This window comes from Pongo pygmaeus, chromosome 3, assembly GCF_028885625.2.
Source record: "Pongo pygmaeus isolate AG05252 chromosome 3, NHGRI_mPonPyg2-v2.0_pri, whole genome shotgun sequence".
NCBI classification, from domain to species: Eukaryota; Metazoa; Chordata; class Mammalia; order Primates; family Hominidae; genus Pongo; species Pongo pygmaeus.
This window is the reverse complement of record NC_072376.2, coordinates 27376291-27448379: the sequence shown is the minus strand read 5'-3', so window position 1 is coordinate 27448379 and position 72089 is coordinate 27376291. Positions and strand designations below refer to the sequence as shown.

The following is a 72089-nucleotide window of genomic DNA, read 5'->3' as shown; positions in this document are numbered from 1 at the left end:
CTGATCATTCAGGAGCAGGATATTTAATTTCCATGTATTTGCATCATTTTGAGGGTTCTTTTTGGAGTTGGTTTCCAATTTTATTCCACTGTGGTCTGAGAATACTTGCTATAATTTCAATTTTCTTAAATATATTGAGACTTGTTTTGTGGCCTATCATATGCTGTATTTTGGAGAAAGTTCCATGTGCTGATGAATAGCACGTATATTCTGCAGTTGTTCAGTAGAATGTTCTGTAAGTATCTAAGTCCTAAATCTAGGGCATAGTTTAAGTCCATTGTTCCTTTGTTGACTTTCTGTCTTGATGACCTGTCTAGTGCTGTCTGTGGAGTAATTAAAACCCCCCATTATTATTGTGTTTATGTCTATCTCATTTCTTAAGTCTAGTAGCAATTGTTTTAAAAATTTGGGAGCTCCGGTGTTAGGTGCATATATACTAAGGAATGTGATATTTTTCTGTTGGACTGGTCCTTTTATCATGATATAATGTCCCTTTTTGTCTCTTTAAACTGCTGTTGCTTTAAAGTTTGTTTTGTCTGACATAAGAATAGCTACTCCTGCTCACTTTTGGTGTCCATTTGCATGGAATATTTTTTCTACCCCTTTACTCTAAGTTTATTTAGTCCTTATATGTCAGATGAGTCCCTTGAAGAGAGCAGATATTTGGTTGGTCAGTTCTTATCTATTCTGCCATTCTGTATCTTTAAGTGGAGCATTTAGGCAATTTGCATTCAACATTAGTATTGAGATGTGAAGTACTATTCTGTTCATTGTGCTTTTTGTTGCCTGAATACCATGTTGTTGTTGTTTTTTCATTGTGTTATTGTCTTATAGGTCCTCTGACATTTATGCTTTGAGGAAATTCTATTTTTACATATTTTGAGAATTTGTTTTAAGATTTAGAGCTCCTTTTAGCAGTTCTTGTAGTGCTGGCTTTGTAGTGGCAGATTCACTCAGCATGTGTTTGTCTGAAAATGACTGTACCTTTTCTTCATTTATAAGGCTTAGTTTCACTAGATACAAAATTCCTGACTGATAATTATTTCGTTTAAGTAGGCTAAAGATAGGACTTCAATCCCTTCTAACTTGTAGGGTTTCTGCTGAGAAATCTGCTGTTAATCTGACAGGTTTCCTTTATAGGTTACCTGATGCTTTTGCCTCACAGCTCTTAAGATTCTTTCCTTCATCTTGACTTTAGATAACCTAATGACTATGTGCCTGGGCAATGATCTTTTTGTGATGAGCTTCCCAGGTGTTCTTTTAGCTTCTTCTATTTGAATGTCTAGATCTTTAACAAGGACAGGGAAGTTTTCCTCAATTATTCCTTCAAATATGTTTTCAAAACTTAGATTTCTGTTATTCCCCTGGAACACCAATTATTCGTAGGCTTGGTCATTTAACATAATCCCAAACCTCTTGGAGGCTTTGTTCATATTTTTTTTTATTTTTATATTTTATGTTTTCTGGGTTGAGTTAACATGAAAACTTTGTGTTTGATCTCTGAAGTTTTTTTCTTTTGCTTGTTCTGTAGCAGGACGAGCCATAGACAAAACCTCAGACACTGAGTTAAAGAACGAAAGGCTTTATTTGGCCAGCAGCGTTGGCAAGACTCACGTCTCAAAAACCGAGCTCCCCGAGTGAGCAATTCCTATCCCTTTTAAGGGCTTACAACTCTAAGGGGGTCCACGTGAGAGGGTCATGATCGATTGAGCAAGCAGGGGGTACGTGACTGGGGGCTGCATGCACCAGTAATCAGAACAGAACAGAATAGGACAGGAATTTTCACAGAGATTTTCCATACAATGTCTGGAATCTATGGATAACATAACCGGTTTAGGTCGGGGTCAATCTTTAACCAGGTCCAGGGCATGGCGTAGGGCTGTCTGCCTGTGGATTTCATTTCTGCCTTTTAGTTTTTACTTCTTTCTTTGGAGGCACAAATTGGGCATAAGACAATATGAGGGGTGGTCTCCTCCACTTAGTTCAATTTTATTCCTGAGACTTTCAGGTGCATTTTCCATTTCTCTAAGTGTGTCTTTGATTTCCAGACGTTGTGATTGTTTTTTATTTATGCTATCTATTTCACTGGAGATTTTTCCATTCATATCCTGTTTTGTTTTTTTTTCTTTATTTTTTAAGTTGGACTTCACCTTTCTCTAGTGCCTTCTTGATTGGCCTTTTTTTGGAAATTCAGAGATTTTTGTCTTGGTTTGAATCCATTGCTGGTGAGCTCATGTAATCTTTTGAGGGTGTTAAGGACTTTGTTTTGTCATATTACCCAAATTGTTTGCTGTTTTTTATTTTATTTTTTTCTCATTTGGGTAGACTATGTTAGAGGGAAGATCTGGGACTCAAGGGCTGCTCTTCAGATTACTTCGTCCCACAGTGGTGCTCCCTTGATGTGCTGTTCTCCCCTTTCCCCTAGGGATGGGGCTTCCTGAGAGCAGAACTATAGTGAGTATTATTTTTTTCTGGATCTAGCCATCCAGCAGAGCTACCAGGCTCTGGGCCAGTACTGGGGAGTGTCTGCAGAGTCCTATGATGTGATCCATCTTCAGTTCTCTCAACTGTGGATATCAGCACCTACTCCAGTGGGGGTAGCAAGGGAGTGAAGTGGACTCTGTGAGGATCCTTGGTTGTATTTTTGTTAAGTGTGCTGGTTTTGTGTTGGTTGACTTCAAGCCAGGAGGTGGCACTTTCAAGGCTGCATTAGCTGCAGTTTTATAGGGAGGATCAGGTGGTGGGCAGGGCCATAGAACTCCCAAAAGATTGTGTCCTTTATATTCAGCTACCAGGGTAGGTAGAGAAAGACCTTCAGGTTGGGGCAGAGTTAGGCATGTCTGAGTTCAGGCTGTCCTAGGGTGGGGCTCATGCAGCTGCTGTGGGGGATGGGGGTGTGCTCTCTGGGACAATGGAGTTATGTTCCCAGGGGGATTATGGCTGTCTCTGCTGTGTCACATAGGTCACCAGGGAAGTGGGGGAAAGCCAGCAGCCACAGGCCTCACCCAGTTCCCACACAGCCCACAGCCCAAAAGGCCGGTCTCACTGCTACCATGCCCCCACAACAGCACTGAGTTTATTTCCAGGTAGCCAGTGAGCAATGCTGAGAACTTTCTTCAGACTACAAGCCTGTCAACTGAGAAAGTAAGCCAATTGACAGTTCCTTAGCTGTCCCACGGAGCCTGCAGAGGCAGACCACCTCCTTCAAAGGGATCGTGGGTTCTCTGGCTTTCCTGGTATGTTCCTACAGTAGTTCTTGCAGCAAAAGTTCATGATGTGGGTCTCCACATACTACTATGTCCTTCTAAGTGGGAGCTTCAAGTTGGTCATATCTCCTATCCTCCATTTTTCCAGGCTATTACCCTCAGAATAACTTACTGATCTTACTTGGGTAAATATATAGGGTTCTTTTAATAAAAACTGTAGTACAAAAAGAGCAAGTTTATTGTTCAAAGGGGAGGAGGGAACAAAATATAAACAAAGTAGACCTGAAACAAAATAAGATTCTGTTAAATGTTATTTTCCTATATTTTCTGATGACAAGAATATTGAAAATATTCCTCTAAAGCTTTGACTGTGTTATGTTGATGAAAAGAGTCAAATTCTGTGAAATATTTGAAGTTTACTCTGACCAAAATATAAGTGACCATGGCCTGTGACATAGCCCTCAGGAGGTCTTGAGAGTGTTTGCCCAAGGTGACTGGGGTGGAGCTTGGTTTTATACATTTTAGGGAGGCATGAGACTTCAATCAAATACATTTAAGAAAGACATTGGTTTGAGCCAGAAAGGCAGGGGCTTCTAAGCTATAGGTAAATTTAAATATTTTCTGGTTGACAATTGGTTGAGTTTGTCTAAAGCCCTGTTGTCAACAGAAAGGAATGTCTGGGTTAAGGTAAAGAATTGTGGACACACAAGTTCTTATTTGCAGTGGAGACCTTCAGGTAGTAGGCCACAGAGAGAATAGGTCATAAAATGTTTCTTATCAGACTTAAAGTCTGTGTTGATGCTAACACTAGAGAGGTATAATGAGGCATGTCCAACCCCACTTCTCATCATGGCCTAACAGTCTCTTAGGTTAAATTTTAAAAGAGCCCTGGCTGAGGAGGAAGTCCACTCAGGTGGCTGGGGGCCTTATAATTTTATTTTTGGTTTACAATTATGTTATCTTGTTATTTGTGTGTGTTTTCCTTTTCTCAGTTTTCACTTACCCCAAACAAGGAAACATGTTCATAAATATGTATTAAACCACTACAGCAATCTCTAAACTGGGAAAATGTATGCATGTTTGGGTGTGGGTGTATGCTTACAGTCTGCTTAATTCCTGGGTTTTTTGTTTGTTTGTTTCTTTATGTGTTCTTTTGTCAAACAAGCTGCTAACCTCCACCCTGCATCCCTCACAACCACTCCAAGACCTTGTTTGTTGTTGTTGACACCTTCCCCAGTCCTTCATCCGGGACAGACTGTACTTTCACTGTTGAGCCTCAATATTTGATGCAGAAACTACAGATATGTGATAGAACTGCTGTCAGTTTGGTAAAGTAACCCTTTCTCCCCTTAATCCAACTTCAGATGACAAGAGTTACTGAGAGCTGAGAATGACAACTTTAAACTCATCCAGTAGCTAAAAATCAGTAAATTTTCTAACACAGTATTTAAGCATAGTATACTTTGCTGCAAAAGAGCCAGCCAGGATCCTTTCTTCCCAAACACAAATATTGGGATATCCAAGCAAAAAGAAGTGAAGATGAAGCTTGGAACTCCCTTGTGATGAGGAATGACTGTGGGAACTAGCGTGAGGTCCTGTTTTGGGCTAGGCACTTTTTCTGATTAGGTTCGTAAGTTGGCATGCCCAATTTTCTTGTACACATGGCCTGGAAAATGTAGCAGAAGTGTATGTAAGAGTACAATGGAATAATCTTTGAAAAAGGAAAATATTCAAAGTTCATCTTCTTTCTTCCTTTTTTTTTTTCCAGTGTGCACAATTTCTAGCAACTCTTCCCTTAGCACCTCCCCAAATCCCCACCTCCTTGTGCACACATACAGGCCAGTTCCTATCATATTGGAACCTGCTGAAATAGATTATAACCTCCACCATAGGAAAGCTTTCCTTTGTGACCTTATCTTTTTGCAATTCAGAGCCTGCTTATACATAGCACATGGCACTGCTGGACCATTATGAAAAAGAGAAAACACTATTTTCTTTATTCTCTACCAAGAGACCATCTCATTTTATTGCAATTTCAAAGAAAACCTTGTAAATGCAGCTGGGGAAATAAATGTACAAAACAAAACATGTAACCAGACATTCTTTTCTTATTGACTAAACATGTAATAGGTTCTTTGTTTCACAAAGACAATCACTGGTTTTGATTTTCAAAATTTCCCTCTAAAGGAAAACACAATCAAACAATTTTTTGATTTCACATTTGTATAATTGGAAATCACCAATATAACACATGCAATTAACAACTTTCTTCTTACACTTTTTTTACTTGCTTATTGAACCTGACTATGAATTTGTGTTGTTTAAAAATTAGACTTTAAAGCTCAAAAACAATTTTAAATATAATCACATTTGTAAGTAATTTAATTCCAAAACCATGAAAATGTTTTTACACGTTATAGGAAATGGTTTATGAAACTTAAAAACATTAAGAATCTTAGAATGTCATTGTTCCCAATAGAGCAGAGCCAAACTCACCTTGTGTGTTTTAAGGAACTTAGATAATATTTAATCTATCTCCTGTTTACTAGCAGCCAAAAGTTTCTGGGCACTATTATGACACCCATCTCAGTCCAGTGGTTGATTAATAAAATAATAAAAATAGAAGTATTATGATTTATCTATTCTTTATATATTCCTGAGTAGTGTTGCTCTCCGAGGCAGAAATGGTCCCTTTAAAGTCAAGAAAGGGAACTTTATATATATATATATATATATATATATATATATATATATATTTATATATATTTATATATATATATATATTTATATATATTTATATATATTTATTTATATATATACACACACACATAAATATATATACACACATATATTTATATATATACACACATATGTATATATATACACACATATATATTTATATATATACACACATATATATTTATATATATATACACACACATATATACTTTATGTAGTAATTTTGAGATAAACTACCCTATATACATATATATATGATATGAACTGCCATATACCATATATGTATATATACACACACATATATATACTTTATATATGTATAAACACACAAATACACATGTATGTATACCCATATATACACATAAATATATATGCATATATACATGTGTGTGCATATATGCACATATATGCATATTGACACATACATATTTGTAATATTATTTTCTCTCCAATCTAATTTTAGAAAATACCTGTTTGCTTGTAAAAAATGTAAAATTTAATAAAATAACAAAAGTTACAATTAGACATGAAAAATAATCAAAGACAGTGCCAGAAACGAGGTTTAGAAATGTTTTAAAATCAATTAGCATAACCCTTCCCCTCAGCATGTGAGTCTATTCCACACAACTGACAAAATGTAGATATAGGAACACATCTATATGGCCAAAGTCGCTCATTTTCTTTACCTGTTAGCTCCTCACAGAAATGCTTTCTAACTGTAAACCTGGAATTGCTATTTATTTTAATAACAAACTTTCAAAACTGCTGACATTTTATCACATAAAATTCTACGTTCATTGTAGTTGAAACCTCCCTGGCTTTATACCATAAACAGCAATTCCTTGTATTGTCAGAGTGAGCTACCAATCTCACATGCCTGCTGTCAAGTGTTTACAATAGATATGATGATGAGTTTTCTTAATAATATTTTATGATTTTTACCATACATGTAGTCTGATGGCATCGCTTCAAAGTGTACTACTTTTGGCATAGTCAGTAATTCCCATAGAAAATGTTACTGTGATTTTTTAAACTAGATTTATAAGAAAATAATCTAGACTTTGAAAAGTGGTTCATATTAAAACATATTGGCCTAAAACACAGATTTAAAGAGTCTCAAGGCCTAAAATATGTGTTTGTGTGTGTGTGTGTGTGTGTGCGTATATATCAATTATATAAAATTAATTATCTATGTATAAACTTCATCTTAATGTATTTTAAACAATACAGCTCACCTTTGTAGTACATTAAACAATACATCTCACCTTTGTAGTACATTCTGTCCAGCTAAAAAAAAGTAACTTTCATTTCTTCTGATTTACATAGTTCCCTTTTCTGATGCAAATAGTAATGATATATTTTATGTCCCTAAATTAGTTTAATGTCTTAAATTTCTTAAAAGGATTTCATATTCCTAATCTTTTTTGAGTCTTATATGTAGGATATGTAGGATATGGTTAGTTAGGGTAGTTTATATCAAAATCACTACATCCCAACTGCAACTTGTAATGTCCTCATTCAGATTTTACTGCCATATATTTCTATTTGGTAATATTACTATCTGTCATTGGTTATTCTAACTAAAATACTGGCACAGGGTTTTCATTCTTTTTTTTTCCTCCCATTTGCTAAATTCAATTAAGTAACAAATTCAGTCATTTTAATTCCTATTTATACATGTTATCTGTACATGTGTGAGTATACATAGAGTGCACACACTATTTCCTGTTCAAACTACCTAGACTTACTTTCGGTGATCAAAGTTTAACGAAGATGATCATGACAGCATGTTAATTGTTTACCCTTCAAATTCATCTACCATAAAAACTATCAGAGTATTACACATAAAATAAAAATCTTGCCATGTCATCTCCAGCCATTTGCTTTAATATTTTTTTTAATTTCCATAGATTACTGGGGAACAGGTGGTGTTTGGTTACATGAGTAAGTTCTTTAGTCATGATTTGTGAGATTTTGGTGCACTCATCACCTAAGCAGTGTACACTGCACCCTACTTGTAGACTTTTATCCCTCACCACCTTCCCAACCTTTCCCTGTGGGACCTCAAAGTCCACTGTGTCATTCTTATGCCTTTGCATCCTCATAGCTTAGCTCCCACTTATGAGTGAGAACATATGACGTTTGGTTTTCCATCTCTGAGTTACTTCATTAGAATAATAGTCTTCAATCTCATCCAGGTCACTGTGAATGCTATTAATTCATTCCTTTCTATGGCTGAGTAGTATTCCATTATGTATATATCATATATATAAATATATATATATCACATATATTTATATATAAATATGATAAACATATTTTATATCTATCTATCTATCTATCTATATATATCCCAGTTTCTTTATCCACTCTTTGATTGATGGGCATTTGGGTTGGTTCCACATTTTTGCAATTGTGAATTGTGCTGCTATAAACTTGAGTGTGAAAGTATATTTTTTGTATAATGACTTCTTTTCTTCTGGGTAGGCACTCAGTAGTGGAATTGCTGAATCAAATGGCAGTCCTACTTTTAGTTATTTAAGGAATCTCCACACTGTTTTCCATAGTGGTTGTTTCTAGCTTACATTCCCACCAGCAGTATAGCAGTGTTCCCTCTTCACTGCATCCACACCAGTATCTACTATTATTTTTTTGATTTTTTGATTATGGCCATTCTAGCAGGAGTATGGTGGTTTAGCATTGTGGTTTTGATTTGCATTTCCTTGACCAAGAACTCAAAAGCAAATGCAATAAAAACAAAGATAAATTCCCTGGACATAATTGAACTAAAGAGCTTTTGCACAGCAAAAGGAACAGTTGGCAGAGTAAACAGACAAACCACAGAGTGGGGAAAAAAATCTTCACAATCTATACATCTAATAAAGGACTAATATACAGAATCTACAATGAACTCAAACAAATCAACAAGAAAAAAAAAACAATCCCATCAAAAAGTGGGCTAAAGACATGAATAGACAATTCTCAAAAGAAGATATACAAATGGCCAACAAAGCTGTGAAAAAAATGCTCAACATCACCAATGATCAGGGAAATCCATCTGCCTTTCAAAAGTTCATCTCTACTAAATGAAGTGTGAATTCTATTTGAAATACACAGTCCTCAATTCTCTCCGCTCATCCTTCCAGTCTCATTATCTCACGACCTATTACTTTTATTTTTTTTTTCAACCACTATTGAGCACCAAATATGTTTCAGGCATTGTTCTTGGTATTTTCTATCTCTTTCTTTCATAATATTTTTTTAAAAAGTAAATTAATTTCTATGCAGAATTCTTAATATTTACACATCATAAACAAAGAAAAAGTATTTGAATGAGGAATAAAGTTTCTTAGGAGTTCCAGTGGTGCAATTTGTTGGCCTGCAGTACTTATACAGCTGTGTGGGAGCGAGGGTAAGATGGCCAACTAGAAACAGCAGCATTCGGAGGCTCCCATCAGAAATCACCATAATAAGCATGTGAATCCTTCACTGGCAACCAAGGTAATCCAGGTTCTCTCATCAGAACTGACTAGGAAGCTAGTGTGACCCACAGAGAGAAGGAAGAACAGTGTGGTGCCCTGGCCCACATGAGAGCCACATGGGGCAGGAAATCCCCCTCCACCCAGCCAAAGGAGGCAGTGAGTGAGCATGCTACCCAGCTGGAAAACTGTGCTTGAAAAAGTTCTGTGCTTGGAAACACAGAACTGTGCAACCCATAGATCGGAAGATCTCAATTGCAAACCCATGCCAGCAAGGCCTAGTGTTGGAACCATGGAAGGCGCATATTCTTACAGCCTCTCAGCTGGAATCTGCTTAAGCCTACAGAACTCCCAGTGGGAGGGGCGACCAGCACTGGCTGCAGCTGCCTGCTGTCTAAGTCATTTGAGCTCCTTAGGGGACGGGCAGCAACCAGCAATGGGACTCACAACTGCCCAACATGCTAAGCTGCCTGGGATGGGGAAGGGCGGCACCCATTTCTATAGCTCCAGGCTGTGCTTCCCCTGCTGGAACCAGGGAGGCTGAATGCCTTGGTCCCAAGAATTGTCCCCCACAGCCCAACACACCGGCTGTGGTGATCTGCAGCCAGAGTGCCTCTTCAGGCCTAACCCTGAGCCATCCTTCCTCAGTGGGCAGGGCTTCCCTTCAGGATCTCCAGTAACTCCAGCCAGAGGCTCAGGGACAGAACCCAGATCTCCCTGGGCCTGAGCCCCTAGGGGGCTGCAGTCTCTGTGGACCAGCAGACTTAGCTTCTCCTCCTGGTAGTTCTGAGGAATCCAGGCAGCCAAGATGAGTGGGTTTCCCCCCAGTGAGGCACATCCCCTCCAACAAGGGACTAAATGCTTTGTTAAACTGGTCCTGTTCCCTATGCCACCCAACTGAGACCCTCCAAGAGGGATTGTCAGACACCCTATACAGGAGCAATCCTACTGGCATCAGGTTGGTGCTACTTGAGGTTAGAGGTCCAAGAGGAAACAGCAGGCACTCATCTTTGCTGCTTTCCAGCCTCCTTGAGTGACATCTCCAGGAGTGAGAGCAAATCAGATGAACAGGGCCTGAAGTGAAACCCCGGGAAACTGCAGCAGCCCTATAAAAAAGCAACCTGACCATTGAAAGAAAAACAAGCAGAAAGCCACAACAGCATCAACAACAACAAAAAAGCCCCCATAGAAACCCCATCCAAGGGTTAGCAGCCTCAAAGACCGAAACTAGACAAACTCATGAAGATGAGAAAGAATCAACAACAACAGAAAAAATGCTGAAAACCCAAAAGGCCAGAGTGTCTCTTCTCCTCCAAATGATCATAGTGTCTCTCCATCAAGGGAACAGAACTGGATGGGGGATTGGATGGATGAATTGACAGAAGTAAGCTTCAGAAGATGAGTAATAAAAAACCTCTGAGCTAAAGGAGCATGTTCTAACCCAATGCATAGAAGCCAATAACCTTGATGTAAGGTTAGAAGAATTGCTAACTAGAATAACCAGTTTGGAGAGGAACATAAACGACCTGATGGAGCTGAAAAACACAGCATAAGAACTTCGTGAAGCATACACAAGTATCAATAGCCAAATTGACCAAGCAGAGGAAAGGATATCAGAGTTTGAAGACCACCTTGCTGAAGTAAGGCATGCGGACAAGACTAGAGAAAAAAGAATGAAAAGGAATGAAGAAAACCTCCAAGAAATATGGGACTTCATAAAAAGACCAAACCTACAATTGATTGAAGTACCAGAAGGAAACTGGGAGAATGGAAACAAGCTGGAAAACACCCTTCAGGATATTATCCAGGAGAACTTCCCCAACCTAGCAAGACAGGACAACATGCAAATTCAGGAAATACAGAGAACACCCACTCCATAAGAAGATCAACATATAATCATCTGGTTCTCCAAGGCTGAAATGAAGGAAACACTGTTAAGGGCAGCCAGAGACAAAGGTCAGGTTACTACAAAGGGAAGCTCATCAAACTAACAGTGGACCTCTCAGTAGAAACTCCACAAACCAGAAGAGATTGGGGACCAATATTCAGCATTCTTGAAGAAAATAATTTTCAACCCAGAATTTCATTTCCAGCCTAAGTAAGCTTCATAAGTGAAGGAAAGATAAAATCCTTTCCAGACAAGCTTATGCTGAGGGATTTTGTTACCACCAGGCCTGCCCTGTAAGAGCTCCTGAAAGAAGCCTAAATATGGAAAAGAAAAACCGGCACCAGACACTGCAAAAACACAACAAAATATAAAGACCAATGACACTATGAAGAAACTGCATCAACTAGTGTGCAAAATAACCAAATTGCAGCATGATGACAGGATCAAATTCACACATAAAAATATTCATCTTAAATGTGAATGGGCTAAATGACCCAATTAAAAGACAGAGACTGGGAAATTGGATAAAGAGTCAAGACTCGTTGTGCTGTATTCAGGAGACTAATCTTACATACAAAGACACACATTGGCTCAAAATAAAGTGATGGAGGAAAATTTACCAAGCAAAAAAAAAAAAAAAAAAAGCAGGGGTTGCAATCCTAGTCTCTAAAAAGAAGACTTTAAACCAACAAAGATCAAAAGAGACAAAGAAGAGCATTACATAATGGTAAAGGGAACAATTCATCAAGAAGAGCTAATTATTCTGAATATATATGCACCCATTATAGGATCACCCAGACTCATAAAACAAGTTCTTAGAGCCCTACAAGGAGACTTAGACTCCCATACAATAATAGTGAGAGACTTAAGCACCCCACTGTCAGTATTAGACAAGGATATTCCCAGCCCTGGATCAAGTGGACCTGGTGGACATCTACAGAACTCTCTATGCTAAATCAATAGAATGTACATTCTTTTCAGAGCCACATGGCAGTTATTCTAAAATTGACTACATAATTGGAGGTAAAACACTCCTAAGCAAATGCAAAAGAACTGAAATAATAAAAACAGCCTCTCGGACCACAGTGCAATCAAATTAGAACTCAGGATTAAGAAACTCACTCAAAACCACACAATTAAATGGAAATTGAACAACTTGCTCCTGAATGACAACTGGGTAAATAATGAAATTAAGATAGAAATCAAGAAATTCTTTGAAACTAAGGAGAACAATGAAACAATATACCAGAATCTCTGGTACACAGCTAAAGCAGTGTTAAGAGGGAAATTTATAGCACTAAATGCCAACATCAGAAAGCTAGAAAGATCTCAAGTTGACACTCTAACATCACAATTAAAAGAGCTAGAGAAGCAAGAGCAAACTAATCCAAAAGCTAACAGAAGATAAGAAATAACTAAGATCAGAGAAGAATTGAAGGAGATAGAGACATGAAAAACCCTCCAAAAAATCAATGAATCCAGGAGCTGGTTTTCTGAAAAAAATTAACAAAATATATAGACCTTTAGCTAGATTAATAAAGAAGAAAAGAGAGAAGAATCAAATAGACAGAATAAAAAATGATAAAGGGAATATCACCACTGATCCCACAGAAATAAAAACTACAATCAGAGAATATTATAAACACCTCTATGCAAAAAACCTAGAAAATCTAGAAGAAATGGTTAAATTCCTGGACACATACACTCTCCCAAGGTTAAACCAGGAAGAAGTCAAATCCCTGAATAGACCAATAACAAGTTCTGAAATTAAGGCAGTAATTAATAGCTTACCAACTAAATAAAGCCCAAGATTAGATGGATTCACAACTGAATTCTACCAAAAATACAAAAAGGAGCTGGTACTATTCCTTCTGAAACTATTCCAAACAATTGAAAAGGAGGGACTCCTCCCTAACTCATTTTATGAAGCCAGTATCATCCTTATGCCAAAAGCAAGAAGAGACACAACAAAAAAAGAAAACTTCAGACCAATATCCCTGATGAACATCATTGTGAAAACCCTCAATGAAATACTGGCAAACCAAATCCAGCAGCACATCAAAAACTTATCCACCATGATCAAGTCGGCTTCATCCCTGGGATGCAAGACTGGTTAAATATATGCAAATCAATCAACATAATTCATCACATAAGCAGAGCCAAAGACAAAAGTCACATGATTATCTCAATAGATGCAAAAAAGGCCTTTGATAAACTTCAACACGTCTTCATGTTAAAAACTCTCAATAAACTAGGTATTGATAGGACATATCTCAAAATAATAAGATCTATGTATGACAAACCCACAGCCAATATCACATTGAATGGGCAAAAGCTGGAAGCATTCCCTTTGAAAACTGGTACAAGACAAAAATGCCCTCTCTCAAGAATGCCCTCTCTCACCACTCCTATTCAACATAGTCCTAGAAGTTCTGGCCTGGGCAATCAGGAAAGAGAAAGAAATAGTGTATTCAAATAGGAAGAGAGGAAGTCAAATTCTCTCTCTTTGCAGATAGCATGATTTTATATTTAGAAAACACCATAACCTCAGCCCCCAAACTCCTTAAACTGATAAACAACTTCAGCAAAGTCTCAGGATACAAAAATCAATGTGCAAAAATCACAAGCATTCCTTCACAACAACAATAGACAAACAGAGAGCCAAATCATGAATGAACTCCCATTCACAATTGTTACAAAGAGAATAAAATACCTAGGAACACAGCTAACAAGAGCTGTGAAGGAACCCTTCAATGGGAACTACAAACCACTGCTCAAGAAAATTAGAGAGGACACAAATGGAAAAACATTCCATGCTCATGGATAGGAAGAATCAGTATCATGAAAATGGCCACACTGCCCAAAGTAATGTACAGGTTCAATGCTATTCCCATCAAACTACCATTGACATTCTTCACAGAATTAGAAAAAACTATTTTAAATTTCATATGGAATCAAAGAAGACCCCTTATAGCCAAGACAATCCTAACAATTAACGTTAAAAAATACATTATGTCCACCTGGGCTTTATCCCAGGATTCTAAGATAGTTCAGTATTCAAAATATGTTAACAAGGGCTATATGCCTGCCCTATGTTTGTGCATATGTTTAAAATTACTCTGGATAGTCAAGTAAATAAGGCAAGAATATCTGAAACATAAAATTTTCCATGCAGAAAAAATGAGAAAATATTTGAGTCATTTATTTTGATTGATAAGAGCATTCCACAAGATGCTGTGGGACAAATAGATAAATGGAAGAAATGATATACAGTGATTGTAGACAATCTATGCTTTCAGTGAAATTTGATATATTATTGATATAGAATGAGATCTGAGACATTATCACTGTTTGCTTAATAAATGACACTAAGCCAAATAACTATTTGTGTACAAAACAAAGAAGAAACTAATTTCTTATCTTTTAGTACACCTAAAAAATAAATTATTATGCTGACCAATAAGTTATTTAATCAAGAAAAGCAAAATATAAAATATCTAGAATAAAATATTAGACAATATATTTATGGTTTTGGTTTAGCAAGACACTAAGAACACAAAACATAAAAAATAAATTAATTTGACCTCATTGATAATAAAAGTTGTGATTGCTTTGTTTTCTATACCACAAAAGGTATAGAAAACAAAGTAAAAATTCAAACTAACTACAATGCCTACAATTTCCTAATACTAATAATAAAAGAGAAACTACCAAAATAGGCAAGGAAGTATTCAATTTACAAAAATATATGAAAAATGCTCATTTTCACTTTTAATCAAGAAATCATAGTTCCAAATCACATTAGGACATTTTATATTATCCTGACTTGAACATTACACATTCTATGCAAGTAAAAAAATTTCACATGTGCCTTGTAAATAGGTAAAATATTATGTATCAATTTAAAAAACAGCATGTTATGGTATTTTTTTTAATTTATTTTTATTTTACTTTAAGTTCTGGGATACATGTGCAGAACATGAAAGTTTGTCACACAGGTATACGTGTGCCATGGTGGTTTGCTGCACCCATCAACCCGTCATCTAGGTTTTAAGCCCCATATGCATTAGGTATTTGTCCTAATGCTCTCCCTCACCTTGCCCTCTACCCCTTGACAGGCCCCAGAGTGTGATGTCCCCCTCCCTCTGTCCATGTGTTCTCATTGTTCTACACTCATTTATGAGTGAGAACATGCAGTGTTTGGTTTTCTGTTCCTGTGTTAGTTTGCTGAGAATGATGGTTTCCAGTTTCATCAATTTCTCTGCAAAGGACATGAAATCATACTTTTTTATGGCTGCATCGTATCACATGGTGTATATGTGCCACATTTTTTTATCCACTCTAACATTAAGGGCATTTGGGTTGGTTCCAAGTCTTTGCTATTGTAATTAGTGCTGCAATAAACATATATGTGCATGTGTCTTTACAGTAGAATGATTTATAATCCTTTGGGTATATATTCAGTAATGGGATTGCTGGGTCAAATGGTATTTCTGGGTTTAGATCCTTGAGGAATTGCCACACTGTCTTCCACAATGGTTGAACTAGTTTACACTCCCACCAATGGTGTAAAGATGTTATGGTATAATATTAAAGTTAATAAATGGAGAAATTTTGAGAATAATAACTGATAGCAAATATGTGGTGGACAAGTACCCTCATATGCTGTTATCTGCAAAGTAAATTAGTACAAACAATTTGATAAGCAATTTATCAATATTCACTACTGAAGATAATTTTTATATCCTTAGAGCCAGCAGTTCCTCTCCCAGACATACAAATAAAGTGTAACATTTTTATGTCTAAAGTTTTTGTGGCAGCATGATTTTCATAACAAAAGAAAGAATAATAAGGATATACAATATATAAATACATACAGTGTATTCTGTCAGTAGAATACATGTGATATACATGTGATCCATTCTTACATGAAAATTCTATATACCCTGTTTTATGTATTACCTATAGTTATTTGTTTTAATGTGGATTATCTCAAAACTATATTTCATAAAAATTTCTAAAGCTGCTGAAATTAGAAGTACATATGACTCTATTATCATTTAAAAATATTTCAAAACATAAAAACAATACTATGCATATTGATAATTACATAAATTTGTGTCATTTTTGTAAATACTGTGAAAGTTTTACTCTGCTCTCTATGCAGTGCCCAAGGCTTATGATGGGCACTCAAATAATGTTTGTTTCAATAAAGAAGTGATGACATTGAATAATCAATAACCACTGTAACATATGTAAGATATGGCTAATTCTGGAAAGAAATGGAGTAACAATATGATAAAAGGGTGTTCAGTGAATCTTTCCTCTTAATTAGTAAGTTTTGTTTATACAGGCAAACACTCAGAAACACAAACATTCAATATTCTCTGAAACATTAATACAATATTGAAGACTTGCTACTTAGTGTGAAATATTTTGATATTTCAAATACTTGGGAATTTTTGAAATATATATTAAAAATAATTACTCATAAATATAATTATCTAAGTAGACAAATACATATTTAGCAAATTTCATATTGAAACTCTTTTCTCCATTTACAGTGTATTTTAGACATCAATATATTTTTTCTTAATTTTTGAATGTAGTCAGTCATATTATCTATTTTTCTCTTTACTTATCATTTAGATTGTGAAAAATAAGTGGGTTTGTTTGCATCTCAGAGCAAATTAGAGTCAAAACAAATTATATGATCAGTGCTTTTAAAAAAATTAATTAATGCCATCAAGGTACTTGATACTGACATTTAAGTGCTTCAGCTGGTTAATAATTCACTCAACATATTAACAACAGCATCGTAAGTGCTAGGAGCTCAGAATACAAATAAAGATCTACATTTCTTCACAGACAAGCATATATTAAAAGAACCAATAGTCAAATCAATTTTCAGTATAGAAATTCATTCAGAATTCAGAAATCAAACAAATCGGCTTAATTGAGTAAAAAGCAAAAATGTATAAGATGAAATGACTAAAAATATATTTTTTAAAAGTGAAAGTATGTTGTCCATGTCTCCCAGTGCCATTTTGGATTTTAGTTGTTCACTTTATGTAAATCTAAGTCTTTGAAATCCTGTTAAAATATCATTCTCTATACAATGTCCACAGGGAAAATAGTATTTTAATTGCTCACAGGATGGATTTATAGTTCACTTCTATAGACACTGATGGAGCACCTATTAGATATCAGACATGTACCTGGAAGAGACAGTGAGATCAATCTTCATCATTAGTGTTTGTAGATATTTAATGTTATAAAAATGATAGATACTTTAAAAGGTTATTTCAATATAATGTGGTAGAAGATATAAGACTTTATAAGCAGGATACCTTATGAGTGTAGAGCAGAAAAATTTACTCCAGACAAGAAACATAAGGTACTGCTATGGTGTGAATGTTTATCCTATTCCAAACTCACGTTAAAATTTAATTACCAAAAAATATATTTGGAAAGAAAGTATGAATAAGACCTAGTATTTGATAGCACGACATGGGGACTACAATCAATAATAACTTAATTGTACATTTAAAAATAACTAAAAGAACGTCATTGAAGTTGATTAATGCCTTTATCACAAGAGTCAGTTCCTTATACAAGAATGAGTTCAGCCCACTTTTGTCTCTCTCTCTCTCTTTCTCACACCCTCTGTATGACTTTCTGCCATGGAATGACTCTGCAGAAGGTTCCTTGCAAGATGCCAGCCCCTCCATCATGGACTTCCCAGCCTCCAGAAGCATGAACCAATAAGTATTTGTTAATTATAAATTACCTAATCTGTGGTATTTTGTTATAGCAGCACCAAATGGACTACAACAGATCCCAGTGGGATAAGCCTTTCTTGTCAAGGTTTTAACAAGACATGAGAGGTTGAAAATAGTGGTGTGGTTTTACAGTATGAGATTTCTTCCCAATTCCTGTTATTCAGCCAAAAACTTATGCAGAGTCCTACTTTTTTTATATGTAGAAAAAAAATCTAGTTACTTGTTCATTTTATAGCATATATAAATTCCTTGACTCCAGGTTTCTCTCATTTAGAAAAAAAAATTCTTCCTTTTAAATATAAGTTTTCCATATCTCATTTGTTGTCTTAACACATACAGCACTTCACAGATTCTTTTGCTTCTTGGAGGCACCTTAGCTATACTCAGTTTCACAAATAATTCTTTTGTCTCCTAATATGTCTATATTTCTCCATTCAAATAATGCACATTTCTCATGAATTCAAAACCGTTTTAATCATTTTGAGCAGGAAATCATTTGTACCCATTTCATCCACTTTCCCACTAAGGTCTTAGCCAGATACCTCGGAAATTTGAATTTATGACCTAAAGATATCAGTTCATCAAGGTTTCATATATGTTTTTGAATGAACAAAATGGCAAAGTGAATGTAGGAGTGGTAGTTTGCTCACTCATATGTATAAGAATATTGTAGTACCATTATTTTTCACCTGTGGGATATTAATTGTCTAGTATATTGGAAGCAAAATCATGCAGCTATAATGTACCACACGTTGAAATGTGTCTTTACTTCAATTTGCCCTCTATTTTTGTCCAGACACAAAGATTGAGAATGTACATGGAATTTAATAAATAATATTAATTATTTATTTAATTTTAATTATATAAAGCATACATATAATTAAAGGATTATTTAAGTCTTTAGTGTTTTTAAAGGGGTTGGTGATAATGAATTATCCATTATTTAATATTTCATAGAAAGATCTAATTAAAGTGATTTACAAACTTCAATTGGTTTCCACCATGACAAGCATCATGCAGTTTCTCAAGACAACAAAGTAACACTGGGTAGGTAAAAAGCAAGAAACCATGATAGGAAAAGTATAAAGATTCATTTTAACCAATAGGGAGTATATTATTTGCTTGGGCTGCCATAACAGAATACAATAGGGAGGGTGGCTTATGCAATAGGAATTTATTTCTTCACAATTCTCAAGGCTAAAAGTTTAAGATCAAGGTGCCAGCTGGGGTGCTATATTTTGAGGCCTCTCTGCTTGGGTTGCAGATGACCACCTTCTTGCTATGTCCTCCCATGGCCTTTCCTTTGTACTTCTGTGGGGATAGAGATTAATGTAGTCTTTCCCTCTACTTGTAAGACACCAGTCCTATTGGAATAGAGAACCACCTTAAAGAACTCATTTAACCTTAATCACCTCTCTAAAAACCCTCTCTCCAAATACAGTTACATTGGTATTAAAGGCTTCAACATATGAATTTGGAAAGGAACACAATTCTGTTCATAACAAGGATTTGATCCCATGAAAAGGTCTTGAGTATTTAAACTTTAGAAAGGCTTGCATTATAATGTTAAGCATAAAATATGTTACAGATTACATTAAATAAAACCCATGTATACATTAATGAGTTCTATCTACCTTACTATTACTAATGTTTTCACTGATGCAATAGTTCATTAATAAGAAACCACTGCTCTGCTGTTGCCCTCTAAAGGGTTGCAATCAGGAACCCTTCTTAGAGGAGCCAAAAAAAATAAAAACTAATAAATTAGACTATGAATCTAACTAGAATACCACTAGACCTCTTTAAACAACCTATTTTCTTAATATGTCTACCTTGAGATAATGTTGCACTATAGCATACCCTTGAAATTATAAATCTAACTCCAAAGATATCAGCAACTATAATGAACAAGTAACTAATTTATCTAGTTTCTCTTTCATTCAGGGAGCTGTATGTCTTCCAATGAATATAAATTCTGTTAATTCAGTAGAACTGAAGTCAGCTCTTTTCTTTTCTATTTCCTGATTAACCTCTTTGATGATATCACGGCCCAGAAATGCACCATCCTTCTTATATTCCCTGTGCCTTATAAGTCATATATTCCTGTATTAGGATTAATCAATTCCAGTCTCTTGTTGAGATTTAAGATGTGAGTAAATGATGTCAGTTGAGCTTGTTTCTGCATCTGTGTTTAGCCAGTAGGTCAGCTTCCTACTAGAGAATCTAATGTGGCCTCACTCATGGGTCTCATGGATGGCAGGCCGTCAGCTGGGGAAGTGGGGGTCACTCAGTCACCAAATGTCTCTTATCATCCAGCAGGTTAGCTGAGGCTTATTAACAAGACAGCACAGGAGTTTTAAAAGCCTCAAGATAAAGAGTCTCAATGTGTAAGCACTTTTCAAGTCTCTACTTATATCATAATGTCTGTTGCCCACTTGCAAAATAAAATCACATAGTGTACCCTAAAGTAGAATGGGAAAGAGGTGCCCAAGCTACAGATAAAAAGAGGTGTTAACAACATGGGAAATTACTGCAATTATATACTAGAGCAGGAAAAAGTTGGAATCACCTTGAAATATTTTGTGTAGAATTAAGGATGTATGCCTGGGAAAGCTTGAAAATGAGATTGGTGCTGGATGTAAACAAGATGGTAAAATATTGGATTAAGACATGTAAAGTTTATCAAGGAAGAGCAGCAAAGTTAGAGGGAGCCCAGTCTACAAGACTGCCCTTGCTTCGATTCCAACTACAAGTTAAGGAACTCCAAGACCATTCTGATTTTCATTCACTTGCTAGAACAACTCACAGAACTCAGTAAGAGCTGTAATACTTACTACTGTTTATTATATTACAAGACACAAATTTAAAGCAGCCAAGGGAGGAACTGCAGACAGCAGAGTCCAGGAAAGTTCTAACCATGTAACTTCCCAGTTGTTCTCTCTCTATGGACTTGAAGATGTCATTACCTTCTCATCAAGCCTGAGTGTCTGTAAGAAGGTATTGCCAACCAAGGAAGCTCACCTGAGGCTTGGTGTGCAGATTTTAATTGGGGTCCATCTCATAAACACGGTTGAATGCCTACATGGCTGATCTCAGTCTCTAGCCTCTCAGGAGTTTGAGCAGATACCACATGATCCTACCCTAAATCACATTGTTAGAACATCTTGTGTGGCCAACTTCTACTCTAAATTACATTGTTACACTATCAAGGACTCTAGGCAAACAAAGACAGTTCTATAAGGCAGGGCATTTCAAGGGTTTTTAGATTACCTGCAAAAGTGATGCAAAAACATAGCCTCCTTTTTATCAAGTTTTGACTTTTTAGTACATATTTGCTGAAGATATTGTCAGTAGCAATTGATTGAAGGGATCATGATCAAAGGTACAATTCCAGGATTTATTATGCAGCAGTATATAAGATGCCACCTAATATCTTATCTAAATTGAACTACAGACTTACTTAGACAGGTAAGGGGTCTATGTTTTGCCACTATCCTCTATATTCTCTCAATCTCAGAGAAGGAAGCTACAATGAACAGAGAGGCAGAGCTCTAATGTGCACTGAGTGGAAGATAGGAAAATAAATTTAAGTTTAAAAATAAATAGGACTGAAACAATAAGTCTGTTGTAGTAACAAAAGAGTAGGAATATTTATGAGCACTGTAACTGATAGGGAATGGGACTTGAATGAGCAGATTATCTTGGATTATCCAAACAACCCTACACTTAATTTTAACCAAAGTAATGGAAAATTTCAGTTAGACAGGAGAATACATACAAGAGATCTATTGTAAATCATAGTCACTATAGTTAATGACAACCTGCTGTATACTTGAAAATTGCTAGAGTAGATTTTAAGTGTTCTCACTATAAAAAAAGGATGTTTGACAATGTTAATTCACCTGATTTAGCCATTTCACAATGTGTACATATATCAAAACATCATGCTGTTCACCATAAATATATAGGATTTTATTTGTCAATGTAAAAAAAAATAGAAAATTCCCAAATGGCACTAAATTCTATATATGTATCATTAAAAGAGGGAAGTAGAGGGAAAATTGACAGACATATAGAAGAGAAAGAGACAGAGATGGGAGCAATACAGCCACAAGCCAAAAAATGCCAGCAGCCAGCAGAAGCTGGAAGAAGAAATGGCTTCTCCCCTAGAGTCTCCAGAAAGACACAGCTCTGCAGAGAGCTTGATTTCCATTCAGCAATACCAGTTTTGGACTTATAATCTCCAGAACTTTAAAGAATACATTTCTTTTGTCTTAAACCGCCAAGTTTTTGGTAATTTGTTACAGTATCCCTAGGAAAGTAATAGGGAAAATCACTGGAAACAAATTCATATCATGTGAAGATTGTATTCATCAAGGAATAGAGGACCTCCTTTAAATGATTTTTATGTATATAATTTTTAATCTCTATCCGCGTCCAGATCTAGCTCTTTAACTCTGCTTAAGTCCATACCTGCAGACACCGTGCAGCACTCACTCCACATATGACAGATCTCCCCTATCCATCCATTTAATTTCAACTCAGCAATGGTGAACAATTCCTTTTAAAGTTGCCTGTGTTGGATATTTATCATTTTCTGCCATGTTTCGGCTTTTCTGTCTCACAGCTCTCTCCCAAGGTCAGCCTTAGTAATGCAAGGGAAGGAATGGTCCTGGAGAAACTCTAAGAGGGTAGACAAGAATCAGAAGTTAAATGCCTCTTTACCTTCAATGGGTCAGTCTGATGTATTCCGCATGGCTCTGCAAAAGGTCTCAGGTAAGATTGAGCCCCAGTCACTAACAGCACTAGGCAGCTTAATAAACACTATACTGTATATTTTTTTCTCTCTACACTCATTTTTCCTCTTCCTCATATCTCTTCATAGGATCGTCTGACAAATAAACTACTTGCAGACAATCTTCTCAAATTCCACCTTCAGATAAACATAAACTGAGGCAGTTTTAAATGAAAGTAGTTTTGGAAGTCAACCCTTAGAATGATATTCTGAAACTAGATTATTCACTATTCAGATACCAAAGAGCACTTATTAGTTGTTGCAAGTGGATGGTGACAAAACCTGACATGTTGTAGGATCACAATTTCTAAGAATATGTTCTGGATTTGTATATAACTTGTAAGGAGAATATAGGGTAAGAGGTAAGGCTGAAGAAGTAATTATATACTAGATCACACAGTCTTATATGGTATACAAAAAATAAAAGAGGCCTTTTTTCCCTATTAGACAATGAGTACCATTTTTAAGTTTTGCTATAAGAAAAGCCCAAGTAGTTTCTGTCTTTGCATAACCCCAGGAAAATCATTTAACCTCTCTGGGGCTCATTTTTCTCCTCTGCAAAATGAAAATTTAAGTGGTACTTATATGAAATAAGGCAAAATGTAGAATATTGCACTTAGAAAATTTTAATATATAGTAACTGTGATGGTTAATGTTATGTGTCAACTTATCTAGGCCATGATACCCAGTTTTGTTCAAACACCCGTGTAAATGTACCTGAAAAGGTATTTTTTGGATGTGGTTAACATTTAAATCAATAGATATTGGGTAAAGCAGATTATTCTCCACAATGTGTGTGGGTCACATTCAATCTGTTGAAGACCTTACGGGAGAAGACTGAGGTAGCTTGAGGAAGAGGAACTCCACCTCTATTACAGCCTTTGGGCTCAGGAATGTAACATCCTCTCTTCTCTGGGTTTCCAGCCTGCTGGCCTACCCTGCATATTTTGGACTTTCTAGTCTTCAGAATCACATGAGCGAGTCTTTAAAATAAATCCCACCCTCTTCCCAAACTTCCACACTTCATTTCTTCTGTTACTCTGAAAAACTAATAATTTTAAGATGCTCTAATACAGTAACCAATAATTTTAAGGTGATTACTCTGGAAATTATGTAGAAATTAGTGTATGGTGGGCAGAATAATGGCTCCTCAAAGATGTGCATGTTCTGCTCCTGAGAACCTGAGAATGTATGAAAAGGGAATTTGCAGATGTGAGTAAGGTATCTTAGTTTATTTAGTGTGTCTATAACAGAATATCTGAGGCTGAGTAATTCATAGGAAAAAAAGGTTTATTTTTGCTCATGGTTCTGGTGACTGGAAAGTTCAAAAGTGGGCAGCTGCATCTTGTGAGGGCCTCAGGCTGCTTCAACTCATAGTGGAAAGTGGAAAGGGAGAAGGGATGTGCTAAGAAGTCACATGGTGAGAGACAGAGCAAGAGAGATAAAAACTAAGGAAGCCAGGCTCTTTTTAACAACCTGCTCAGTGGAAACTAGCTAGAGTAAGAACTCACTCATCCTTATGAGAGAGCATTAATCTATTTATAAGGGATCCACAATCACGGGCCCAACACCTCCCACCAGGCCCCCACTCCAACACTGCCATACTGGCATCAAACGTCAACATAAGGTTTGGTGGAAACAAAACAGATCCAAACTATAAGGTTTGAGTATAAAGTTAAGAGACTTGAGATGGGGAGATTAGCCTGGCTTATCTGGGTGAGCCCAGTCTAGCTATATTGGATCACATTCATCGTTTTAAAAGTAGAGAATCTTTTCTGGCTGAAGAGGGTCAAAGAAATTTAGCAAGAACAACCTGATACTTCATCATTTGTTTTAAAAATGGAGGAAGGAAGGCAGAAGCCAAGGAATGTGGCAGTCTTTAAAGCTGGAAACAGCTCTCAATCTAGAGGCTAGGAAAAAAAATGGGGACTTTAACTCTTACAGGGAAATGAACAGAAATTGTATTCTTTCCTGGAGACCTCCCAAAGAAGCACAGCCCTGCAGACAACTATATTTTAGCCTATTTACACAAACATTCCACTTCTGGCCCACAGAGTTGTGAGAAAAAAAAAAAAAAGTATTGTTTTAAGCCACTAATTTGAGGTAATTTATTGTGGCAGCAATTGAAAAACCTAATAAAGGTGTCTGTTTATACCATCTTCATCTTAGAAGCCAATTTTAAAAAACTAAATATAAGTGTTAAAGTTCATAGATATTCATGTGTGACATAACTGGAGACCTGTTAAAATCTTCACATTCACATAGACCAAAGCATCATATCACTTTCCACGTATAAAAGTTTAGAAAATATCCCACTAATAGGCATCAAACATCAAATAGAAAATTGGTAGAGAATGTTACAAAGAGGTTGTGGTGCAAATGCTGGGCAGTTGTCTAGGATCATCTGGGACATTTGCTCTCCCCTACTACTCTTTCTATTGGCCCTATTGCATTATACCTGCTCTGGGCCTAAAGCCAAATCCTGATGCGTCTTCTAAACAAATGGCAGAAACCCATGCATTTATCCCTGTAACTGTTTCATGGACAGCGCTAACCTTGACTTTATGTGATATCTCTGTGCATTCCTCAAAAGGAATTGGTTCAAAGGGGGACCCAATTTGTAACATTTATCTTGATATTCAGAATTTATATTTAATGATTGGAGTAAGAGAAAAAATTTTTCTCCTTCTGCATGGTTTGTTATACAAATGTGTGGACTAGAGCAGTTGAAATCATTTCATGACCAGAGGAGAAGACACCTGGGTCTGAAACAGTCATGTGAATAAAAGAAGCATCATATAATATAGCAAAATAGAGTCAAAGCACAGAGCCAAATATAGCAATACCAAAACAAAATTCTAAAGAATCAATAATACTTTGAAATTAATTATGTTTATTATTTAAACGAGCTTCACATGGGTATTTTATTACTTGAATTTCTAACAAAAGCAATTTAACTTTATTTTAAGGAAAATTACATATTTCATGGTACATAACTTTAGAGTGATTCTTCACTAGTGGGTTTATGCACTATAAATTTACAAATGTGAAGAGTTTGCTGTAGTATAGCAGTCATAGAAATAATTTTAAAAATGATAAAAGAAATTAATTCTAGTAGTTGAAAGGCTATTTATCTGTGTTGTTTTATGCTTCTTCTCAGGTACCATCTCATCCATAAATTGTCCCAGATTCCTCAGGCTAGAGTACACCCCAGTCCTTTCCTTCTTTCATATCTTGTGTATTTATATTGCAACATTTAATGTGAATTGAGTCTCTATTGGAATATTTATATTTTTGCACTTGAATAAACTAAATTATTTTAGGATACCAATCACCTATTAGTTTACTACATATAGAAAGTGTTTAACATATATTTTTTGAATTGAATTATCATGAAAAAGTGAGTATGACCTACTTTTTACTTGCTCTGTTAAGCTAGTCATCTCATATATAGATCTGTTGGAACCAAATCTATAAGGCATTTTATCAGTCCCTGAAGCTTGCTTTGGCTCTTTAGAAGTAGAGAGATGCTAAGAAATTATCTGGGACTCTAAAGTTAAGTGCCACATTGAGCACTCAGCCACTAATTGAAGACTCTTTTAATTCAGCCAGATTATTTGCAGTGTTAGCAAGAGACCTCGAAGGCACCACTGCTCATCATACTTACTTGCACTTCCCACAGAAGGAACACCCTGTAAGGCCACTTCAGTTTCTGTTTTGCTTATTCGAAAGAACCCAGAGCTACAAAGCTTTTGCACCAAAGAAAAATTATATCAGGGGATTAGGAAGTTGTACAAGTGACCTGAATCTAGACAATTAAATGTTTGGGGTCTTTTTTTTTTTAGTGTTAATTTGCTTTTGTTGTACTATTGCTACCATTTCCTCTTTAATTTCAAACAGCCAACCAATCATCAAATGAAAAATTCAGGTTGGTAATAGAAGGAGCATCATTTAGAGAAAAGTAGAGCTATACTTCATACTTCCTTCAGCATAAAACATTAGCAATTCCAAGTTTCAGATTCAAATGTGATATAATAATTCTTCAGAGCAGCCAAATATGAAGGGTCAGGATTTTTCCTAGCTAAAAATTATATAATGAAATATTTCTATTCTTAACTAGTAATGAAGATAGAGAAGACATGAATAATAATAAAAACGATGAAATGGTGCTAACATTTCAAAACTTGAGGTCAAGACAGAAAATAGATATGATTAGAGATACAGTTTAAATATAACAAAATATATAAAAGATTCTGAATTTTTTCTAAAAGGAATTGTCAAATTTTATGTGTGTGTGTGTGTGTAAATATTTTCATTCTTCTTTGTATACAATTTTTAGGTTTCTATAACCAATTTTACAGATGTTTTATAAAAACAGAATTAATGATTATATCCTATTTTATTCATATTGGAGAATTTCATTTGCATTAACTTGTTTCCAAATTCTATAAAATTTAATAACTTTTATAGGTAATACATTAATGATTATTTCCATTAATATGTATAATTATTTCTAATTGTGAGAGTAAACTTGAACAGAAAAGAAAATACAGTCACTGAGTTAATATTTTGAGTTCATGCATGGAAAGAGAAGAGAAGTGAACATCCTCAAACATAAATTCATGTAGTTCCATTTACCTTAGCTATGCTTGTATAAGTATTACAATATTTACTACTTTCTTAACTAAATACGTCCATGTTTAAACAAAGGCTTACATTTTCCAAAACTAGCTCTTTCTCCTTTCAGCCTTCTGTAAAACCAACAATGCCAAAAAGATAATATCATGTATCTTACAACATAAAATATGCCAATGGTAAGTGTAGGTTCAAAGTGACATGCAGTAAAATAGAATAATCACAGTGTATCTTTATCAAGTCTCCACTAACATTATTACAATAGATGTTGAGCCAATAATTTTGTGACTGACATATTTGAGAAAAATATTACTTTACTTTTATTTTTATTTTAACACCTTTAATAAAATATAAAGCCAGTCCTATTTGCCAATCAGCAAATCTAGGTTAATAATGTTTAATTTGCTTTCATGAGAGGTACACATAAAATTATTTTTTAGAGAAAGTGTTTTACTGATTGTAATCAGTTACACTCATATTTGAATTTTTCAGCTGCTGCCATAGATTATGATGATTATTTCACTCCTATGCTTTGTCTCACCCACCTGATCTGAACAAAATATCTCCTAACTTGGCAGAAACTGATTTTAGTCTGTCTTCTTCCCTTTCCATAGGTCTATGGACCTCGATTCATTTTAAACTTAAGCAAGCATTGGAATTCAGAACAGTTCCTTTTTAATGGCCTCTCCTGAGAACTGCCTACTTTCAGGGAAAATCATTATTGGCTCCACAGTTAGATAATGCCACTTGATCATCAAATTTACCTACACCTGTTGCTTTCTAGCCAAATGTCCTCCTCCCTGTATAAGATGATCCCATTTTGTCTAAACTTTGAGATAGGCATAGATTTTATCCTGAGAGTATTCTCCCTTTCGCAATGGTCTCCCTCCATTTATTGCAATAGTCTATTTGAATACAATCTCTTCTTACGTAAATTTAGGTTTGTTTTTTAGTTCATTGTCCATAAGGTATTTGTTAGTCAATTACATGATACAGTCAGGAAAAGCATGCACTAGTTTATCAGAAAAAATAAACGAACACTTGTTTCTTGTTGTTTGTGTTGCTATAACAAAACACCTGAGACTGATTAATTTATAAACAACAGAAACTTATTTTTTTCCACAATTCTGGAGCCTAAGAAGTCCAAGATCAAGGTGCTGGCAGGTTTGGTGTTTGGTGAGTGCTGCTCCCAATATGGCGCCTTGTTGTTGCATCCTCAACAGCCCAGGGATGAAAGCTGTATCCTCACATGGCAGAAGGCAGAAGGGCAAAAAGGGCCTAGCTAGTTCCCTACAGCTTTTCCATAAGGTTGCTAATCTCATTCATGAGAGCACAGCCCTCATTGCCCTAATCGCCTCCTAACAGCCCCTCCTCTTAATAATGTTGCATAGGGAATTCAGTTTCAACATGAATTTCAGAGAGGACAAGTATTCCAACTACAGCAACTTCAAAAAACTCATCGTAAAAAAAAAATAGCTGCCAGTGCCAGGTCCTTAACACATACAATTTCTATATGGCTATCTAGAATATCAAGAGAGATATATATATAGCCAGATATATCATTAGCCTTATTTTACAGAGGAGAAAATTTATGGGTTGATCACCAAGTTAGATCGGAGTTCTAGCACTCATAAACTTAACCACTACACCAAACTTCTTCCTAGCTATCACAAAATAATCTTAATTCTCCAGAAAATCAAAACTGCCACATCTTCATCAAAATACTGCTGTAAAGGGAGTTTTCTAAAATTCTGTTCAATTTAATAATTTTGAATGTTGAACTTTTAAATGATTTGTTAAAGTTGTATTTTACCTTAGATAGTGGATGTTAAACCACTTTAAAGTAGTATGCAAATTAAATGTGTCTGTGTGTATATTTCGGCAAAAAAAAAAAAAAATGTGAATGTGCCTACCTGGTGATTTCACAAATATTTGGGCAGCTTTAAGACAGAAATGATGGTATTAGAAACCAACTTATTTGCTACGGCTTATCCCTGGGTTCTATGTCAATTTGTAACCAAATACAGGTTCGACTGCTCACCACATGCAAAACTTAATAACAAGGACATGGTGTGGTAAAAGAAAGTGACTTTATATTTTCCAAAGCTAGCCATGGGGAATGGATTTAGGCTCTTGCCCTAACCAAACAGCCTCAGAATCCCAGGCAAGATGCAGGGGTTTAAGAAGGGGAAGTTTGGTGTGGAGGGCATTCGGTGTGGTGGGGGAATGCATCTGTGTAACTTGTTCTGTTTTTTTTTTTTTTTTGAGACGGAGTCTTGCTCTGTCGCCCAGGCTGAAGTGCAGTGGCACCATCTCTGCTGACTGCAAGCTCTGCCTCCCGGGTTCACACCATTCTCCTGCCTCAGCCTCCCGAGTAGCTGGGACTACAGGCGTCCGCCACCATGCCCGGCTAATTTTTTGTATTTTTAGTAGAGATGGGGTTTCACCGTGTTAGCCAGGATGGTCTCAATCTTCTGACCTTGTGATCCACCCTCCTCGGCCTCCACCGCACTCCTCCTGTTCTGTTGTTTTATCTTGAGTTATTGCCATTATCTGGTGAATGGGCTGGTGCTATCTCAAGATGACCAGGTTGGAAACTAACTGTAGCCTTGAAATAATCTTCTGGTGGGGAAGAGTTCCACAGGGCCTGAATTGGCTCAAGATTTAGTCTTTGGAACTTCTTTTCTTTTTTTTTTTTTGAGATGGAGTCTCACTCTGTTGCCCAGGCTGGAGTGCAGTGACGCGATCTTGGCTCACTGCAACCTCTTCCTCCTTGGTTCAAGCAATTCTCCTGCCTCAGCCTCCTGAGTAGCTGGGACCACAGGCACGTGCCTCCATGCCTGGCTAATTTTATTTATTTATTTTTATTTTTATTTTATTTTATTTTTTTGAGATGGAGTCTCGCCCTGTCGCCCAGGCTGGAGTGCAGTGGCACAATTTCGGCTTACTGCAAGCTCCACCTCCCTGGTTCACGCCCTTCTCCTGCCTCAGCCTCCTGAGTAGTTGGGACTACAGGCACCGGCCACCATGCCCAGCTAATTTTTTTTTTTTTTTGTATTTTTAGTAGAGATGGGGTTTCACCATGTTAGCCAGGATGGTCTTGATCTCCTGACCTCGTGATCCGCCTGCCTCGGCCTCCCAAAGTGCTGGGATTACAGGCGTGAGCCACCGTGCCTGGCCTAATTTTTTTTATTTTTAATAGAGATGGAGTTTCACCACGTTAGCCAGGATGGTCTTGATCTCCTGACCTCGTGATCTGCCCGCCTCGGCCTCCCAAAGTGCTCGAATTACAAGTGTTAGCCACTGTGCCTGGCCAGTCTTTGGAACTTCTAAGCAAGCGTGCATGTGACTAGCTATGCTAGCAATGTGAGGAGGTGACTAGTAGAAAGAAGGAAAAAAAGTTATATTTTCATTCCTATGCAAACAAAAAGGAAAAAGAAGATGAAGAAGAGGAAGAAGAAGAAGGAGAAGGAGAAGGAGAAGAAGAAGAGGAGGAGGAGGAGGGAGGAGGAGGAGGAGGAAACTTAAAAATAGAGTACTCATAAATTGAGAAACAGTAATAATTCTAAGTTTAGAGTTATTGATGCATTTTTTCTTCCTCCTATACATTTTTAAAAAAATTTTTCATGTAGTTTTCTAGTTTTGAGTGTTTCTTAATCCTGGGTTCTAATTTGTGCTGTGGTCTGAGAGACTGTTATGATTTTAGTTATTTTACGTCTGCTGAAGAGTGTTTTTAATTCCAATTGTGTCATCAATTTTAGAATAAGTGCCATTTGGCACTGAGAAAAATGTATATTCTGTTGTTTTTGGGTGAAGAGTTTTGTAGATATCTATCAGGTACACTTGATCCAGAGCTGAGTTGAAGTCCTGAATATCTTTGTTAATTTTCTGTCTCAATGATCTGTCTAATAATGACAGTGATTTGTTAAAGTCTCCCACTATTGTGGTTCGGGAGTCTAAGTCTCCTTGTAGGTCTCTAAGAACTTCTTTTATGAATCTGGGTGCTCCTGTATTGGGTCCATATGTATTTAGGATAGTTAGCTTTTCTTGTGGAATTGAACCCTTTACCATTATGTAATGCCCCTTTTTTTTGTATTTTTGATCTTTGTCGTTTCAAAGTCTGTTTTGTCAGAAACTAGGATTGCAACCCTATTTTTTTCTGCATACGATTTGCTTGGTAAATTTTCCTCCATCCCTTTATTTTGAGTCTATGTGTGTCTTTGTGCGTGAGATGGGTCTTCTGAATACAGCACAACAATGGGTCTTGCCTCTTTATCAAATTTGCCAGTCTGTGTCTTTTAATTGGGGCATTTAGCCCATTTACATTTAAGATTAGTATTGTTGTCTTTTAATTGTGGCATTTCATCCATTTACATTTAAGATTAGCATTGTTGTCTGTGAATTTGATTCTGTCATCATGACACTAGCTGGTTATTCTGCAGACTTGTTAATGTAGTTGCTTCATAGTGTCATTGGTCTGTATACTTCAGTGTGTTTTTGTAGTGTCTGGTAATGGTTTCCTTTCCATATTTAGTGGTTCATTCAGTAGCTCTTGCAAGGCAGGCCTGGTGGCGACAAATTCCCTCACCATTGGCTTGTCTTAAAAGGATTTTATTTCTTTTCATTTATGAAGCTTAGTTTGGCTGGACATAAAATTCTGGGTCAGAAATTTTTTTTTTTTTTTTTTTACAAATGTTGTATATTTGCCCTAATTCTCTTCTGGCTTGCAGGATTTCCGCTGAGAGGTTTACTGTTAGTCTGATAGGCTTTTCTTTGTGGTTAACCTGACTTTTCTCTCTGGCTGCCCTCAACACTTTTTCCTTCATTTCGACCTTGACAAATCTGGTGATTATTGTCTTGTGGTTGATCTTCTCATGGAGTATCTTACTGGGGTTCTCTGGAACTCCCAAATTTGAATGTTGGCCTATCTTGTTAGGTTGGGGAAATTCTCCTGGATGATATTCTGAAGTATGTTTCCAACTTGGTTCTATTCTCCCCATCTCTTTCAGATACCTCAATCAGCCATAGGATTTCATCTTGTTACATAATTCCATAATTCTCAGAGGTTCTGCTCATTCTTTTTCATCTAATCTTATCTTCCTGTCTTATTTCAGAAATATAGTCCTCAAGCTCTGAAATTCATTCCTCTGCTTGGTCTATTTGGCTATTGATACTTGTGGTTGCATTGTGAGGTTCTCGTGTTGTCTTTTTCAGCTCCATCAGGTCATTTATATTTCTCTCTAAACTGGTTATTCTGGTTAACAGCTCCTGTAATGTTTTATTATCGTTCTTATCTTCTTTGCATTGGGTTAGAACATACTCCTTTAGCTCAGTGCAGTTCATTATTACCCACCTTCTGAAGTCTACTTCTGTCAGTTCATCCATCTCAGCCTCAGCCTAGTTCTGTGCCCTTGCTGGAGTGGTGTTGCAATCATTTGGAGAAGAGGCACTCTGACTTTTTGAGTTTTCAGCATTTTTGCTTTGATTCTGTCTCATCTTCATGGGTTTATCTACCTTTGATCTTTAAGCCTGCTGACCTTTGGATGAGGTTTTTATGGGGGCGCTTTTGTTGATGATGTTGTTGTTGTTGTCTTTTTTTTTTTCTTTTAACAGTCAGGCCCCTCTTCCATAGGGCTTCTGCAGTTTGCTGGGGGTCCACTCCAGACCCTATTTACCTGGGTTCCTCCCACACCTGGAGGTATCACCAGCAGAGGCTGAAGAATAGCAAAGGTGGCTGCCTTCTCCTTCCTCTAGGAGCTCTATCCTGGAGGGGCACCGACCTGATACCAGTGGGAACACTCTTGTATAAGGTGTCTGGTGACCCCTGTTGGAAGGCCTCACCCAGTCAGGAGGCACGGGATCAGAGACCTGCTTAAAGAAGCTGTCTGACTGCCCATTGGTGGAGCAGGTGCACTGTGCTAGGGGAATCCCTATTGTCCCGACTGACTGGACTCTTCAGAGCCAGTGGCAGGAAAGACTAAGTTTGCTGAGCCATGGAGATTGCAACCACCCTTCCCCTAGGGGCTCTGTCCCAGCGAGATCAGACTTATGTCTGTAAACCCCTGGCTGGAGTTGCTGAAATTCCCACAGGGAGGCCCCACCCAGTGAAGAGGGATGAATCTGGGACCCACCTAAAGAAGCAATCTGGCCATAATCTGCCACAGCCACTGTGCTGCACTGTGGGGAATTTCCCCCAGTCCAAACCACCCAGTCTCCCTGGCAACAGCTGGGGAAAACAGCTGGCTGGAGCTTCAGTGATGATGGCTGCCCCAAATTTGATAATTTTTAACGCTATGTGGTAGTATTTGGTGCAAATAGGCTTAAGATAGTTTTTTATGACAATATTGATGGAGATGTTTTCTAATAGGTTACTACAGAAAACAGTGTAGTGGCGATTATCTTTATGCCTATGTTCAGTCATGTTTATGCAATGCTTTTTCTAATACATTCTTAAAACAGAATTTCTATGATAGTACATTATTGGTTAGAATTTGTTCCCACAGAATTTATATATTGAATTCTTAACTCCTAGTACCTCCAAATGTGACCTTATTTGGAGACAGAGTTTTCATAGTGATAATCAACTGAACATGTGGTCACTCTAATCCAGTAAGACTGTTGTCCTTACAAAAAGGAGGAAATTTGAACACAGCCATGTACATTCAGGAAAAACACCATGTGATGATAAAGGTAAAAGACATTAGATATTAAAGATTGCCATCAAACCACCAGGAGATAGGGGAGAAGCATGGACCAGATTCTCCCTCACAGCTCTCAGAAGAAACCAACTCTGCTGACACTTCAATCTGAATCTTTTAGTTTCCAGAACTGTGAGCCAGTAAGTTTATATTGCTTATGTAGCCCAATATGTTGTGTCTTTTTATGGAAGTCCTAGGAAATTAATCCATGGGATATGTGCATTTTTTACCAGATGCTACTAAATATCCTTTAAATCGTTTCATTTCTACCATAAGTTTTTTTTTTTTTTTTCAATGTCCATTTGGGGAAACTTAACTCACCAAAGAAATCACCAGGTCTAGAAGCTCTTCTACTCTTAAAAGATAGAGGTAAAGAAACTGTGTTTCTCTCTCGGACCCTTCTCTTGGGTAATATACATACCAAAGTGTTAGGAGAATCGTTGTTTATTCTCTTAATCACAGTCACTATCTTCTACTTCCTCAAGCCAGAATTCTGGTGACTTTTTTCTCTCTGATTTAAGGCTTACAATTATAATTATTATTTATTACATTACTACTATATTAACACTTTTCTAAGCACTTTACATAAATTTAATTGTCAAAGCTTTTATATGAAGTAGTTTCTATGGCTTCTAAGTTAGGGCTGAGAAAGCTCAGGCTCAGAAAATATTAATAAATACCCAACATCACACAACAAGCAGGAATTAGAATGTGAGCCCAGCTTCTCTGACCATTACTCTCTGAACTCTCAGAACATGTGGTGGGCAGGATAATTCCCTTGCAAAGATGTCCATGCCTTAATCCCCAGAACATGTAAATAAGTTAGATTACATGGCAAATGGAGAATTAAAGTGGCAGATGATATTAAGTTTGCTAATGGGCTGACCTTAAAAAAGAGAAATTCTTCTAATTATTTGATTGGGCCCATTGTAACTACAAGGATTTTTACTAGGGAAAGAGGGAGGCAGAAGGCTCTGGAGATGTGAGCATGACAGAACATCACAGTCAATGCAACCTTACGACATCTTGAAGAGAGAGGAAAGGGCCCATAAGCCAAGGAATGAGGATGACCTCCAGAAGCTGGAAAACTCATGGAAACAGATTCTGCCATAGAGCCTCCAGAAAGGAGCAGAGCTCGGCTGGCACCTTGATTTTAGTTTAGTGAGAACTAGGTCAGACTTCTGACCATCAGAGCTGTAAGATAATAAATTTCTGTTGTTCTTAAGCCACTATGTTTGTAATCATTTTTACAGTATCAATAGGAAATGAATAAGTATTCATCACTGTCTTTTTATTTGCAGATGACAGAGACACATACCTGTCTAGCTTGAGAAAAAAAGTAACTTATTATCTTATGTCAAGATAGAAAGGTACTGAGGAATGATTAGAACCATGTAGGCTTTCTCTTCATCTCTGGTGTTGTAGTTTCGGTGCCAGCTTCCTTCTCTTTCTCCACAAAACTCGAAGCAGATCTCAAATCCTCATCCCAACAATCAGAGGCACAAAGCCTGGGTAGGCCAAATTTGTTACCTAGTTATCTGTCCTAAAACAAACACAGAAGCAAAGGGGCTAGGTAGTACTAACATCTTAGCTCCTTAGAAAACCAGACAGTTGGCCGGGGGCGGTGGCTCGCGCCTGTAATCCCTGCACTTTGGGAGGCTGAGGCAGGCGGATCATGAGATCAGGAGATCGAGACCTTCCTGGCTAACACGGTGAAACCCTGTCTCTACTAAAAATAGAAAAAATTAGCCGGGCGTGGTGGCACGTGCCTGTAGACCCAGCTACTCAGGAGGCTGAGGCAGGAGAATGGCGCGAACCCGGGAGGCGGAGCTTGCAGTCAGCGAAGATGGCGCCACTGCATTCCAGCCTGGGCGACAGAGCCAGACTCTGTCTCAAAAAAAAAAAAAAAAGAAAGAAAGAAAAGAAAAAAAAAGAAAACCAGACAGATGACTTAAAGACAGTTGTAATGTGTATCTTGGAAGATCACTCAAGCATCTATTATCAATCTAACCTGTTTTTGCCTTTATTGGACAATAACACATCTTAGTTTATGACCCTCCCTTCTGTCTGTTGATGATAAATAAAATTAGAAGAAATAAAATGAAATGATGTAAAATAAAATTAATTTGGTTATTTAGAAGAATTGGAACCATCAATATAATTACAAGCAAAGCTTACCCTACTGTATGCATTTTCTAATGCTGCTTTAACAAATTACCACACATTTTGTAGCTTTAGCGGCACAAATGTATTATCTCACAGTTCTGTAGGTCAGTGAACTTGGCTTGTCAAAAGATTGAAATCCAGGAGTCAGCAGGGCTAATTTCTATCTGGAGTCTCTGGGGTTAAATCTGTTTTCAAAAACATTCAGATCGTTGGCAGCATTGAGCCCACGTGGCTATAGGAATGAAGCCCTGGCTTCTTGGTTGGCTGTTGGCCAAGGGTCTTTTCAGCTTCCTGAAGGCTGCCTTACTCAATTTCCAGAGCTGGCAATGGCAGTCCAGTCCTTCTCATGCTTGAAATCTCTCCTCTGTCTCCCATTTCTGCTGCACGTCTCTGATTCATCTCTTCCTCCCTCTTGCACTCTTTTTACAGATCCACGTGAGAACTGTGAGCACACCTAGATGAACCAGGATAATCTCCTCTAAGCCAGTCAACTTAATGACCTCTGAATTTACATTTGTAATGTATTCACAGGTATCAAGGATTAGTGAGTGGGCATTTTTGGTGACGGGAATATTATTACATCTATGGCACCATCATAAATTTAGGTCAGATTTAAGATATAGTATAGGTATAGTATAAATATATATTTTATTTGCCATGTGTGAACTTTGAATACATTGGAATCTCTAGTAAAATTAATGTATATTTTATATCATTGCCCATTTTTACGGCTTAAAAACTTCTTAAGTTTTTTAGTATAATAGTTATACAGGTCTATGATAGCTTTCTTTTTTTTTTTTTTTTTTGCTTTGTAACATATTATGGTTATTTCTATTATAGGTATACACTGAGTTCCAATCCTGGTTAGGGTTATAGCCAGTATTATAATGTGCTTCTGTAAGATTACAGTGTTCTTAATAAGAAATGTGTTTTAAGACAGAGATTTCCAGTTAGACACTGATATGACTAACAGAGTATGCCCATTCTTCTTTGGCTTAAAAAGACAAATATAGCTTTAAATGGTAAAAGGAATAATGCAGGCACAGATACAGGTTCCACAAGACTCTTAAATCTTAGTGCTGAAATAAACTCTGAGAAAGGAATAATTGCCAACTAAAAGAAAGCAGACTCCTCTGGGGCATTTATGAGAACTCACTTCCTAGCCAAAAACTGATGGAATTAATAGAGAAAAGGAATGCCATGGAGAAAACGGTATGATTTTTTTTGGAAATAAACAATCATTCTATTTCATAATTGTATTAAATGAGTAGAATGGAATCTGTTTAAACATACAGTGGTTGCAGTCTTCCATACAATAGCAGAGAGAACTTTTAATAATAAGGTGATGTAAATAAGGAAAAGTGTTCTCACACGGCCATATGGTTGTATTTTCTGTGAAAATGTCATTTTTCCTCAGGGTTATGTTATTCCTTTTAGATTTCAAGATAATTTATTTATTTTGTTAATGTTACTTAATACTTCTCTAGAATATTTATGTAATTGGAAAGGCATTTTCAGTGACTTTTATTAGAACATTCTGATAATAAATATACTGATGGGGGTTAAGAAGACGTCAACAAAATGAAAACTTGTGGGTGGTTATATTTAGAATCCCACGAAGCTGAGTAATGTAAGAAGAAAAAGCAGCTACACACAGAATATGATGATTGCAGATGCCTGAAAGCTGAACAAAGGGCACACAAACCCTGCTAACTCATTCTCAGAGTCAAAAGATGGTCTCTCTCCCTCCCTACTAATATTTCCAAATCTGCTCAAAGAACAAACCCCCCAATCTATCAGAAAGACATATTACTAGTGACAGTAGCAGCAGTTTTGTAGTTGTTCAATATGAGCTATTCCACTTTCATCTCAGGGATAATGAGGCCCACCTACAATTATACCACCACTCCCTGATATTTTTCACTTTCAAGTAACATGCATTTTTACTGAGGTGGTAAATGTGCTCTGTTTTACTAAATAGCTAGGTAAGGATTTACTTTGAAGGAAATCATTGTTTTGTGGGATTGGAAGAAAAGAAGAATGTGTTTCTTTTTTAAAAAAACTAATAGTCTTCTATCCTACAGTGACATTATCATTCAATAGATTCCGAAGTTGTGGGAAGTTTGAAAAAAATATTTTTGATTAAATTATTTTTGTGACCATAAATGTTTCCATTATAAATAATATTTACCTTTCATCTGATAGCCTTCCAAATTTTATGTTCTTTAAAGTTTACAAATATTTTATTAATTGAAACAAACGGGGTGTGCAGAGAATGCTACTAGCTTTTGAGATGAAAATTGTTTTATATATATATATGAATATAAGCTTTTATATGCAAGCACATTTCTAGAAGTTTACACAATTATTTGTATCAATCAGGGTCCAAACAAGAAACAGATGGCACACTCAAATTAGAATAATTTGATGAAGGTTTATTTACCAAGAAATTAATTACAAAGGTGTGGATGTGTATGGGAAACTGAAAGAAAGGAATAGTACAAAATTCTTGACTACTAGTAGCAGAACTGTTATCACACGTAAGGCTGAAGGGATTTTTTTAAAAAATGAAAGAGGCTTCCAAATGTTGAAAAGAGGAAGAATCTAATAGAACAGGTTGTCATTAGAGGAACAAAGACAACCTAAGTTGCTCTCACACTTAGGCAACAAGAATAAGGACCTTGACCTCATTCTCATTTCTCTCTTCTTCATCTGAACCCAACAAGCAATCCTGAGAGGCCGAGTGTCCTGTCCATATATGGTTCATATGAATCAGCTTCTCAGCAAACACACACACATACATGCACACACACACACACACACACGGAGGAGGGGGTGTACAGCATATTGGGAGAGGCAAATGGAAGAAATGTACCACCCTATTCTTAACTATGCTTCACTAGGTTTCTTGCAGTGCATTCATTGTCATGAATAGCTTTGTCATCCAGAAATTTTTACATTTTTAGCTCTTAATTACTTATTAAAAATGGCTCATAGAAAATGTTTGCCAGTAAAGAATGAACAACGTTGTAGTAAATAACTTCTTTTAGAAAATCTTTCTTTTTGTTTGGCCTGAATTGAGTTACAATGGTGCATTTCTTAACAACACAGACATATTCTGAGAAATGCATTGTTAGGCAATTTCGTCATTGTATAAACATCGTAGAGTGGACTTACATAAACCTGGATGGCATAGCTTACTACACACCTAGGCTATACGATATAACCTATTATTCCCAGGCTTACTACACACCTAGGCTATATGATATAGCCCATTATTCCCAGGCTTACTACACACCTAGGCTATACGATATAGCCTATTATTCCCAGGCTTTCTACACACTTAGGCTATACGATATAGCCTATTATTCCCAGGCTTTCTACACACTTAGGCTATACGATATAGCCTATTATTCCCAGGCTACAAACTTGTACATGTTACTGTACTGAATATTCTAGGCCATTGTAATACAATGGTATTTGTGTATCTAAATGTATCTAAATATAGAAAAGGTAAAATAAATATATAGTATTTAATCTTAGAATGAAATATCATTATGATGTGTTTGATTATATTTCACTGATATTTTCTGAAATTATATTAAATAGACAAAAATTAATTTTTTAAACAGTAAACATTACCAAAGTGATTTGGGGATAATTTCTCTTTTTCTCCAGAGAAAGTAGAGGAATTGCTCATGTTAAGAACATCATGTTTGTTTAACAATTTGTTTGTATATTTTGACATAGTTCTTATAGTAAGCGTGGTGGTTAGCTAATTGGCTCTCCTAATTTTATAGCACAGAAGAGTATGTCTTCTGTGCTAAAATGTCAAACTGAAATTTCAATCTAGCTCTGCTGACAGATTATTATTTTAGTCCATTTTGTGCTGCCAAAGCTATATAAGAGAATACTGAAAACTGGGTAATTTATAAAGAATGGAAAGTCATTGGCTTACAGCTTTAGGAGCTGGGAAGTCCAAAATCAAGGTGTCAGAATCTGGAGAGAGCCTTCTTGCTGTGTCATCCCATGGTGAAAGGTAGAAGGGCAGATACAGAGGGAGAAAGAGAGAGAGCAAACTTCTTCCCTCAAGCCCTATATAATGGCATTGATTCATTCATGAAGATTCTACCCTCATGACATAAACACCTCCCTTTAGGCCCCACCTCTCAACATTGTTTCATTGGGGATTAACGTTTCATGTGAGTTTTGGAATGAACAAAATCATTCAATGCACATCACTTATATAATACTAAAATCTGAAAATTACATAAAAGAGAGGTGTTAACAACTTGGTTTCAAATTCTACCTCTGTCACATTAATTGCATGTTTTTCACAGGTCACTTAACTTCTCTAAGCCTAGTTTACTTTTTGTTAATATAGAGTATCATTAAATTATTTTCTCATAAGGGCTGAAGTGAGAAAAACATAGCCAATATCTGAGAAAACACTCAACATAAGCTAAATAATTATTTTGGAAAATGAAGTACAGTTTATAGTTCTCTCTTTCTCTGTCTTACACACACACATACATACACACTCACATGTTCACAAATATGGAGTATAAGCTGGTTCTACTGGCCTTGCTCATGATGAAATGCAAGTGCATTGTTTTGTAAGACATGGGCAGCCTTCACTGTTTGTTCATTGAATTGGACTACTGAAAATATTTTAGCAAATCCCATGAAAAAGCTTCAGAAATTAAAACTTTTGTCCACATGAAAGGTTTCAGGCATCAATGTAGCTGTTTCACCTTGAATTCTTCCTTTTGTTTTTTTCTTCTGTCCTGTAGATAATACCGTTTTGAGCCTCCTTTTCCTAACATTGGTAATTTTGGCAGGAAGAAAAAGCAGAATTTGTTTCCGGGACCCTCTCTTTGTTTGGCATTTGTTTTCTAAAACCAAAACTACTGAAGAAATCAGTCTCGCTTCCCTGAAGGAAGAAGAGGTAGAAGGAGACATGGACAGAAAGAGTTTCTTCCAGGCCAACAAGAGAATTGGGGGAACAGAGAAAGCAAACTGTGGTATAGATCTGTGTTAGGACAATCAATGGTGATATTTAATCCACTTTGAAGAAGTTTTCCAGAAAAGAATCAGAAACTCGAAGTGGAAACATTTTATGGTTGCCAGCTCTGGTAAAGATTTATAAGGCAGAGAGGCATCAGGACAGAGGAAACTGAGAGAACCATGTGAAATGAACCTGTGGGTCTCCTAGAGGGAAGCAGCACACACTGATGATCAAAAACTACAGGGAACTATTTATGTTAACTTATTTTTTATTTTTTATTTTTTTGCTGCTGACCATAGCCAAAGTTGAATTTTCTACCTGAAAATAGGAGGCAGAAACATACCTAAAATTACCTTATTTTTACAATTAATGACATTGAAAATAATATAATTATTGCTTATGAAGAATGAGCCTTATCTGATACATTCGAAGAGTCTATGCCTATGGCTTAAGGCAGTGGTCCCCAACCTTTTTAGTGAGAGGGGCCCGATTTTGTGGAAGATAATTTTTCCACAAATGAGGAGTGAACATTAGATCTCTCGCATGCTCAGTTAACAATAGGGTTCCGTCTCCTGTGAGAATCTAATGCCATGACTTTCTGAAAGGGGGTGGGGAGCTCAGGTAATAATGCTAGCTCACCCACCACTCACCTCCTGCTGTGCCGCCTGGTGCCTTACAGGTCATGGACTGGTAGCGGTCCGCGACTGGGGACCCCTGGCTTAATGGCTTCAGTAAGTGAGAATAACAGGTTAAAAAAAAATCACTTTAGGTCAAAACATTTTACCCTGATGTTCACTATCTGGAAAAGCTAATAAGGGTACATACCATGCCTATGCTGAACTGTAGTCAGGCACATCACTCAGGTTTTATTGTGTTTGTTTTGTTTTGTTTGAGACAGGTTTTCACTCTGTCACCCAGGCTGGAGTGCAGTGGCACAATCACGGCTCACTGCAGCCTCGACATCCCGGGATCAAGCGATCCTCCAACCTCAGCCTCCCAAAGTCTGGGATTACAGGTGTGAGCCACCACACCCAGCTGTTGTTTTGGTTTTAACTGTGAATTTGTATGTTCAATTAAGTTCCGTCTTTACACGGTGGGGTGATTTTCTTCAAGTGTATTTCTATATCTTTGCTAAGCATTTTTTAAAAATACAGCTTTATTGAGTTATAATTAACATACAATATATGACACACATTTAAAGGTACAATTTGCTAATATATACAGTAATCCCACAGTATCCATGGGGAAATTGGTTCCAGGATTTCCACAAATAAACCAAAATCCACAGATGTTCAAGTTCCTGATATAAAATTATGTAATATTTGCATCTAACTCACACATCCTCTCATATATGTCTAGATTAAAAATAATAGCTAATAATTACATATAATAGCTAATAATTTGCTATCTCTAGATTACATGTAATAGCTAATACAATGTAAAAGTTGTTATATTTTTTATTTGTGTAATTTTTAGTTTTGTATTGTAATTTTATATTTGTTTTCAAACAGTTTTAATCAATGGTTGGTTGAATCTGTGGATGTGAAACCTGTGGATATGAAGGACTGACTGTACACCCACTAACCCATCATGAAAATCAAAATAATGGACATATTGATCACTCCCCAAAGTCTCCTCATTTTCCTTTGTGATTCACCCTCCTGTTTCTCCCACCCATTTACCACCCCTACCAACAGCTTCTCTCTACCCGCAGGTAACCTCTGGCGGGTTTAAGCCATGATAAATTAGTGTGCCTTTTCCAAGTTTTATATAAATGTGACCTTACAATATAAATTCTTTTTTTCTCAGACTTCTTTCACTCCACATAATAATTTTGAAATTTGTCCATTTTGTTACAAGTATCAATTATTCATCCTTTTATTGCCGAGTTGTATTTTCTTTTATGGCTATACCAATATCTCTTTATACATTTAGCTGTTAATGGACATTTGGGTTGTTTCTAGTTTTTGCTTTTTAAAACTAAAAAGACTGTGAACATCTATGTGCAACTGTGTGTGGAGACTTACACTTCCTACTCCCGTAGGGGTAGAATGGCCACTTTCTACGATCGTGAACATTTAACATTTTAAGAAACTGCAAAACTCTTTTCCAAAATGGATGTAATATTTTACATTTTCACTAGATGTATATAGAAATTCCATTTTCTTTTCATCTTCATCAATACTTGGTATAGGTAGCCTTTTTAATTTTTTTTATTTATTTTTATTTATTTATTTTTTGAGACTGAGTCTCGCTGTGTCGCCCAGGCTGGAGCGCAGTGGCGCGATCTCAGCTCACTGTAAGCTCCGCCTCCCAGGTTCATGCCATTCTCCTGCCTCAGCCTCCCTAGTAGCTGGGACTACAGGTGCCCGCCACCACGCCCAGCTAATTTTTTGTATTTTTAGGAGAGACGGGGTTTCACCGTGTTAGCCAGAATAGTCTTGATCTCCTGATCTTGCGATCTGCCCGCCTCGGCCTCCCAAAGAGCTGGGATTACAGGTGTGAGCCACTGCGCCCTGCCACTACATAGCCTTTTTAATCTAGCCATTCTAATATGTGTGTAGGCTTATTTCATTGTGTGTTTCCCTGATGACTAATGATGTTGGAGATATCTTCACGTGCTTATTTGCTATCCATAAATACTGTCGCAAACTATCCATTTTTTTGGTCTATTTCAAATTTTATGTTTGTTGTTGTTGTGTTATTACTGAAGTTTTATAATTTTTTATATATACTAGATGTAAGTTCTTCATTACATATGTGATTTCCAAATATTTCCTTTTGATGTATGTACTGTATTTCACTTTTATCAATGTTTTCAAAGAGAATAAGTTTTAAATTTGATAAATAAGTTATCAACTTGTTATTTTTGGATTATGAAATAGAAAACAGAAAAATAATACAGAAAATTAAATTAAGGCTGGTTCATTGAGATAAATAAAATTGATAAACATCTAGCCAGACTGTTCAGAAAAACAAATACAGAAGACACAAATTACTGATCTTAAGAATGAGAGCAGGATCATGCTTCCATGTTCTAAAGATACTAAAAGAAATATAACAGAATATTATGAACAATTTATGGCTATATATTCAACATCTTTACAGAGTGGTACAAATCCCATGAAAGACACAAACTTCCAAAGCTCACTTAGAAAGAGATAACATGAATAGCCTTAAATGTATTAAGGTAACTGAATTTGTAGTTCAAAACATTGTCACAAAGAAAACTCCAGACTTAAATGGCTTTCTTTATAATTTCTACAAACATTTAAAGACGTAAAACCAATTTTACATAACTCTTTCAGAAAATTGAAGATGAGGGCATACTTTCTAACACATTCTATGAGGCCAGCATTACCCTGATGATAAAACTAGAAAAAAGACTGTAAAAAAAGAAATCTACAGATACCCTTCATGCATTTAGACATGAAAATTCTAAATAAAATTTAGCAAATCAAATCCAACTGTACATAGTGAATAAAGATTATAACTCTTGACCAAGTGTGAAAAAAAATTATCCCAGGAATGCAACATTGATTTTGCAATAAAAACCTATGAATACAGTTCACAATAATTGACAAACTAAACATTAAAAACCAATGATCCTCTCAATAGATGCAGAAAGAGTACTTGAAAAAATCTAACATGTCTTGTAACAACTTTCAGCAAATTAGGAATAGAGAATAGATGGAAACTTCTATTGCCCCATAGCTCACTTATGCTTTTTTACTTTTAAAATTATGTATTTCTCGCAGTGTCTTTTTATGAAGTTACTATCATAGTTTTTAAACTTTACCAATTATTTTCTTCTTCAATGTTTATCTGCCATTATTTCCATCTAGTATGTTTTCATCTCATACATTGTGTTTTCATCTCTGAAAGGTAGTATATGCCTCTACTTAACTTTTTAAACTCATAGAATGCAGTTTTAATAACTGTTTTTTAAGGTACTTTTCTGCTAATTGTAAAATCTGTGACAGTTCTGATGTAGTTTCAAATGATTAATTTTTCTCCTCATTATGTGTCTTATTTTCCTGTTTCTTGAACTTTGTTCTGAGATGCAGTTAAGTTATACAAAAAGAGTTTGATTTTTCAATTCTTGCTTTTAAGGTTTGTTAGCTAGGATCAAAGCAGTATTTGGCCTAGGAATAACTCTTTCTCACTATAGAGACAAGACTTTTTTTTTTTTCCAGTATTCTACCCAATAGCTATGAATTATGAAATTTCTCCAGGCTGATTAGCGGGAACAGGTATTATTCCAGGCTCTGCATAATCTGTTCCTAAATCGCTAAAGTTTTCTAGTGGTTCTGCTCTGGCCTCAGGTAGTTTCCTCGTGTATCTGCACTGATCAATACTGCATACGAGGTGTAAGGGAAGGGGAGAAAGGGTGTTTATACATATCTTTGCAGCTTTCTCTCCCCTTCTGTTCTGGAAACCCTAGTCACATTGGCTTCCAAAGATGCCTGGCATCCTCTCCTCAACTCAGAAAGTCTAACAGGCTCCACTAGTTTTCTCCTCCTTCCACCACAGCCTAGAAACTTTAGGCTATAGGCTGGGCCATCTTGGAGCTCACATTGTTTTCTGTCTTTCCTTGTCTGTTCAGTATCTTAAAAACTAGGGTTTCGATATTTTTTAGCTGTTTCACATGGGAATGTAAATATGGTCTATTTTATTCAATCTTTTTCAAAAGTAGAAATAAATATATTTCTCTTTCTTTTTTTTACTAATTATGGCACAGATGGCTTAACGAATGTCCATTGAACATATAGTAATGGTCAGACTCTATGCTATTGTATGTCACACAAATTATGCCAAAGTTGTAAAACTATGGAATAAAAAAAAAAATGTATTATATTATCTTTTTTCCTACTTTCTTATTTACTTTGTTTATGTGTATATAATTCTGGAATGCAGTTATACAAAATAGGACATATATTTTTATGTGTTCGCATCTTTCTCCTAAGGAAAAGGTATTTTCTTACACATTATTAATCCCTTTGTTTAAAACCTCAAATCCAGAGAGTTGAATGAATCATACTATTCATGGTATTTTATCATTGTTGGTTCATTCAATTACCCTCTCTTTCTTTATTCCTCCTTCTCTCCCTCCCTCAAACATCCTTCTTCCTGTCCTTTCCTTCCTTTCTTCTCTATTCGTAGGTGTTTTTCTTCCATTCCTCCTCAGAAACAACAATTCAAATATATTTAGTATGCATTTACATTTATGTGTTTTTAAAAAATGTATATAGATTACATGCAAATATTTTTAATTTAAATAAATAATAAGGTGCTTCGTATGATCCTTTTTTTTGCTTTTTTTGTTACTTAGAGCTGTATTTATAAGATCCAGCCATGCTCTGTTATGTGAATGTGTGTCTTTGTGTGTTTTTTTCTTTTAATTGCTATATGTTGTGTATCCACTATACTTCGCCACCTGCTTTCCAAGTGATGGACACCCAGGTTGCCAGTAACTCTTTACTATCTCATTATGCTATGTATTGAACGTCCTAATAAATGACCCCTTCTGGACCTGTGTAAGAAATTCTGCACTATATATTCCCAGGAACAGACTTCCCTGAACAAAATGTATGCATAAGAGTTATTTGACTTTGTATTAACTGGTTGTTATCCAGAATGGATTCTGTAGTCTATAGTAACACCACCAGTGCTTGAAAGTTGCTGTATTCTAGTGTGTATGCACATACCTAGAATGAATCTGTTTTTAAAGTTTTGCCAGAGAAATAGGTATAAGCTAATATTTCATTGTTGCTTTCATTTGCATGATTTTTATTTCAAATGACATGTGCATCTCTTCATATGCTTATTAGCACTTAAGTCTTTCTCTTCTGTAAATGACACTTTCTAACCTTTGCTCATTTGCTTGTTGGAATTATTATGTAATTTTTGTTGATTTTCAAAATCTCCTTGTTACATGTTTTTTGTATATTTATTCTTTGCCAATTTTAAATATGTAAATATAATCATCTCCCATTCTGTCATCCTTCTGATAGTTTTGTTTATAGTGCCGTTCACTAACAGAAATTGTTAATTATGATGTAATTCAATTAATCCTCTTTTAGATGTTGGTGAGAAGTTTTATATACGAATTTTTTTCTCCCTAGGTTAGAGATATTTTCTACATTTCCTTCTACTAACTTTGTAGCTTTTCCTTTCACTTTTCTGTAATTAATCCAATTGGAGTCAATTTGGTATTATATAGAGATATAGTTTTAGGTTTTTTCATATTATGAACCAATTTTTATAGATTGAACAATGTATTATTGTCCTTTTGATTCATAGTAACATATTTATAGTATTTTATATTCCTATACACATAGTTCTACCTCTAAAGCCTTAATTCAATCTATTTATCTGTCATTCAGCCAAGCTGTACTGTTCTAATTACTAGGCCATTGTGATATGTATTAGTTATTTATCTTATATGTTTAAGCTTCCTTCCTTTTATATTTTCAAGACTTCCTTCGGCCATCTGGGAGTTTCTCAATCTGATATTCCAATCTACCAATTTCCTCTTTACTGCATCTTTACTATTATGAGCTGTATATATTTTTCTGTTATTTCACCCATTACAGTTTCATATGTGATATTTCAAATTGTTAGTTACTGCTAATATCTTTATTTTCCTATTTAAAATGATTGCCTGTTGCAATAATTCAGCTTCATGTTTGTGTTTGCCAAGGTCTTTTAGAGTGTTTGTCCTTCTCAGATATCTAGGTTTTGGCCTCTGAACTCAAGTTGCCTTAAGGTTATCAGATATAATCTGCTAATATTCATTGAGTAAGGCTGCAAAGTCAGACCATTTTTTTCTGACAGTCTCAGCCAGTTTGATTATTACTATGTTATGTCAGTCCTTCAGAAAAATCTTACAGTCTTAAAATAATGCCCAAGGAGTACTCAGTTGACAACTGTTTTCTCCAACTTCTCACCCCTGCCAGGCTTCTTAAATGCACTGATAAAACCTCAAGACACTAGCACAGATGGCCTAAGCTACTGCTTGGGGTTTTCTTATGAAGAAACAGTGTTGCCAGGAGCCTATGCAGGAATAAAATTTAAAACATTTTCTCTAACCTCTCTGTAGGTTCCAGGGACAGTATTTTTTAGATGACAGCCGTGTTCTGCCTAAGCACACAAGTCCAAAACAACATCTGATCTTCCCGTGGATGTCTTGTGTTGTTGCTTAGTTACTATTATTGTTATTGTTTGATTGATTAGTTCTTAGAGTGCATGTTTCCCGCCTGCCTTTAATTTCCCCAGCACTGAGTTTTGAGGAGGGAGTCATAAACTCCTGCTGTGTGCTATCTTTTCAGGAAGCAGTTAAAGTTTCTTCTTATCCATCTTTCTTCTATTTGTGCCAATGGACTAAGGCAGAAATAAAAACTATTTCACCATATATTCATAGGCTTTTAATACATTTTAATTAACTTCTATAAAATTTTGCTATTTATTTTTAACCCCAAATTGATTTTTTTTTAAGGCATATTGTATTTCCAGATGTGCTCATCGTACCTGGCATGCTGTGTAGAAACTAAGATGCATCCTCACTAACAGTAGTGATTATCTTAATCAGTATTTTGTTCTGAAAAATTATTTAATTTAGTCTTTGTATTAAACTATTACTTTAGATATTATTTTCACCACTTTTTCCATGAAAAAATTATTAGATAAATAACTTTTCTTGAATCCCAGAGCTTGCATTTGAACTGAGGTCTGAATTGGTCAGAATCTAAGTTTGCAGTCATTACAATCTATTGTCCTCCGGTGCTGAATAAACACTGGCAAGCATTTACTGGTTAAAAGTAAGAAGGAAGAAAGAAAAAGAGAAAGGAAGGGAGAGAGAAAAGAAGACAGGAAGGAAGAAAGAAAAGAAGGAAGGAAGGAAAAAGAAGGAAGGAAGGTAGGAAGGAAGAAAGGAAGGAAGGATGGGAAGGAAAAAGGAAGGAAGGAAGGGAGGGAGGAAGGAAGGAAGGAAGGGAGGGAGGGAAACAAGAACTAAAAAACAAAAATAAAAAAAAGAAAGAAATATTCTCTACCTCTTTTTCTCTACCTTAGTTTGCTGCATATCACAGTTTATTTTCTAAGCTCTATTTCCCAACAGAATTAATCCAGTTTGCCAAGCATAACTTTGTTTCATCTCATGCTACCCGCTGAGTCAACACCAGAGGTATATGAAAACAAAGGCCTGTCCTACTAATCCTGATGAAGATGAAGTCTTCATACTAAGATCCAGGACCAATTAATTACAGTACTAATGCTCTGGTGTCCCAATATATGTTTATAGACCATTGCATACTGATGGGAACTGCTGTTCTGCTGTTGAATGCCATGTACATTATTCATAATGCATGGCAGTAAGACTGAATAATTAATACCTCAATATCACTAATAATTCACCCTCCCCTTCCACATGCCAATATAGAATTTGGAAATTCTTTTTGATCCATGCCCAAAGCGCATATCACACTGTGCAAAACTTCTGCATTCTGAAAGATATACGCATATTCTATAAATCTGAAACATAGCTATTGTGAGTCTTATAACTCAGCAATTATTTATCCCAAGATCCCATAAATTTAAAAAAATTAAAAAGTTTACCTATATATCTTTATAAAATTGGATAGTTGGTGCAACTTTAGTAAACTACTCATCTGAAAATAACTGCTATTGAACTTAATGTGCAGCTGAATGTATGTGCAGAAATTTACTCCCTTGACAAAGCAATTTAAAAGCTGACTTGTTTCAGAATTAGACAGACAGTAACGTATGGGAAGGGATTTTTCAGTAAGGGATAGAGCCCTCAGTCCTTAAATGACGCTCTGAGATTTAGTATTTTTTTTAAAAAAAGAAGGGGAGGATATTTTTCCTTTCCGAATTAGATAATAGTAGCATACCATTTATTATTATTTGAAAATTCATAGTTTAAGTTAAAAGATATTATCTGCCTCATGTTAGCCAGTGTCATGTCATCTTTTATCTCCCATAAAAGATGACATATATACTTCTGACACTATTGATTAATATTCCTTGAATAGGTAAAGCGTCTATGCCACGGTAGCAAAATACATGATCTCTCCAGAATACTGATTTTTGATCTAAAGTCATGTAAGCTACTGTTGTAATTATGAGGTCACAATTAATTAAAGAATGATATGAATTATATATTTATAAGATATCGTCAGCATTTCCTGAATTCTAACTGCAAAGACATGAGCTGGCATACCTATTCTTATATCTAGTGGGGATTATAATTGATATTAAAAAGACAGAAAACACAAAAGCACAGGGAGGGACTAGATGTAGAATCCTAAAATAGTACTCTTGTCAAAGTAACTTCAAATTCTGGTGACAGGCAAGAAATTTAAAAATAGACATATGGAAATAGCCAAGTTGATTAAAAAATGGGTTTCTGAATTAGTGCCATTTTGAGGTTAATATCAAATTCTGATTCTGTTCTGACATATAAGGAAATGTGTTATATTCTCACCCTAGGCCATTTAGATATCCTTTGTCTAATGGTACCCAGGATTCCCAGGGAGTCATTTTTATTCCTCTTAAGAGCCCAGTAGCCTGCAGCATAAAGACCTACATCAACCCTTAATAGAAATTCATCCCAATATGACCAAGGCATGATTATTTCACTTGTATGTACAGGATAGCTCCCTGCTGTTCTGGGCATTGTGAGAGTCATTGTTGCCCCCTCTCCCTGAAGTTGCAGTGTTTTTTTTGTTTTATTTTTTTTCCATTAACAAGAGAACATTTCAATTCAGTTGGTGTTTCTCTAGTCACTAAGGTGACATTACCACTACATTTAGCGCTTTGAAATGGTTGCAGTCAAGTCTTAGATCACAATCCTCCCACCGTTACTAAAAGTAATGGTTTTCAAACAATGCAACTGTGAGAGAGAGCTTGGGAATTACCTAGGAAAGGAAAGGTGGGAAAGTAGTTCTATCGAAAGGTAAGGATCTCCTGTGACTGTAAAACCTCCTTTATGCAGTGAGTGCACCCCAAATGGACCTTTCCCATTGACAAGCTGAAGGTATTTCTGAGACTGGGATAGTCAAGTGACAGAAACTAATTTCTTCCAAATCGAAGTGAATTGCTAAAGCTACTGCTTGAAAGAATGGCCTCTTCAGAAGACAGAGCAGAAGAGTTTGGTATGTTCCTCCTTCTACTGTGTGCAGTTAGCAGAGCTGTTATCCATCCCTACCCCCACTAGGAACAGCCCCTTTGAGCTGCAAGGGGAGAATAGGTTCAACATGGTAGTCTGATTCTGCTAAGGAGGCCAGTACTTATCCCTTGTCACAGCATTAAATATGTGTTATGGCTCTCTATATTTGATTCAGCTTCATCTTTTCCCAAATAATTTAGATCGTTGTATACGTATAAACAAATACCTGCATGAATTTCATTTAACATTTAGCCTTTAGCATATGTGCAAAAATATAAAGTGCCAATGCCTAAAGTGATTCCCCATGGGGCTTGAAATACATTTACCAGATGCCTGTACTTTGCTATAGTCTGAAGGACAGTGTCTCTAGGTTGACATTTCTTCCTGATATTTTGCACAGGTTGGCTGAAAAAGGTTTAAAAAAAGTGACAGTTAAGCATTTCAGCATTCCTTGATCCCACTCAGAGCAACAGTTAGAACTTTATTCAATTTTTTTTCCCATGGTATGAATATGGATTCTCAGCATTAACTATGGTTTTCCGTGATCACCCAAGGGATAGTACCTCTGTTTTTCTTAAAAAGAAAAAAAATTAGATAAAATTATATATAAAGATAACCAGTTTCTCATTCATAAATCCACCAGAATAACAATCTTATGCATATCTAATTTTTGTGTATTTGTCTACATAGTTTGGCAATGAATAAATCTGTCTTGGTGGGTTTAATTATATTTCTTCTATTTTATAACTGTTTCTCAGTTATCAGAGTAGACATGCAAGTACTCTCAGATGACTGGGATACAGAGCAAGACTAAGTCATAAAAATATTTAGGAAAGACAAAAAAATAAATCACATCAAAAATGTTGATGAATGAATCAGCCATCAAATCCTGATGTGTGTAAGTCACATTGGTATGGGCTGGCTCTAACTTTACCTAGTTCATGTAATAGTTTTTACACAGAACCTGGACTACAATCTTTTGTAAGTGCAGAACACTCCAAATAAAATTCTAAAATTATTCATGATTACAACTCTGGATTTTAAAATGTAATTCCTCCCCTTGTTTTACTATCTTAATCAGATAACATAGGTACCATTCTCAGATCCTACTTTGCTAACTTTCTCATTTAAGGTCTTCACTGAATCTGTGGTGGTCACCAAATGGTTACATGTTAGTCATGGAAAGACACAATTTATCTACTCTCTCTGCTAAGATTCCATCCAACTTTAAAATTCTAAGATGAACCAGAAAAACTATCAGCAAAAAAGTAAATGGAAGATAATATTAGGCACACTTATTTGTTCTAATCACTATGCTTCCATAGAGAAGGTCACCTCAATGACTTTTAAAGTGGAAATGAAAATTTAAGTTTTAGGTGAGATAACATCAGTGTCAACAGAGATCCCGAGCTCATGAGAAAAGTTTTCATCAGAGTGGGAGGTAAATGAGAAAAATCAGTCTTATCTAAGCCTTTTTTTCCAGAGGTCAAGTGAGGCTTATAATGGTGAGTAGCATATGAGTTTGATCTTGAGCTCTCCTGACATGGTTTTTGAGACAAATTATCAGTAGAGTGGAAGGGTCAGAAGAAAGGCATCGAGGAGAAGAGGGAAGGCTAATTTAATTGCCTTTGTTCCTCAGTGACATAGCTTAAATTGAGCTTGTATTTCTGAGAGCACAGGGATATTTGCATGCTTGGATTTTCATAAGTGGAAAATGAACTCAAAGCACTTGGCCTACAGATAACATATCACTTTATATTTGAAGGACAGAAAATACAACTGGGAGGCAAGGGAATCTGAAAATTCTTCTCTCTATCATTTTTCTCATGACTTTGGGTGGAGGGATGACAGTGAAGTTTAGTTTAAATGTAAAATACAATGTACCAAATATAATTAAATACAATTAAAGAGTTAAAAGTGGAAAGCCAAAATACATACACTAAATATATATTCTTGAGGAAGAGTTATAATTCATGGCTATGGACAATTACGGAAATCAGTTTACTCCCTGGTGATTCATTTATGTGTGTATTAAACAAAGGCATATTAAAGATCCTTTGACTCTGGTTTATATCTAGACACATTCTGGCACTGATATGTTATTCAGAAGATACTTTGACTATATAACTAAATTTATGATGAATTGAGGAAATACCAGGGTGATGATTCTATGCTATTCTAGGAAAATAAAGACAAACTGGAAAATCTCCAATAATATTTAAAGGCTGAAAAACTTGGAACTCTTTCACTAAAAATCTGGTGGTACTGTGATCTCCTAGAGGTGGAGATAATTAAAACACACACACACACAAAGGCAATTTACAATCATTGCTTCCAAATCCTCCAGCAAATCTAGATTTTATTTGAGTTGATTTCTTCCACATTTCTTACTGTTTGTTGTCACTTAAGTCTTCTATCTACGATCATTGCTTGAGATTTTACTAATGCTTAATTGTGTCTAAGTAATGAAAATTCATAAAGCCATTATAAATATAATGAAAACTATAACTTTGCTATAGAGGTAAATAATTGTTTGTGAAACACTAAATTGTAATTCAGTGGCATTTATGAACAATATAAATGTATAAAATTCAAATACATGAAACATCAATAAATGTGATCTATTGCTGCAACTTGAAGAGGGAATAATTAATAGCATCTTTTTTTTTCTGCCCAAGTTGGGAACCAGTTAAGAAACACAGGGATCAGACAGATAGAGATCAAAAGAGCATCGAGAATACTGATAGCACCTAAATTAGAGAATGTGTCTTTCAGTCTATTAGCCATGTTGGCTAGCTCAGACTATAGCCTGAAGTTGAACTTGCTCACCCAGTTCCAAGTATTGCTGGGAACTTACAAGACGTCTCAATGGGGTCCTGCTCTTTTAAGGACCTAAGGAATGTGATGCAGAGAGTATGTGCTTTTTGCTAGTAGGCATATTCCAGTGACGAAAAGGCTGGGTCACTCACACTTATTATCTTCTCTCAATATCACCCATGGGAAAAGTTACTTCTCTCATGGGCAAGAGTGAATATTAAGTCAGAAAGCAATCCTTATTTTACCCTATTGGAAGCATTACTACTATTATTATTATCAATGGAAATTTAAAAGATAATAATAATAGTAACAATCATCTCTTGAGAGATTTAAAGATATTCATATTTGGAATTAAGGAGATGAACTGTCCGAATATTTTGTTTCAACCTTGTGGTCCCAGTTAGACTGGTAGAATAAATATTGATAGGATATTAGCCATTTTGTATTACCTTCTCACTTGGGCATTCTTTTAACTGTGTTACAAAAGAAGAAGACAATTAACAAATGCTTGAGCTATTGTTATTAAATGTTTAACAGCTAGTCATTTAACTCCAGATTCCATTGTCTGCTATGCTAGGCATATGCCAAGAGAAGGACTTGGATATGCAACCTAGATGTCACATTTCAAAATTGTTCCTGTAGCCTGTCTTTAAGGGCCTTTGCTTGTCTAAGGTGTTTGATGGGTTGAGGAAATGGGAGACAAAGGAGTTCACAAGGCAGTGAGGGAAGTCTATGGTGCTTTTCTGAGAATAGTTGCAATGAAACTCCATTTATTCCTCAGCTAAGATTTTGAATAGAGGCAATAACATTTGGATTCTGTTAAAAAATAATGCTGGGATAGGAGGCTTATCTCATAATATTTGCTGAGGGATGGACAGGGTCACTTGTAAATGTGAATGAAATGTATAAAACTGAATAGAAAGGTGAAGCATTTAGGGTTTACTAAACTTGTGGTTTTGTAGTATTAAGTTGCAAGAGCATGACAGATACAGAAATCAACTTTTTTTTTTTTTGAGATGGACTCTCGCTGTCACCCAGGCTGGAGTGCAGTGGCTAGATCTCGGCTCACTGCAACCTCCACCTCCCTGGTTCAAGCAATTTCCCTGCTTCAGTCTCCCATGTAGCTGGGATTACAGGTGCATGCCACCACGCCCAGGTAATTTTTTTGTATTTTTAGTAGAGACACGGTTGCACCATGTTGGCCAGGCTGGTCTTGAACTCCTGAGCTCAGGCAATCCACCCACCTTGACCTTCCAAAGTGCTGGGATTACAAGCATGAGCCACCTCGCCTGGTCAGAAATTATCTTTTATATTATATGTAAAGCTCATTAAAGCTGAACAAAAGTGACACATTCATGTTACCTGGGAAGACTACCAATGCAATGTAAATGCTGTATGGGCAATAAATACGTAATTATTAAGATAATTGAGAAATGGACACGATGTTGAAGATAATCAACATCGTTGTACCATAGACTTTGAGAGAGCAAAATATCAGAAGAGAACGCTAGCTCTTATTGGATTAAATTACTGAAATATTGATACAGGTAGTTAGGCATGAGTGGGGCAGGAGAGGGCTCTCCCCTCCTACCCACTAGAAATGCCAGGTGATGGTTCGGCAAATTTCACATTGCCTCTCTAAAAATAATTCCACAGCACCAGGGAGAGGCCATTTCCTGATGGTCGGCACCTGTTAACATCAAAATGTTCATTGAAAGCAGCACCCAGGGAGAAACAACTTCCTGGGAATGCGTGTTAAGAGATAAAAATGGTGAAGTATGATCTTCCGGGGCACATTCTCCCAGAAAAGGGAAGAAAGCTTCAGATGGGCATGAATATAACTCCCTAAACACAAGGCTTGTGCTCACTTCTGAAGGGTAAGGAAAGCGCTGGGCATACGGAAAGCCCACCCTAGGAGAAGAATCATGCGAGAGAGACAAGCTTATAAAAGTTCTAGGATCACGGTTAAATGAGGCACTTGACCTTCTCTCTTTAACCTTCACGTGCCTGCTTGAATCTCTTCCAAATGCACCTTCCTTTCTTTTCTGTTCTGAGGACTTTCTAAATAAACTTCTATTCCTCCTCTAGAACTTGCCTAGGTCTCTTTTTTTTGCTTTATGCCCCTCAGTCCAGTTCTTTCTTCTGAGGAAGCGAGGACTCAAGTTGCTATGGACTCATAAGGATAGGCCACCAGTAACTTAGGGTAAATTGGATCTCTTTCACTAGTAACAATATTATTGCACTTAAAAATCACTGACACTTTTCCTGTTGTTCATTGTATATTAGACACTCCAGGATTTATATTAACATAGATAATAATTTAGAAAAATTAGAGTCTATGAGATAGAGTCATAATGAAACCAAAAGTTTCTATAGAAATATATATATATCCCAGAAATACTGAGAGAGAGAGATTATATATTGTCTTCCACTTTCCTTTTGTTTTAGACCTTAATTAAAAAAATCGGGGCAAGGAAGAGAAGCGTTATTCATTGGGATGCCTCAGAGACTTCAGCTCTCATTATATGTAAGTACTTATCTTTCAATACACTGCTTTCAATACCTATCAGTATTCCTCAGCTCCTACATACAAATACATATATACAACATTTTAAATTACTTTAGAGCTTGAAAGTCTGTACATTTTGGATCATTTTTTATTTGGAAATCACTGAATGTTGCCTTTCTTTCCCTGTAATCTATGGCATACGATCAAAATTATGCAAACTTTTTTGCTCCTCAGTTCAGCTAAAACCGGGTTTTTGTCACATGACCAGGAAAGATTAGGCATGCAGACACATTGAAAGGTGAAGAGAGGGGAATTTATTAAAAGAAAACTCTCAGTGAAAAAAGAAGGGGTTCTGTTAACAGGCTCCCACCTCACAGACTGAATACCAGGACACCACATAGGAGTTGAAGAGGCCAGGCTCTTACCCCTACACAAGACACAAACTTCCTGCGTCTCCACCTCATTCTCCCAGTGCCCAGGAGGGTCCCCCGTCTGTTGCAGGCATGTGCAGACAATATCCTGGGCAGTTTCCCTCATCTGCACAAAAGCATCTGATGTAAACACTGTGAGGTGGGTCAGGGATTCTCTGGGGACCATCCCCCATATCTACCTCCTACATCTATCAAATATATAATGTAATCCCAGAGCAAATACTAATGACACAGGAGTGGAATGCAATTATTTTACCATTTTGCTCAATTTGATTCTGTATAATACTGTGGCATGTTAAAACTAATACTAATTTATTTTGCATAAATTTATTCATTTTTAGCACTTTCTGAATTGGGACCTATTTTTAAAATGCCTATCTATTTGGTTTTCTAAACCTTGTAACTCAGAAGACTGGCTTATCACCGACAATAAAATTGTAAATTATTGTCTTAATTTTTAAAGAAATTATTGATGTCTGCTTGTTGTAATTTTGACTAGTTATCAATTATTTGAAAGGAAATAGATATAGGTAATTTTGTGTACTTAGTCTTCGTCTCTGCCTGTTCACACAATTTCTTTGGTGTTTCCATTATTGGACCCCAAATGTCATTATAAAAATGAAAGCAAAAATAAATCGAATACAACTCTCTGCTTGTGGCCCCCTCCTTATGTGTGGCCTGTGAAAGACAATATTATTCCTTCAATTCTTCAGGCTACTGTACTCTGGCCTCCTGATCCAGGATCCTTTACTTAGCTTATTGTACTTGGGTGCTCCAGAGAGACATAACTGATAGGTTGTAAATGTAGAAAGAGATTTATTATGAGGAATTGGCTCACATGAGACTGAGAAGTTGCACATCATTGCTAGCTGGACACCCAGGAAACCTTAATGGTGTAATTCACGCTGAGTCAGAAGGCCTGAAAACCAAATCTAAGTCACAGCCTGAGGGTAGAGCAAGATGGATATCTCATTCAAACAGCACTACAAAAGAAGGGATCAATTCCTTCTTCATATGCCTTTTGTTCTATGCAGGCCCTCAGGAATTTGGATCGGGCCCACCCACATTGAGGAAACCAATCTTTTTTTACTCAATCTACTGATTCAAAAGTAACTCTTATCCAGAAGCACCCCCACAGACACACCCAGAATACGGCTAAGCCAAATATCTGGACACCCCCCATGATTCCCATCAAGTTGACACATTAAAAGTAGTCATCACATTTATTAACATCGGCTTGGCCCTGTTCAGCTTTTATTTTTGAGGCAGCTCAACTTCATCCTGCATCAGTATCCAACAGTACTATGCCCAAATATAAAAACAGCTTGAAATGAGCCTAAAATATATCCAGAGGCAACATTCTACAATTCCTCTACGTCCTTACTTGAAATGACACAGAATTAGTAGGATCTCCACTAAACAGTGAGTAGAGTGCCCAGGCAGTTATTTACATTTGAGTGTCACATAATATAAACTACTACAGAGTTTAATAGAAAGTGATGCAAAAGTGGAAACACATGTTTAAACTCTGAGGTTATTCCCAACTCTATATGATCCTTGGCAAATACTTTCTGGTTTGATTGCTTCATTTAGAAAGAGAGGAGAGTTGGGCCATTAATAATAGCTGCGATTTATTGAGTATTTACTCTATCTAGACATCTCTATATTACTTATATACATTATACCATTTAATTTTATCAATAATTGTATGAGTTCTGTTGATCTGATTTTACATTTGTAGAAAATGTGTCCTAAAGAAGCTAAGACACTCTCTTGGGTGCATATCTAGTAAATAGTGCAGGCAGAAAAAAAAATTCATGTCTCTCTGTATTCAAAGTCTGTGCTATTGGGATATGGTTCTTGTTCATGTTCACATTCTACGATTATTGGTTATTTGGGGGATATGTGTTGTCAACAGGAAACAAAAAAGGTTGTTGGCACACAGGGTGCCCTAGAATCTCCTGCGGCACTTTTAGACTCTTAGGCAGGAGGAATAACATCTTTTTTTCAACAGGCTACCAGCTATATATCTTTAGATTGGAAGCTTGTTGTAGTTGTATTTCTGAAATAAATGTGGCACAGGACAGTGCCTGAATATAATTTGGGGATAATTGAAAAAGGCAAGGAAATCATCCCTGATTAAATTTGTAAATGGCTGTCTGGAGAACCATTATAATTTATGAGGATTTGTTGCTCAGAGAGTAAATAATACCAGTGACAGCATTTCCTCAGAGAACAGAAGATCAAATCTGTTGCAAAGTAAGTGCCAATACTTCCTCTCAAAAACACAGCAGAGGAGACAGAGGTAATAAATGATGCTCCATTTGTTTCAATGCTTATGACCCTCCTGGCTGCTTAAGAGCAGAGACAGGATTTAACTCTTGCATTGCAGTGAGACTACTACATATTCCTGCTGCATACAATGGTCTGAAATTCTTGAAGAATGTAAATGGATAAAGTAAGTTGTTTAGGTAAGTGGGCCACTTATGAACACACCTGCCATTCTGACATATGGACAAGTGTTAACTAGTTTCATGTAATAATCTTTTTTATTTATCCTGTAATGATAATGGTGATAAAACTTCATGCAACACTGTGTCATTTAGAAAGATGACAGGACCCTTGCAATTAGCATTACTGTGGGTGCCTGGTAATGCAGACTGGGTATTGAAAAATACACTTTGTGGTCCAGACTTCAATGCTAACCCTAAATCCAAGGTTCAGATTCTAGCAAATTTAATTCTACCTTTAGCTCTCCTATGGCATACAAACTGGAAGCTAGGCAACTTGTCATTCAAATGAGTTATTAAAAATTGAGACCCTGGATCTCACCATTTTAGAATCTGGTGGTGTCAGCACATATTAAGAACAATTTATGAAACCTTGAAATGCTATTGGTCAAATGTTAGCTATATATACTCGTGCTGCCACATTAATTAATACATGCCCTTTTTTTAAACAGGCATTTGTTGTATGAGAAAAAAGTATTATTCTATTCAGCTAGCAATATCTAGCCTTTGTTGATATCTCAGTACATAGCTTTAATAATCATTTGACATTTAGCATTTCCTAGCTAACAATGGAATGCAATGATTCATATCTGTTGAATTGATTATAAAATCCTAGAGGGCAGTCATCATGTTCTACTTGCATTTTATTAATTGATTAATTAATCTGAACAAAGTTAGGATGTAGTTGGATTAATAAATACAAGACGGATTAAGTCAAGTTTGCACTTAATGGGCACAACACTATATTTGTTAGTTATTATTTTTCTTGTTTCAGTAAGTTAGACATAAAATTTGGTATATAATATATGTAAAACAGGCAATACAGTGCTCATGATAAAATATATTATATAATACATGTAGTTTCCTTTTATCATGCACTTAATTTTATGTATTCATAAAAGTGGTTGTATGGAAAACATGCACCCCTCGTTCTCTCTAGGCAAGATGTTTGTTTTCACGTAGGTATAACAGACACCGGAATTGTATCATTATAAGTAGTACTTAGAGTGAACTTTCTGTACTCTCTATTCTATCTGTAAGAGCCAACACTGAAATTCACATATGCATGCTAAGAATGTAAGAAAGAAGAATGAGCTCCATGCATTTCAATGGGAAAAGAACATCACGATGAATTGCTTTAGTGGGGGATAAAGTAACACAGGTCCAGCTTCAGACAACAAGGATGCTGGCTTCTCATTTTGCATTTTACAACCATTTGTCCAATTTTTTTGGTTGATTGCACTGAATTGTTTTGTTTTGGAAAAACAGCAATAGATTAAAAGAAAGCTCTCGGCACAGAAAAAAAATAAGCTTCAGAGGAAAGAACAAAAAAGGCATTATTAATATAGTTAGTTATATAATTATTCTCCTTACAATTTGTTTCTTAGGGCCCAATAGCAGCTTTCTGAACTCACTTTGTTGGCCATAACACTTAATGGATTATCACACAATCAAAGCAGTCTAATTTTATCACACAAAATTAAAGTATACCTGCTATAAGAAAACAAGCAAATACATAAGCAAAGATATGAAGAGAAGTCAGCAATACTTGAAAATTAATCCCATTTCCTAAAATGCCATGTGTGCAATAATTCAAAGTAAATGACGATATATTATACTCTAAGTCCATAACATTAGAAAATAAAAGCCTAGTTGTTGCTTGACTTACAAGAGCAAAACAGCTTACAGTGCATGGGTCCGTGTTGTTTGGCAAGTAGTCAATAAAACTGTACCTTATGACTTTCTCTCCTAAAGGTTCTAATCAAAACAATTTATTTCAGGCATGTAAACCCTGCTTTTCAGACTGTAGCTATTGTCAGCATGTACAGCAGCATCAGCAATAATGGATGCAATTTTTGGATTGAGAGTCTCAGAGCTCCCCCATCTGTCTCAGTAATGGTTGGATTTCATATGGATCAATACAGCATGTCAACTCTAGTACAAGGATTTTCCCTCTAACCTTTATAATAGCAATTTCTATGCATCCAACCTTGTCCAGCATAAAGGCAATATTTGAGGATATTATGTAAAGGAGCTGGAGCTGACAGAGCTGGAAGGACATTAACTACCAGTACCCTAATTGCTAGGGTCTAAGCATTCAGACATTATAGCCCATTTGAAATCTTAAACTTCAGTAACAAAAAGAGAACATGTTTTCATACAAGTTAACTTGCTTGCCTCTATGAGCATAGGACGGTGGTAAAGAAAAGAAAGAGATTTGTAAACAAAGCCACTGCTTATTTTTGTGTGAGGGATATTTGGATGCTCCAGTTGGTTCTCTGAATGTACTTCTCTCTCATCAGCAATGAGATCGGAGAATTGAATGTGATATGTTTGTCTTAGTAAAAGGTATAACTAGATCCTGGGGGGAGACAAAGTGTTTTGCTTTGTTTCTGCTCCAGTTCTCTACTGAGAAATAAAACCAAGGGGATTCAATTCTTTTTTCTGCAATGGACTTATATAGCTGCCATGACTCGCTGCTCAGAGCCACAAGGTGCCGATTGTTATGTATCACTGCCCCTTAGTGGTTGGCCAACAGCAAACCTTTTTAATACCTACCCAACATCACAGGTTTATAGGTATATAGGGCATGCAGGCTCTCCTCTCTGCTTCTTAGAGCAGGCAACAGAGACTTAATGTGCAGACCTGCCCTTTTCTAAGATGATGCTTTGTTTTCTCTGTGTCTGTGTAATACAGAGAAACAGCAAGTATTCTGGGATCAGACAGAGCTGGAATTATATCTCCCCTCTGCTATTCTCTAACTAAGTGCTCTTGGGAAACTCACTTAACCCCTCTCAACTTTATTTTCTCCTTCCAAAATGGAATTAGCAACTACCTTGCTAAACCAGTGCTGTAGGATTAATTTAGAAAATGAAGGAGAATGGCTAGCAAGTCATCTGTCATGCCTTCTATTATTGTTACTAACATGACGCTGATGATTATGGTCATGAACATTTATGAAGGATGTGATCTTCCCACTATTACATGAGACCAAAGAAATGGATGAATGCTATATAAACTGTACTGTAGTCTCTATGAAGTTACTAATGTAGTCTTCCTTAATGAGTGACTCTAAGAACAGTACAACAAAATGGTTTCTGCTTTCATTCCAGATTATAAATTAATTTAGTAGCTGTGGTTTGTGGGTTAGATTATGGTTATGTGAAGTAAGATTTTAATTCAATTTGCCACATATTTTTGGGAACCTATTACACAAAATGTGCTGTTCTGTGTAGTCATTGTACAAAGAAAAAAGTAAATGATGTATGTGTTTTTATACAGTTTGCAAGTCAGTGGATACAACAGAGATATACATTTACCTAAATAGAAATTAGACGGATTTATAGCAAGTGCTGTGGGATTACAGAGGCAAAAGAAGTCAATGTCACTCTCAGAGTAGTTTTCATAGAGATGGTGATATCTGTTGTGGTACATGAAGTAGTATTTTTAGAGTTGGAATAAAAGAGGAAACATTCTAAGTAGGGAAGTAGTAAAGGTGAGTACTTCTCAAAAGAATGTATGAAGTAGTCAGAGAATAATGAAAAAATTAAATGTAGAAAAAGCTTGAGTTATGTGTTAGAAATAATAACAAATAAGGGTTAGCAGGATAGATTTTTGGAAGGCCTCGAATACTGTGCTGAACTTTTAAATGGTGTACTATAAGCATTAAGGAACTATGAACTAACATATTTTACATTTTAGGACTTTTATCTTATTTTGGGAGAAGACAATGTGAAAATGTATTTCTCCAATATTATCTTTTATATCAAAGCTAAATTATTTATACTTACATTGAAGGTCATGCATTATTATATACAATGTTGATTTATCTTCTCTTTGAAATATTGCCATTTTCATTTATAATTCTTTTCATTCCTTTTCAACAATCAAATCTTCCATTGGCCTATCATTTTATTCTACCTGTCAATGTTGGCTGGTTATGAATATTTTTCTCTACTCCTAAATAATTTTATTCTTCCCAGAAAATAAATGGTTACGGAAGCAGAGAACACTGTGAATATCCAAATTGAATCATTCTGCATGTGATGTAAAACCTTTGACTATATTATGAAGATGTAAAAATTACAAAGGAGCACTGAGACATGAATGAAATTCCCCCAGAGAATCATTAGATGATGTATCAACTTGACAAAATACACCCAAGTATTTGTCTATTTCTGTCCGTCATCACTAACAATTCCCAGATCCAAGACATCATCATTTTTCACCTGGACTACCGCATTGGCTGAAATTAAAAATCTGAACTTCCTGGTTTGAATCCTCATTTGACTTCTCATTTCATTAAAAATAAAATTTGAACTTTTATTCATGTTTGATAAGGTCTTAATAATATCTGTAAACTCACTGCATACTCATGCTCCTGTGCAGTCACTCCACTTTAGTCAGGTTTTCTTGTTTTTTCTAACAACTAAACTCTTTTCTACATCAAGCCCTTTACTTTCTCTTTCTTTTCCTGGAATATTGATCTTCTTCAAGAGCTCGCTTCTTGACTTAATCAAATTTTTGCTTCAAATCCTTGGTCCCAAGACTGGTCCTGACCATATAAGGTAAAGCAACTCCTTTTCCTGTTCTCATCATTTCTTAATTCCAGCACATCATGCCATTTTATTTCCTTTCTGAAATTTATTGCAATAATAAATTATTGTAACTTTTCTCTATTTACCTTTTATAGTCCATCTTACAAAATCTCAGTGAGAACAGTCTGTTTTATTTACCTTTGCATCCCCTGTACTTTAAACAGTGCAGGCACACGTTTTTGTTAAATATTGGTTACATGAATGAATGAATTAATTAATGATCCATGAAAGCCTGAACCACATGGGAAGGAAAATGAAATAGAAAGAAACTAAGAGGCTAAAATCAACAGGAAGAACAAAAAAGAGTGGGAGATGGCTCTATGAGGAAAGTGTGAGTATCACACACATCAACACGGTAAGATAGGAAAAATAAAGGAGACATAACTAGTACCCAAATGGCCATATTTCTGGTCAAGGATCATTTAAATTCAGTTTTCCAATGAATAAGTGGGAGGTCTTGGAATTAATTCTCCCCACTGTAAGTGCATAGGCTCTGGGGAACCAGTCAAAGGAAGTATGAGACATATAAGGAAGTAAAAAGAAGTATAAGCAGCCTCTATACCCGGTACTCATAGGTGGGTGCAGGAAAAAGCAATGTGGGCCTATGTAGCTGGAAGGCTAAAGTTATATTGTAGGATGTCCCCACAGAGCTTACAGCAGAGTTCTGGCAAATAAAGGAGTAGGCATTATGAATTAGAAATCCTGGCATGAGGTGTTGTGCTTCTAATTTTAACAAGCTAGATTCTAGTATAAAGCCTCTGCTCTCTAACAGAGGAATGAAAGAGGGGAGATAGCGGAGTGAGGAGGAAATGGCATAAGGAAGGTAGGACCAAGGTCCTGAAAATGAAAAGATATTATGCAGGTTGCTATTTAGAGAATTCTCTCAGGTGGGTAAGTTAAAAATCAGTACAATCAGATAAAGAAGCAAAGTCAGAATTAGAACAACAGGTACTTGATGTTGTGTTCTGACTGCTGGTTTAAGCATTTCTCTGAGCCACCAACTTAAGACAGGCGCTAGTGTCTGAGCTGTCTCTTTAGGTGTGAGTCAAGTGTCTTAAACAGAAGAGGATAACTATAAAATCTGGCAATCACATAGGTCAGGTGAAAAGGCAGGAGATACTCATATTCTAGTCCAATTTGTTCTTTTTTTTGAATCCTGTTGCAAATGACAATATTGTCTGAAAATGACTTTTAAAAATAGCATTAACAGTGATAGTTGTCATGCAAACTTGTTTACAGACACTTTCCCTCATTTGGCACATACCTATAGGAAGATTTTGTTAGCTGGGAAAATAGATTCATGTGGCCCAGAGTGCTAATATAAATGCTGATCTCCTGAATCTGTGAGAGCACATGGCATGAATAGTAACACAAGGTATTACAGGCTTTATGCACGAAAAATGCCTGCGATTAGAGATAAGTTCATGGGAGAGAAAAGAATGTGGAGACAGAATTACAGACTTAGTATGGGAAAATAGATTAAGGTTGAGAAACACAAAGATAAAAAGAGATTTAGCAGGAGTTTGAAATGCTTTTCAATTCATGCAAATAATCGACAAGGGGAAGTGAACAGGTTGGAATTGGATAAAACAACATATATTAGAGAAAGACAAAAGATCAGACTCAGGGACAAAATATTAAATAACTGCCTATATCTTGAGTTACAAGTTATCTAAGGGTACAAACTGACTTGAAAATGTTCTCAGTAATGTACAATTAAAACAACAACCAAACAAATAACATTAGTTGAGCAAGAAAGGAAAAATCAACGTGGCCTTGGTTACTAATTGTATCCAAATGGAAAGTAGAGATTTCTGCAAAAAAAAAAAAAAAAAAAAAAAAAAAAAAATCCACTGTAAATCTCAAGTGGAGCATTTATGGATAGATTTTACCTTATGCAGTTTAAAGTTTGCATTCGACAGTCTTTTTGGAAGATGACATGTAGATTGAGATCAAATCCTGATTAATGATGCTATAGAGAAAGACAGTGATGATCCTCAATCCTGACAGACTTGGTATCTCCAGCTTCTCTAATACTGAAACATCATAGACTCTATATCTTGTCCTGAAGGTGGTTCAACATGAGAGATAGCAAACTGAAGTTCATTTTTTATGGATGTTCATTGGATATGAGGCCATGAAGTAAACAAAAGGGGAACATTGTCTATATAGTTAGGTATACATTTCTTCAAAGCAGTCCTTGGCTCAAAGATTTCAAAAACAGTAAATGGTTATCAAATGATGACATAAAAGCTTAATCTAATGTTTGTAAATGACAACATATATAGCATAACATTATAAATTGCAATATGTGTATGCATACAATGTTTATATGTCTAGTTATGGTATATAATCTGTATGTTATCTATAAATATTAATTTGTTTTAATATAATAATTTGATGAGTATTCATATACAATATAAATTGAGAAATTGAGAATGAATGATGAATTCACAGAGAACAGTGATTGTTTTGGTCACTATATACATGATGCAATAAAAGACTGTCAATAGGCCAGGCGCGGAGGCTCACGCCTGTAATTCCCGCACTTTGGAAGGCCAAGGTGGGTGGATCACAAGGTCGGAGATAGAGACCATCGTGGCTAACACAGTGAAACTCAGTCTCTACTAAAAATACAAAAAAATTAGCTGGGCGTGGTGGTGGGAGCCTGTAATCCCAGCTACTCCGGAGGCTGAGGCAGGAGAATGGCGTGAACCCGGGAGGCAGAGCTCGCATTGAGCCGAGATCCGGCCACTGCACTCCAGCCTGGGCGACAGAGCCAGACTCCGTCTCAAAAAAAAAAAAAGATTGTCAATAAATGTACTCAATAGATAGATAACTCTCTCTAAAAGCATGTTGAAATACTTGTGTTTTCTTTCCTCTCTTAAACATTCCTAAATACAGATGGTGGCTATATCTAATTTTATAACTTATTTATTTCATTCAAATTATAAATTAATGAATGTTTTCATTAATTAGTAATAAAATTATTTTAGCATTAATTCAATTATTATTTCAATAACTGGAGTTTACATTTTAAGTGCTTTATGTATACCTTCCTTTTCCTATTTTGCTAGCTTTTTGTTTTTCTTAGAAATGACCAGAAATAATTTCAATCTGGAAACAGCTTGCCTTTCTAAGGGCATGAAACCAATGTAAAACTAAATAACTAACTAACTAAATAAATAAATAAATATCTCTATTCAGCTGTTGGTAAAGCCATATAGCTGATTAAACTGAACTGTTATTGTGTCTTTATATGCCACAATAATTAATCATGAGACAAAGCTGAAAGTCTAGAACAGAGAATCTCTCTGTTCTGAATGCAGTCAAGGTAGATGAAGTAATCAAGGTATAGGTTAAAAACTTGAAGCAGTAGCACCAAAAATTTTTTATTGCTTATGAGACTTAGAAGGCAGGTAATAAGCTTAAACAACTACAATATTCCAAAGTCTTTTAGAGAAATGCCTGGAAATTCTGAGCAAACATTTTCAGATTGGGAACTTGTCCTGTTTCAGTTCCAAAATAAACATTTCTATATTCTCCATATTGCTGAAAAAACTTAGGCAGAATTTTCTGAGGGGTCTTTTGTATGTAAACTGAAAAGATTCTGCTAATTTTCTGTAATCTAAATGTCAATTTGGGCAAATTTCTGTAGACTTTCTTCTAGTAACATTTTCCTTATAAAATATTTTTTTTGTTTTTTAACCCCAATATCCCAACACATACATGTTTCTCATTACCATGATTTTCAACTGGTACTTAGATAGGAACAATTTATGTTTATTTTCCCAAAGGTGATTTTCTATAAAACAACATTTTTAACAAAATATCAGACAAAGTTCTCGAGTGACATTTCAAATGTAATTGATAGTATGCCATATCACGTATAGAAATTTCAAGAAGCTGGTATGTCAATTAGAAAGGATTTTTGCAATTTTGGGCTCTTAATGGAAGCATATGGCAAAATACACAACCTGAACCTTTCTCTGCTGTATTGATCTCATCCTGGAAATGACTGCACTATGCCTTTATATTTAGCACTTCTTTTTGTCTATTACTATGCAATGAATCTTCCCCTAAAACTGACAAAGTGTTGAAGGAAATCATATGAAAGGAAGCAAAACAGGTAAACAAAATGTAATTATTATGATCATATATCTGTATATAAAACAACTGTGGTGTGTGTGTGTGTGTGTGTGTGTGTATGTGTTTGAGACAGAGTTTTGCTCTGTCGACCAGGCTGGAGTGCAGTGGCGCCATCTGGGCTCACTGCATCTTCTGCCTCCCAGGTTCAAACAATTCTCCTGCCTCAGCCTCCAAGTAGCTGGGATTACAGGCATGCGTCACAATGCCTGGCTAATTTTCGTATTTTTAGTAGAGACGGGTTTTCGCCATGTTGTCCACCAGGCTGTCTCAAACTCCTTACCTCAGTTGATCCGCCCACCTTGGCCTCCCAAAGTGCTGGGATTATAGGCCTGAGCCACAGCACCTGGCCTGTTTGTTAATAACCATATTGACATTTTGGAGACTAGGTAGCAATGTTTAAGCATTTCATATTTTTAAATAATAGTTTGATACTTATTCTTGGCATTCTAAAGAGTTTATTTACATTTTTGGAAGTTGTTTCAAGAGTTTTAAATATTCCTGTAACATTTATAATGTTTTCCATCTAAAATAATGAGAATTTGAGTTCCTGTTAAGATTTTAGAACAGAAAGTCTGAGTTTCAGCAAAGAATTGCTAACTTTATGAGGGTGATGACTGATTTCAGTATTTCTAAAGCTCTAAATTGTTGAGCAGCCTTGTGAATGCTTTTCTTTAGAATCTAGCTCTTTTCCCTTTTTTTTTTTTAAGGCAACTTCCAGCTTCAAGATTGTTCTTGTTGCTTCATGATTAAGGACAATAATAGGACCAAGCTCCAAATTTCTCTCATTCTACAGCTATAAATAGTGTTATTGTAGCATTTTATTTAAGGGAGATTGGACGATTTTGAAAGGAAGATACCTGAGCATGGAACTTAGTTTTACACTATAGTCTTCTCTCACTCTACCTAGAATTCATGAGAGTGACTTATTTTACCCATGATAAATTGTAAATTTGGAAAAGGCATTTGTTTGTAGAGACATCATGTCATCTGGAAAACAAAAATAGATGTACTTGATCATGCACAGGTATGATCTAAGAAATGTATGCATAAATGATTTATAAGAGATGAATAATTTAACCTCAAATTATTTTTAAAAAGCCTTGTTGAATAAAAGGCAAAACTAATTAATGGCAGAATTTAAATAATTATTTTTAACAAAAATGTTAGATTTGAAAAGAAGTCTTTATTTTTAAGTGTCAGTTGAATACAAAAATACATACTGTGTCATTGGCATTCCCTATTGTGAGAAATTTTCCATAGATGTTTGTACTTTTTGAGTATCTTTCTCTGTATTTTTCTGTCTTTCTCATGCATAGTAGCTTTCAAGGGGGCAGAAGGCTTATGCAAATAATGACATTATCTTCTTAAATTATTTTCAATAATGGGTCTAAAGGTAATGAAGGAAACATGCTAAAACCTTAAGAAATAAAATAAAACTTCTCTGAACTAAGGCATCATTGTGTGATTCAATTAATGCCTTATAGTCTAGTGAGCCCCTTGCCTTCCCAATAGGCTTTTGTTCAAACATGCCTTTTTGTCTGTTTGTTTCTTGCTTTCTGGCCGGCTTGCATGATTGGCTTTTTATTTTTATTTTTAATAATTGTGATTCTGTGGGTTAGAAATAGGGATCATAATCCCCACCATTGAAAATACGTTTCTAACTCTTCTTCTGCAAAATTATGACCATCTAAATGAGGCCTTTTAAAAATGTAATTGTTTAAATAAAATCAGTGTTAGTATTTGAATTGTCACTATTTACCAGAAATACTTATGGTAAATAAACTTTTCCAAATTTCTTATAGTATACTATGAGAAGCATTTTCTTTTTTTTTTTTTCTTTTTCTTTTTTTTAATTTATTTTTATTTTTGAAATGAAGTCTCACTCTGTCGCCCAGGCTGGAGTGCAGTGGCGTGATCTCAGCTCACTGCAACCTCTTCCTCCCCGGTTCAAGCGATTCTCCTGCCTCAACCTCCTGAGTAGCTGGGACTACAGGCACGTGCCACCACACCCGGCTATTTTTTTGTATTTTTAGTAGAGATGGGGTTTCGCCATGTTAGCCAGGATGGTCTCAATCTCCTGACCTCTTGATCTGCCTGCCTCGGCCTCCCAAAGTGCTGAGATTACAGGCGTGAGCTATCGCGCCAGGCCGAGAAGCATTTTCATCCCAATAAGGAAAGCTCAAGCTTGAAAATTCACTCTGTTAAGCTGGTAGTTTCTAAGTTTCTCCTTATGGAAAATTTTCAAGAGCAGTTGATGAATAATTTGATATAGGTGCACTAGATGGCTTAGTATATCCATAGTACTCAAAGAGGTTTATTCACCAGGAATATTCACTTCATCTCTTCATATTTTTCACACTTATAATTTTTCCTTTTGCTTTCTTAAAGTTCTTACTTAGATCAGTTGCTGTCAATATTGTTCAGCTGGTTAGCACTGAGCAATATTGACACAGTGCTATCTGTGGAATACCACCAAAACTGAGATACTGAGCATTATGTACTAACGAAATCAAAACACACAATTTTTTGGCATATTAGATATTTTTCATACATATAGGATCAATAAGATGCAATAATAGTCAATGTTCTAAGACAAATATATTCATATGAAAAACTTAACATTGACAAAAATTTTCTCCAGTAAGTATTTTGTCCTACAAATTGGGAGAATACTCATTATTCAATTTTAGCAGCAGAACACCTTGATTCTGCTAATGGAACATGTTCTGTATGATAATTGCTTAAAAATCATCTTCCTACATTAATAGACTTTGAAAAAAGAACAGGAAGTAAAAAAAAATCATGAGTATAATCAAAATGAAAATTAGCTGGACATCTAAATGTACAAAATTTATTATACACAGCATGATTTATGATCTAAACAGGATGTTTTAAGCAAATAGAATAATTCCTTTAAATCTTCCCTTTATCTGTATATTCACATTTGCCTTGGACAATAACTTATAGAAAAATTGATATGATAAGTGGTCAGATAATTTTGGTTTTCTTCTCATAAGAAGATAAAATAAAAATATAAAAACCTAACAAATAGCGAATAATCTCATTAAATAACTGCAGTAGGTTGCATTTAAATAAATGTCCATTCTAAAACCACAAAGAAGCAGAGGAGATATATTTCTACGGAGGGCTATTTTGTGAATTGATTAATGGTGCAAGACAGTCTCAGATCATCAAGATTCATAGAAGAATATTCTGGCAAAAGTTCATAGTCTATTTCCTTCTGGAAAAGGTTGGTAAATTTAGGAGAATTTATTTAAAGTTGACTTTTTCCTTTATCAGTGGCCTGGCTTAAGTTTTCAAGATGATGATCAAATGATTTAAAAAGGTAGGTCTTCTTCACCTAGGTAGTAAAGAGGTTATGTGCATACCTACACACACACACATACACACACACACACACACACACACAGAGAGAAAAGAAGAGAAGGCTGGCTTTTACATATTTTACTAATTTTCTTTACTCCTAAAA

At 35.9% G+C, this 72089-nt stretch overlaps 1 long non-coding RNA gene across 1 annotated transcript; it reads left to right on the top strand.

Annotated features, from left to right (window-relative positions):
• Positions 1-18065: 18065 nt before the first annotated feature.
• LOC129035201 (uncharacterized) lies at positions 18066-64188 on the top strand. The gene is made up of 6 exons (XR_008502138.2): positions 18066-18080; positions 19052-19141; positions 20411-20481; positions 22722-22870; positions 56851-56929; positions 63836-64188. It is a non-coding gene; the product is annotated as an uncharacterized LOC129035201 (long non-coding RNA).
• The last annotated feature ends 7901 nt before the right edge of the window (positions 64189-72089 follow it).